The sequence below is a fragment of the Mercenaria mercenaria genome, chromosome 1 (assembly GCF_021730395.1).
Source record: "Mercenaria mercenaria strain notata chromosome 1, MADL_Memer_1, whole genome shotgun sequence".
Taxonomy (NCBI): Eukaryota; Metazoa; Mollusca; class Bivalvia; order Venerida; family Veneridae; genus Mercenaria; species Mercenaria mercenaria.
The window spans coordinates 7,867,903-7,939,991 of NC_069361.1; the positions used below are offsets into that span (position 1 = coordinate 7,867,903).

The following is a 72,089-nucleotide window of genomic DNA, read 5'->3' on the forward strand; positions in this document are numbered from 1 at the left end:
TGAAATTTGTCTCTACTTGAGCTTGAGGAAATAAATTATACAAAATTTATAAAAAAACGGCAAGGTAAAAGTTGTTTAAAAATTGCAACACAGTGCGAAACACAGTCAACTTTAAGGATATACCAAGCAAATGACATTTTTCAAACATTACTATTAGGGGTCCAATACCTTAATGTGCTCTTAAAATCTCAGCGTTTCATCTAGAATTCCTCATTGAACTTTTGATATTTGGTTTTATCTCACCTTGATATAATTTTTATTCATCTCTGCTCTACTCCATTCCTACGGTGGAAGGTATCTTTGCACTTAATACTTTTCACACTGAACCGAAATATTCTCGTAGAAAACAATGTTGTTATGTACATGTGTAATGTATATACGTGACATACAACTAAATAAAAATGCATTTTCAAAATGGTTTGTATGGTAATGTTAACAGTGTGGTCGATATGAGCATAACAATACATTTCGTATACATGCGCGGTATTAACAGGAATATGAAAGTAAATAATTCAAAATTCACACTGACGGCCAAATCATTTCATCTCTTGACATTGTATACGACTGACACATACGATCTCAGCATTTCACATGATGTGTAGATGATTAAAATCTAGACAAAGTGAAATAAATATATACTTTACAACAACGACAAAACAAACATTAGGAAAACATCTGGAGATTATCCGCGGCGAACTAACAATTATTGTTTTCAATCAATTTCTTGTATGTGTGTGTACGTGCGTGCGTCTATGCAAACGTGTGCGGTGTTTTCAATTTAAGTATTTTATGCCATATTTTTGAAAGCATATTCGAAAGTAATAAATGCATGTAGTATAACATTGGCTTAAAGGTAGTAAAAGCACTTCTGTTAGCCAAAATGACACGTGTCTCGTTCATGATGTGTAAGCCTGTGTTTTAGGTGTTGTATATTTTATTTTCACTCATAAATAAACTCAAATTCAAATAGTATTTTTTTATTTTGGTAGGGTTGAGATAAAATAATTGTATAGAGAGAACATGTACTTACTGAGAAACTCTTCGGTAAAAGCAAAAAGTTTTTAAACAACGATTTCAGCCATTTACGAAATTACTATACTTTAAAGTGAATTAAATAAAGCTCAGGTTATGTTCTTCATTTTTAATAGATTTCATTTTAACTTATTCAGATTGAAATGGCTATTTCATCCACTCCTAACTCTTAAATTGAAGATGACATCACAGTATAATGTAGAGAGCTTTACCAGAAATGTGTGCATTATCCTGTGTCCTTGGTTCTCGCAAATGAAATGCTATCTCAGATGCAAGGTATATTCAATCTGAAACCAGAAAAAGGAACCCCTACGCCGTAGCTACCCCTATCTAAAGGACATATAAATTCATAAATCGTTACATGCAACATCAAAATACCATATTTTCGTGTTGTAAAGGAGTGGTTTTAACGGTATATATCTGGATATTATATTTGATATGTTTCGTTTAAAATATTAACACATGTTATTAACACTATATATCTTGAAAAGCTATAGTTAAACAAAAATTGTAAGTAAAGACTTCATTTCTAGAGGCTACGCATTGGGTTTCCTCATCTACGATGTGGGTCTCAAGAAAAAGTTGGATACTTTATCAACATAATAAGGTAATATTATTAGCAGAATACTCAACACTTTACATGGTACCCTATTTATCTTAACGTTTAAAGTAACCATAGCAACAGAAATGTTTGAAATATCTTATATCTTGCTTTTTATCGCAATTTCTTGGAAAAAAGATTAAATAAAATTACATTTCTCTATTAATGTAGCGATTTTTATTTGAAAATGGCAGAATTACCAGCTATATTCCCATCGTCTATTTTCTTACATTCATTATAACATTTCAATACAACTACACAAAAGCCGCAAAATATTGCGAAAGACCCATGCAAATTTTTTTGCAAAAAATGGCTGTTTGAAAATAGTTCAAATAAAAAATGCTCAAAATTACGTACTTTCCAGATAAAAGCTATTAATTTTGCGCGGTTACTGACATGTAGCGTCATGACGTCGATGACACCATTTTAAGGCAGTATTATTTTGTAGCGTTTCTGCGGTAATTATTCATTATTTCCGCATTATCGAACCATTAAGCATCATATCAGACACAGTTTAATGTATTTTTTCAGAAAAATAAATATACAAACACACTTTAAGTTAGTTTGTCGTAACGTTGTCGTAAATCCTCACGGTAGCCTCCGGATGGGCATGCGCACATACAAATACTAAGGTAACCTACCTCCTTAATTGTATCCGTAATGAAAAGGTATCTTAGAAATTTTTGTATCATAAACATACATGTACCTACAAATTTTCCTTATTTAAACATATTTAGGCTTTAAAAGGCAATACAAACGTATTGTTAATTAAGCAAATGGAAGAAACTGACGAATGGACGTGTACAACGATAGCAAGACTTCTGTAAAAGTATAGTATGTGAATTTATATAACCGGATAAGATCACTTGACTGCCAGTGTAACATAAGAAATGTTATAACAGACCAGGGAATCAATCTACGTTGATAAATCAGTTCAAATATGTATAATCTTCCATTAGTCATGATGAAAATCAGAAGCATCAAAACTGACCAAAAGAAAATTAAAAGCTTACTGTTATATTTTGATCTTTTCATATTGTTCGGTACGACATTTCTATTGTGTGATACTATTTACATTTTCAGCTTGCATATTTCGGCTGGTAGCTTGCATTACCACTTCCGTCCACGAACAGGCTTAAAGGTCCAATACTAAGAAAAGTGAACATTTTAATTTCTTTTAAAAAGCACAGAAACTATTTCATTTTATTGGAAAATGAAAGTTGGTATGTAGAAATTCGAAATAAATCGCAGTATATGTACAATTATTTTTCTATGAAGTATGAAGAAGGTTAAAAAGACCTGGGGGGGGGGGGGGGTCATTCTGTCGATTCATTGAAATTTCAACATAATACATATACATTTCTTTGAGTTCCAAAGACCTTCTGTAAATTTTGACCTGCCAATCTTCATTATTTAGTGTCTTGCAGAAGTCTATGCACTGGCTATGAAAAAAATTGCCAACTCACTTTCCCTTAGTAATGGACCTTTAATCAAACAGAGCCTGCATCATTTTCGTGTTATGTCGTGTTAGGCGACCTATGGTTTTCCAACTCTTTCTATTTTATAATTACACCAGCGTTGTTTGTGCCATGTGGCGGCCGTAAAGTCTCTCCGTAACTTCAGTCAGAGCTGTTATATTTCTATCTCTTCAGATCGTTCAGCACGACATTTGTTGTGATGTGTACTATTGAATTTTTCAGCTTGAACATTTCGGCTTAAGTGGTTCCAACACTCCCGCATAGCTTTTGGTATGTTTAATCATCCCTTGGACATGGTGCCTGTTTTTATCTTCTTTTTTTTTGGATGTGTCTTGTGATATGCAAGCTCCATAGCCCCAGATCCCCTATCTTAACTCACCTTTGTTCAGTTCTGCTCATTTTTTTCTCGTTTAGGGCAAACGTATTGTTTTATCTGGGGACCATATGCTGCTTTTTATGGGACTGCACTGTTATCATTGAAGTTTCCATGTGCACTAAATTATATTCTGGTTTTTATAACATGTGTAAATGTTGAGTTCTGCTCAACCCGGGGCTAGAGGGCGTGGACGGTAGCTTGAATTTCCACTACCGTCCTAGAACAGGCACAATCAAACCGACCCTGCAACATTTTCGTTTATGTCGTGTTGAGCGACCTGTGGTTTTTCACTCTTTCTATATGGTTGGTTTCAGTAATCCCGCCTTGATATTTGAGGTAATTTTAAACGCTCTTTGGATATGGTGCCTTCTTTTAATTCTGTATTTTGACATTTTTTGGTGTGAGGTGTACTCCTCAATACGTTGGATCCTCTCTCAAAATTATGTTCTGCCCATTTGTTCTTATTTATAGAATGATTCAATGTACCATACACTCCGCCGTATGAACCTGCGGACTGCCCTAAACTTTCCATTTGGTATTTTGTATTATGTGCAGATGTTTAGCTTTTTAGCCATCTCGAGTCTTGAGGTTATGGACTGAAGCATACATTTCACCTACCATCTATAAACAGGCTCAGTATGATGAGCCTGTGACATTTTCGTTTTATCGTATAGAGCGACATGTGCGTTGCCACTTTTTCTATTTATTTTGTTGTACCATTTTCTTTACTCATTAAGCTGAAAAAAAAGTTTTGTGTTTAGTGTCCTGAGACCATCTCAAAAATGTTTAATATAGGAATGAACATTTCGTACGATGGAGTGATACGTCTTTTGTACCCTTTTATCTCGAGTTCGACAGGCTGATTGTAAGCAAGTATAATGAGTCCATATATTCACACTTATTATTATTATTATTATTATATACCAGATTTATATAGCGCCCTTTTCACGTTCAAAGGCGCTTTACATAGTTCAAATGCAGCCACACAGGGCGCATAATTCATCTACTAGTACAGACACAGAGCGATCTGACCAGAGGGACAGAGTGAGACAAAGCCCCCACGACAGAGAGATCAGAAATCAGATACAGGCAACAACAATTATCTCGTTATCACGATAAAATCTTTAACAAGTCTAACTTAATTAAGTCAGGTCGTATATATGATCACAAAACCTCGTTCGAGACATTCAGATAAATAACAGTAGAGTTACGGTCCTTATATTGACAAAATTCATAATCACAATACAAATGTTACGCGGATAACTGATGTTACGCCGGTACTGCGCAGAAGTACCTTTAGGTCTATCTCTTTCGTAAGAATAATTGAGTTTTATTCCTTATCTGAGTGAATGTCTCCTGCAACATTCTTACAGCATTTAGCATTTGTCTCTTTTTCTGCCATGATATCGAAATCCTTCATAATTTTTAGATAATTAAACGTAAGGAATAAGTCCATTCCTGTAGCCTCAACGCGTACCAATTGAAACTTAATGACAAAGACAAAAATGTCTATAACATTTCTTAAAATTGTAAATCGATGTTTTTGAAGGAGCTATCAATTCAGCTTAATTCCTATTATTTTATAAAACCCCCGAATGAAATTTTACAATATATGTTCCAGATGGATATTCCACAATAGATGTCTGTCGCAATCATTGTTGTTGCTTTATGGTTGGCTGTGTTCGTTGGATGAGGTTTTTCCTGTTGGACTTTTTCCCTTATTTTTTCTGATGAAACAACAAGAACTAGTAGACGTTGTAATGTTCTCAGCATTATGCAATTTTCCATTTACATAAACAAAATGTATTAATTTCCAATACAATGCGTCAGAAACCAGACGATGGTGATAAATTGCGAGCCTTTATATAGCAGACAGAAATTAACAATGTTCAAAACACAATATATTGGTTAAGAGGAACGGAACAGTGCTTTAATATGACATTTATATCGATATTTTGAAATTGCAAAGTCTAGATGGCGCCGTTTTAACAACAGATCTAGAAACAAAGATATATATCAATGCCTACATTTCTATTCTCTTTTAAAAGAAGATATAACAGGAAAATAATAACATTCAATGCAACGCGTTTGTTTAATTTGACCAGAATTTAGGAGCAATGCATTTTAATAACAAAAGAGCTGAATCAAAAATGTTGCTGTTTAACTCAAACTATAGTTATTGCTCTCCACTTTTCGTCGGCTTCCGCGTTTCGATTGGTTAAGGTTGTGTATGTTCGAATTTACTCGCTGTAACGACTACTTCCATACCTCATTCTTGCTTCTCGATAATGCTATGAATCATTTTTTATTCTAAAAGTGTATATAATATGATTTACGAGTTGATATAGGTCAGTTTGCCATGGCGTAATTAAAAAAAATATATGTTTTCGTTTAGAATACGTTCTGGCTAAACAATTTCGATTTCAAAGTTTTAATTTGACGTTTATAAAACATGCACTGTGATTTATTTTGACATGCACGAGTATTTCATGCCCGGTAATAAGCAATAGTTGAACACTTTTGCCAACAGTAATAACACAAGGAACGACCAGAGTGCATGTTGTAAATGCCAAAGTTGTATGGCAGTGCCAAACAAAACACGTTTTGTTCTGGTTCTGTATATATCATAATTCAGTTACCCTACACGCATACGAGGGCCTCGTATGTTGTATACACAGGTCGTTGGTAATAAATATCTGAGAGTATGTATGTACTTCATCCCATACCTATTCGACTCACTCTTACCTTTTGAATAAAGAAGATCAACCCGAATGTGTACCATGTCAAACACCGCTAACTATTAAACACATTTTAATCGACTATGTGGACTTTGCTACACAACGCAGTACATATTATGACGTTCAATCTTTGAGAGAATTATTTGACAACGTTTCAGTTGGAAATATTTTATCGTTTTTAAAACAGATAGGAATATATCAAAAGATCTAACACTTCTTATTTTTATTTACATCTTGCAATATTATTATGTTTGCAGCTGATATTTTAACACACACGTACATACATTTTTACATTACTGTTTTTAGATATGCTTTACATTTTTACATGGATGCTTTTAGATATGTTTTACATTATTCATAGTGTTCTTTACATTTTTACATGGATGTTTTTAGGTATGCTTTACATTTTTACATCAATGTTTAGGCTTTACAGTTGGCGTTTGCAATATGACTTCTTCTCGGCGATATATGACCATTTTGTGTCGATTCGCCGTAAAACCCAACTCACTCACTCATCCCATAGTTCATTCGTTAGAAAAATATTCAGAAAACAAATGATAAATGAACTTATTTTACTTCTAAATAAGGAAATGTTTTGCTTTTGAAAATTGTTTAACATGACGGAGCAAAGATAGTTTGATGCCCGATTACCTGTTTTCGTTGGCATGAAATTATAACAAGGAAAATAATGTATGAATATATGTTAAGCTTTAATAAATCCCAAATTCATTAGGTACAGAACGATAAAGCTTATACGTTCAGCACTGGAACTGGAAAAAATAATTGTAGTTTTTGAGTCGGCTAAAGGCTGAAAGCCTTTTGACGAGTCCTTGCTATCCAACGATTCTCTAAATGGACCAAATAACACAGTAAAGGGATGTAGTTCCATTAGATTTCTCAAACTTCAAACAGTTCACTGCATGAATGAAGTGAAGTTGTGTCAATTCCCTTTGCTATGACCAATATACGATGTAATCTGTCATATTTATGACTTGTAATTGTGCAATACTCGAATGTAACTCATTAAGCATAAATGTGCATTTTAAGAATTTCGCAGGCTTACAAAGCTTGGGTAACATCCAGCGAAAGACAAAAAATAGTTCCACAGGGCTCCAGATAAGATGCGTATTAGCGTAAATTACGTATAGAAATAATGCAAATACGCATGTCTAATAATTTCTAAGCATATAAAAACGTATATAAAATTACAGAAACGCACACAATGCTTTTTTAAAAACAAAATCTGAATCGTCTGGATGCGTTAGGTAACATAGCCGATCAGCCTTAATTCTCCCACATTGAACGTAAACACGCATCGTATGATTTCTATAAACTTTGCGTGGGTTGAATTTTGCAGTCAGTAAACGGATAAATCATCGGAAGAAGAAGCTCTTACTGGTTTGTTTAGTTACTACTGATATTAAAAATGATTTTAATTCTTATTTTTCGAGAAATAAACAAATCGGCGAAACATTAAATTGTATTTTCTTGTAGTTTTTGAAAATCGAAAGTAGATCGTCTATGTTTGGCTGCTTTCACGAAACGAAATAACTTTTTTATGAAAAGATTTAAATAAGAGGTAATTTAACCGTAAATTTCAATGTCAGATACTGCCAATTGCTGCTAAATGTCTTCGTATCATCACAATTTGTATATTGTTCAAACTGGAGAAAAGTGTAATCGTATCCGGATATAATATTTTGGGTAAATATCGAGCTGTGTTATGAAATTTTAAGAAAAAAACTAAAAACAAACTGAAACTGGTAGACTATACTGTCAGTACATCAATCATTAGCCGACTCAGGCCATTCAGGCCTTTGATTATTAAAAGTTCTGTAAATATGACCGGTCTGTCCGATATTTTTCTGAACACCAGACTATGTGCTATGCATTGGTGCGGCACTGATACTAAACAAATGTTAACAGGGTCGGTAATGAAGAATCTGAGTGCCAAATAGACTTGGTGGAGAACCTTTTAAACGTTCCATACAAGGTTTAGATGTACTTCCATTGAGTGGTAATCCTACTGTATAAACATTCTGACTAGGTTGTGTGTACGTGTACATCAGTTAGAACATGAATAATTTAACGTCAATAAGTGAGGCCTGACTTATCCGCTATCCTCGGCCTTTACCGCAGTATTGTAATGAGCTAAAAGTGCAGACAGGCCTCGATGCATAAAGTTGATCTATAGTATATAGAATGTTAAAATTAAAGTTAAGGTATTAGGCCTATAACAGAGTACCTCCTGTTTGAAGAGTATTCAATTCCTACCATAAATCTACTTTGACTGCAATTTTCAGTGGGGGGGAGGGGGCGTAGGTTCAAGCACCACTGGGACCAAATTTTTTTTTCACTTATGTTTCTTTTTTTCTAGTAACTTTTTACTTCTTTCAATACTTGTTATTGACTCATTGTACAAGAGTGGAAAAAGTTCCTTTGGTAAGCGATTACTTGCTATTCAAAGTGAATTTACCTCTGAAACAGAAGGGGTAGAGTTAGACATCTTAAAAAAATATTGAGTTACATGCGGTATAAGTTCTCTATTTTGCCTTCATTCTTTAGACTACATATTGTGGAAAAAATGTAGGTAGGTTTTATTTCAGCCCCAAAGGCATTTTTGAATGAAGTGAGCAAAATTCAAAACAGACCAGCAGGATTCAACCTTAATTTTTCAAAGTTGGAGTTAGAATTCTGTCTCATTAAATCCCTTTACTTGAGGTACCCCAGAAAAAATGATACTGACTTTTAATTTAAGTTTTATAATTGTTTACCAATAGTTTGATGTTTCTTTCATAAAAAATAATGGAATATTGAATTCTCTGCAAACGTTTTGGATAAAGGCTGCCACTGCGAAATTTGTCTCTACTTGAGCTTGGGGAAATCCCATAAATTACACAAAATTTATAAAAAAAACGGCACGGTAAAAGTTTTTAAAAATTTGCAACAAAATGCGAAGCACGGTCAACTGTACGAATATACCAAGCAAGTGCAATTTTTTAAACATCACTGTTAGGGGTCTAATACCTTAAGGGATCATTATAGCTCGTAAGTAAAACTACAAATTTGTCGATCTAAAAAATTAGCCGTTGAAATACACTGAAATTAACCCTATTGTTAAAAATGATTTTTTAAGTATTCCAAGGATTTCAATAGCAAAAGTAAAAACTTGATGTATGTATACATACCTTCCCACTTTTTTATAATAAACGTATTTACATTTAATAATGCATTTTGTTAAAATACACTTGTCTTATTAAATCTTATCATCAAATGGAATATCGCGGACTAATTCAAACCGATGCAGCAGTTACGTTCTGAAATACAAGTACGACGTTGTTATAAGATTATTCTAAAGAATTACATATCCCTTTGGACATTACCAAAGAACCTGCATATATGTAATATATATCCAAAACAATTAGCGTTTAATGCACAGACAGTACTTTTTAAAACGCTTGACATTTGAAGTTACCAGACGGTAATTGGTTGAAATAAATCCCTTGTATAAATATTAATAAAATTAGTAACGCTTACGAATATATATTTCTCTTGTGCCGTATATGAAGATTCGAATGATTTGGCAAGCGTGCGGAACACCTCTGTACAAAAATTATCTCATAACCAGTTCTCAAAACAACAAATAGAATTAATTATCACAATGAATTTTATTAGATCTAAATGCATGACACGATACCAAAGATCAAACTATTTTATATGAATAAGTAATATTCAATCAATTATTACTAACTAATAAATACCATATGAAATTCAATGTAAATCATATGTTAACAATAAACAAGAATAAGCCAAAGAGCTTATACTGAGCAAATCCCGCCAAAACCCGCCAAACCAAAAAAAAGCAAATTAAAGAAATTATAGCAAATGAAATGAAGCAAATAAGACAAAGTAAATAAAACATGGCAATTAAATTGAAGGAAGTCAATGAAGCAAAAATTATTACATAATTATGTAACTTGAACATCACTTACATGACTGCATACTGTTACAACTGCAAAGTAATAAATCATGACAAGATGTTACTAATGACACTATATACACCATGTTTATAAATTACAATATTGAATAAAAAACCATACAAGATATAAGCCCTGGTCGACTGTGAATGTTATGATCTCAACACCAAAGGAGTCCTAGTGAGACATGAGTAACGTGAAAGCTACCATTACCACATGTCTTAAACCTTCAAAGAAGTAAAGGTATCTTCTTCAGAAGGAGAAATTCACTAGAATGACATAAAGGTACTGTCATTACAAGTGTAAAGGTCTAAAGGAATAAAGTACTTCCTTCACAACCCTGTAAGTCCAACAATCAAGTCCCAAATATTTTGAAATCACAACATACACAAACGATCAAAACTTCCAGTACAATCAAATGAGTAATGAAAAACGTATTCTAAGAATCAAATAATATATTGTAACCACATTTAATGTCCTTATCCAATGAACCAAACATTTTATTTGATATTTAATGATAAGGATATATCTGTTTGTGCTATGTGTTGGTAATACTCTTAATATGTTTTAAGGATTACATTGCAAGTTTACCTTTAAGTAAGTGAGATACTGTGTTAATGAAAAACTTGCGTAACTGACGAGTACCTTCCAGGTTAAGATGGAGGCCTTTATCTCTAACAGCAAAAAGAGCACGTACTGGTTTGCCGTATTTGAAAAATGGTCTAAATGAGTGAATAAATTGGCAGTATCTTTCTTTGCACTTAACTTCTAATAACTGATTAACCTGCTTGACCTTATCCTTAGTCTGTTCATAATCACATGGACGTGGTAAAATGGATGAAAAAACAATATGAGTATGTGGGTTAACATTTCTGACCAATGTAATCATATTATTATAAAAACTAATAATATCATCCACAGAATATTCTTCGTTGGGATTTCTAGGGTTTATGTCATTTGTACCCACATGTATAATTGTGAAGGGTTTAGAAACTAAGTAAGGTGAACTTTGAATCCTTACTGATAGACGAGTAATACCAATTCCAGGAAAGGCTATCACTTTAGTATGCCAAATACCACCCACATCCTTGGCAACTGAATCCGAAATAATATGAACCATCACACCTGTAATAACAAAAAGGGACTTGAGACCAACCTTGACTACTTTTCAATATTGAACATTTTAGAGAGAATTGTAACTTTATCAAACCAACTGAGTTCTAAGTATGCTTTATAAGCATCAGATTTCCAACTCTCCCGCTATAAATAGGTTGAATTCGATTTTTTCAAAAGAGATGTTCCTGTTTACAAAATCATATCTTAGATTCGAATGAGGGTATTTTTGTTTGTTCTTCACTGAATCTGATGACTTGGACGTAATGCCAGATTTTGTTTTGTGTTTTTTTATTTTTTTTACATTTTAACACTTGTTCTACCACTGTGTCATCATTTTCGTCCTCTGAGCTATCTGAATCTGAGCTAGAGTCAGTGCTACTGCTAGAAGAGTTTGCAATCTCAAGCCCTAGTTTTTTCAGTTCTTTTCTGACTTGTTCTCTTAGGTTGGGCATCTGCCTCAACGTATCAATATTTAATAAACTCGTACCTGATTGTCCTGATTCTGTTGAGGTAGATGGTGTTTGTCCTTCCTGAAAACTGGCTGCTGATCTTGATTTGTGTTTTTTCGGCTTGTCACCGCCTGATTCCCCTGAAGATGATTCTTTGGATTTACCTTTACGTAACGGTTCGGTGAGGGATTTCTCTAATTCACGCACCGCCTCCTCTCGTTCCTCGACCTGTTTCCGTAACCTTTCTAGTTCTTTCTTCTCTTTGAGCTGTTTCTGTTTCTTATCCAACTCTGCTAACTTGTTTAGAAGCGAACTTTTTTCCATCTGGATTCACCGGAAGTGTGAGTTTTACCGGTGTAGATGTATCTTTCGGCTCAGAAAGTTTATCTGCTATTGAGGCTCCAGCGGGAGCTGTCACTTCAGCGATTTTACTCTTCTCCTTCTCTTTCACTTCAGTAACCGGGCTTAACCCCGACGCCATCTTCTTATAATCTATCTTCTTTCTGGAAGATCTTTCACTTTTCTTCATGAACAAAGTCACTGGATTCGCCGTTTTAAAAAACGTTATACAATGTAATTCCCCACTGGGAAACTCTCACTCAAGAATTTAAAATTTAGTCCATCATCAAGTTATTTCTGTTTTAAATTTTCTAAACTGATCCAAATTTCAATATGGCCACAGTGAAGACCGCCAAATTCAACAAAGATTTTCTAAAACGATGTGTATAGTATCGTGTCAAACAAAAACTGTAAAGTAGTCCCAGCAAAACAGCTGATTTAAACTAACGGCGGATGAATACAAAGTTATTAATGTGTAAATTTTAATATTTATTTGACTTTCATTATAAAGAGTATTAAAGGGGAAGAAATCTTGCTTACCAAATTATTTATCCATTCTGACTATCAGAATAGAATAGAATAGAACCAAATAAAACCATAAATTATATGATCGCTGTTTTATTTGGTAAAAATTAAATGAAACAACCAAATCAGAAAATTTTACTCTGAGATATACATATACTTACATATTGATTTTTTTTCAACGAAACATCTTATGCCTTTAGTTGTATTAGATGATATAATTTTGTTTAGATCATTTCTTTGTTTTCAAGAATTAATATCTCTTATATGATTATCTTCGGTTCTATATTTCTTGTTATATCAGTCAGGACAGTATCTATGTAAATGTCAAATTAAATCGCTTGCTGTCATTTTCCGTAACCCTAGTACCTCGCTTTGAACAAAGGCTTGTAATTTATCACCGTCGTCTGGTATTCTGGCGTATTGTATTGAAAATTAATGCTTATATTTATGTAAATGGACTATAACAAAACAATGGAAGTTTCCTAGTTGCTCTGCTATGTTAGAAAGCCAGTGATTTAACTGCTTTATATTGTGGAATATTTATAAGGCACATACATTCCACAATAATACGTTTGTCTTGGCATTGATGCATTCAATGTCACTTTTAAATTGATCTTTACCAGAACTAAAGACGGTTTTAGAAATAACAGAGTAAATTACAGGCAACATTTGTGGTGATTGCAACGGATGTATAAGGTTCTCCAGATACGCAGGCAGATATTATAACTGCATTTAATAATACATCACGCTATCTGGATGATATTCTTAATATCGATAATCCGTTTTTTGGTCAATTGGTGGGTACTATTTATCCTAGGGAGCTTCAGTTAATTAAAACTAACAATTCGGATACTGATGCTTCATTTTTAGATTTACATCTCTCTATTTATGACAATATTATACATACCAAAATTTATGACAAGAGGGATGATTTTAATTGAAGTATTGTAAATTTTCCCCATTTGGATGGGGATGTACCTCAGGCTACATCTTACGGGATATATATTTCTCAATTAATTCGGTTTGCTAGAGCGTGTAGTCATGGGAAGCATTTCAATGAACGTAATCAATATATTACAAGTAAACTTCTTCAGCAAGGCTACCGTTATTACAAATTGCGTAAATATTTTGCTAAATTTTACTATCGTAATTCTGATTTAGTTTTAATATTCAATAGTAATTTAAAGACACGTCTGCGAGAAGATATTTCTAAACCCGTTTTTATGGGGATGTGGTTTACAAACTTCCTAAGATCTTGGGTCATGGTAATTTTCCAAATGTATTTGGTAAAATTATAAAACGTTTTATTAGAAGAGGTTACGACCCAACTGTTTTGAGACATACCGCATGTTTAGTGTTCAACCCGTTTACAGTTGGACACTACGCTTCCCTCTTTGATTGCGTCTGACGGAAGAGGGGGAGGACTCTATGATAAGCAGTTTTTAAATCCTACCAGGACTGGCCTGTTTTGGCATCCCTTCCCCCTTTACTATTTATTAGTTTTCCCCCCCCCCCCCCCCCCCCCCCACTTGCTGCCGGAATCCAAAGGCGGTACACGACTGTTTTTTTCCTGTTTAAATGTGTGCGTATGATGTGTTTTAAGCGGTGCCCTACAGTGTTATTGTATCTAACTTGCCTGTTTATCTATGTTAGTTAGTTGGGAGTGGTTGTGTGTGTTGATCTTTGGTATATGAATGTTTGAGCTATTGTGGTTTACGTTGTAGTGTAACTGTAATTAAGGAACGTGGCATTCGCTTTGTATAGTTATCCTTGTTCTACTTTTCCTTCGAACTCCTCCCCACCCCTCGTTCTATCCCTTACCCCTTTCCTCCCCCTCTATCTATACTTTGCATAAAAATTAAATGTACTTGTTGGATTTTTGAAGCAACCCGTCTGTAATATTTTTCCGTTACAGCTTCCTTTTGTTGTGGGCCAACTTTGCAAATGCGTCGCTCTGAGACTGTGTTTTTGGTTCTCTGTGCTTCCGAGAAATCTACCCTTACCTATTATATTTTGATAAACTCGGAACAATCCGACGAGTACTTGTACCTTTGCTACATTGTGTAAAAAATATAAGTCATTATAAGGACATTTTTTCTTTTCTAAAACTTGTGTGCTATATGATGTATGTGCAAGAATACCTCGCCAAATTATTTGTTCTATAGGTCTGTTACATTAACTCCATGCAGTAGGCTTTGATGAGAATGAAATATGATCGCATCTAATCAGAAAAAGGATAGAACTGAATTATCCACAGTAATGAGATAGTCCTTAAATGTAATAACGCATTCAGCTTAAATGTATTTAACTAGATCTTAAATGTAATCACATATCAGTACCGTCTGCATAATCAATCTTTTGTTAGACGTTTCTCTTATTGTAAATGTAACACAAAATACTTTATCTGATAGATATTGCTGGAACTTTTTCCAACTAAAGATAATGCAAGATTTGAAGGATTTGAACGAAACGTTTGCTGATACCAATCTAATTCTGTTCGAAAATAAATTCCTTTTAAACAGATGTAAAATCAGTTAGCTTTTATCTTTCAATCATATAATCAAGTTTAGATTTGAAGATTGAATTCTGCTTAAGCCGGTGCTAGGGGGCGTGAGCAGTGTTGCATATTCCATTACTGCTCATCAACAGACTCAATAAAACCGAGTCTGCAATTTTCGCTGCTTGCTTTGTTCTCGGTGCTTTCGAGGGATCTACTTTCCAGATTTTATTGACTTCACAACAGCGGGTGTTAAGTGCTGTGTGGCGGCCGTAAAAAGTCGCCCCGACTTCATGTCAGTGTTGTTATATTTTCTGGTCCTTCGGGATCATTGATTTCAACTCATTTAGATTTGAAGATTGAATACTGCTTAAGCCGGTGCTAGGGGGCGTGAGCAGTGTTGCATATTCCATTACTGCTCATGAACAGACTCAATAAAACCGAGTCTGCAATTTTCGCTGTTTGCTTTGTTCTCGGTGCTTCCGAGGGATCTTCTTTCCAGATTTTATTTACTTCACAACAGCGAGTGTTAAGTGCTGTGTGGCGGCCGTAAAAAGTCGCCCCGACTTCATCTCAATAAAACCGAGTCTGCAATTTTCGCTGTTTGCTTTGTTCTCGGTGCTTCCGAGGGATCTACTTTCCAGATTTTATTAAATTATGATAACCATTGGATGTTATGCACAAGAAGGTGAATAAATGCCGTTACCATCAATTTTATGAAACAATATGTAACTGAATCAGAAAATGTGCTAGTACTTTAATTTAATAATGTTTCCTACATTTTCCCTGACATTTATAATACAATACATTTTCACCCTTTCGAATTTGAAGCATTTTCATGTAATTCTAAAACATCAAATAAACAGTCGTTACGACACGCTGGTACAGCAGTTGTCTTTTTATACAAAACATATACCTTTTTCGATACTGTACATTTTATTATGCCCCCTTCGAAGAAGGAGGGGTATATTGTTTTGCAGATGTCTGTCGGTTGGTGTGTAGACCAGTCGGTTTCCGGATGATAACTCAAGAACGCTTGGGCCTAAGATCATGAAATTTGCTAGGGAGGTTGGCCATGACCAGCAAATGAACCCTATTGATTTGGAGATTAGTATGTCAAAGTTCAAGCTCACAGTGACCCCGGACAGTTAAACGGTTTCCATATTATAACTCAAAATCGCTTTGGCCTAGGATCATGAAAGTTATTAGAGATGTTGATCGTGACCAGCAGATCACCCCTATTGATTTTGAGATCAGCAAGTCAAAGGTCAAGGTCACAGTGACCCGGGACAGTTAAATGGTTTCCGGGTTATAACTCAAGAACGCTTGGGGCTAGGCTCATGAATGTTGATAGGGAGGTCGGTCATTACCAGGAGATGACCCTATTGATTTTGAGGTCAGTAGGTCAAGGTCACAGTGACCCGGAAGTGTTCAACCTTTTCTGGACGATAACTTGAGAGGGCCTAGGATCCCGAAACTTAATAAGAAGTTTGATCATGACCGGCAGATAACCTCACCCCCCTATTGATTTTGAGGTCATTAGGTCAAAGTTCAAGGTCTCATTGACTCAGAACAATAGAACCCGTTCTGCCAAATAACTGTAAAATAATTTTCGTTTATAAAATACATAAGATCCTTTCGAGGCAGACTCGGTTAACTTGAGTGCTATGGTAAATATAACACCCCTCCCGCTCATAAAAACCTATACACAAATAACACATTAAGCATTTTAGGAATTTTTGAAGATCTAAATATCTTGTACATTACTCGATAACATGATATATATATTTGTTTATTGACTTAAAAAAATGTTGGACTTAACTTTGTACATTGTTGGAAAATGCATTTTCCGCAAAATGATTGTATAACGTTATGGCAAATTTGGGAAGTATACCTTCACTGCGTTCGATTTGTCAGCTTGGAACGCGTTCAAGACGTTCTGTCAAAAACAGTGAATAGAATGCACCACTCCCCGACCAAAATGGATGACATTTTAAGCATGTGCTCCAGCAAAGGAACAGGAGTATAAAAGAAAAAACATTTTTTCATATCCTGGTTTGTTCGTATCCTGGCCCTGTTATACTAAAGACATTAAGTGTTTCCAGTAACTTCCTCGCTTCGGATTCAGTATTAGGAGCATAGCACTAGGACTGGTCAGCCCGGTTTCAGTATAATGTGACTGAGCGTGATATCATAACGTTTTTCTTCGGCGTGATATTCAAGCAAGGCTGCACTATAACTTGGGGTATTGCGCTCACTGTTACAAGTAGACACCGTTGTTTGTATGACTGACAAATTATTGAAAAAGACTAAACCGGAATCAATACTCGGAGTACCTTTGTGCTTATGCAAATGCGGATCACGTCACACTCTTTAACCTGAATTTATCGTGGGACACAAGGGATTTGTCTAAACATTGTTTTGAACCGTTCTAGTGCTCTCCCGATGATACCTAAAGTTTAGAACTGTGACTGGAACGTACCCTGAATTATAATGTCGGAGGTGGACATTAGGTTTATAATTTGAATGCAAATAGTCATTTCTAAAGTAAAAAAAATAGTTAAAATTGAAATAGTATTTTCAAACATACTAATCTTGAAAACTTTACGATTAAATCCATAGTCACGGTTTGCATCCAGATACAGGGATGTCAGGACAGCGTGTAAGTATAGGGTATTTCATATATTTCGATTAGTTCATGAAATTATTGATTTATTAAAATTCAAAATGTGGTCAATCTCCAGTTGAAAATATGACATATAGCTGATGCTAACATTAAGATGGCAGAAGAATTTCGAATTTCAAATATTTATTACATAACACTAACTGTTTTTTTTTCTTTGATGTCAAACAAATGCGTACAATAAATAAAGAAGAATGAGATTTCCGAAAACACGGCAAAAGTTCTTTTGACTTCGCAACTTAGATCGATACGAACGCTACTATTGTGTAATTTTTCAATAAAATATATTCTCATTCACACAAACTAATTCCAGCTTAAAAAGTGTCAGTGCCAAATACTTTTTTGAAAACAGTCTTTTCGGACAAATTGAAATATTAACAGTATTTGCATCATCAGAAATGATGAGTTAACATGGATTTGGGATTGTGTAAGGATATATCTTTCGTAAGCCGGAAGCCGTCCAACAAGACTAAGTCCAACACTACTTAGGATGGTTATTACTCAGAAAAGTGTTTACATTTGCAAATCTTTTGTAGTCAGCATATATACAATTTGTTTTAGATTCATATCAAAGAAATGTTAGTAATTCATATTGGTCATATGCAGAATGCTTTCTTACGCAAATGCATAATATCGACCCCAGCAAGAATTAAACTTCTGTCTGCGACAAACTGGTATGCGTGTTCGAATAAAAGATATTCAAATAATTTCGGAGGGTTTCGTCAATATAATTTTCAATTCTCTACATTTCATCAAACACATATGATGCATTTGAAAAACTTAAATATTTTGTTACATTGTTTGATAACAGGAAAGAGAATATTAAAAAAAAAACAATAAATCATGGCAATACATGTTTTACTGCTGGACAGACGGGAATATGTTTGTCCACTGCCACGTATAGCCCGTCTCAGTATTTCAAATTTCCATTTCTTGACCGTTACTGTAAGATCGTTAATTTTGTGTAAGTCCAGAGGAATAGGTTAATTTTTCTTTGTATATATGTCTATGTTCAAAATTTTAAATCATGAATTCATATCACCACGAAATAGTCGTCTTTAATGAAATCATGAAACTTAATGCCCATGTAATTAAATGATTTTACAGTACCTTGTTTAAATCATCACATAGCTTGTTAGTAAGATGGTTACCTGTTATCAAGAACAAAAGAAACATTAACACTACATTCACATGAACTTTCAAATATTTCAGAAGCCTAACATATTTCGCTTCCACATTTAGTGAACAACAGCCCATTAATGGAAAACATAGAAATACTTTGACTGTCGCTAACATTTCCGTTTCTGTCATTTTTAACAGGTCAACTACAGTTCTATGAAGCCTGTGCGTGACTGATATGAGAGGTGGCACTCGCGCCTGTGAACAAAATCATATCAATAAAATCTGTTAAAAAATCCTTTGGAAGTATAGAATGCAACCAAGATTAATAATAGCAGACACGGTTTGATTGAGTCTGTTCATGAGAGGTAATGAAAAGTGCAACACCTCACGCGGCACTCTAGCACCGGCTTAAGCGGAACTCTTACACATATGTTGAATGGACTCCATGATCCCAAAGGACCAGGAATTATAACAACACTGATTCAAAGTACGGGGAGACTTTTTACAGCCGCCACACGGCACTTAAAGATTGCTGTTGTGACAGTTAATAAAATCTGCAAAAAGATCCTTTGGAAGCATAAATGCAACCAAGAATAATAATAGCAGACTCGGTTTGACAGAATATATTCATGAGAGGTAATGAAATGTGCAACACCTCTCACGTCCCAAACACCGGCATGATAAAGTAGGAAATATGGTTTCGAGAGTGCGCGTTAACAGTTCTTTTGTAAGATTTGACATATTGACCTATTATTTGATCCCAGTTTCAACCTTATCCAAGAGTATATTAAGAGAGACGTTTTAAACCAAATATGGACGATGGCATACAGACCACAGACGGTGGATCGTCCACCTATATTTATAGCTCACAATGAACCTTTTGTTTAGGTGAGTTAAAAGGTAAGGGTTGTAGTATGGCTTCAGTATTGTTATATTTTCTGGTCCTTTGGGATCATGGAGTCCATCATATGTGTAATAGAGTTCCGCTTAAGCCGGTGCTAGGGGGCGTGAGAGGTGTTGCACATTTCATTACCTCTCATGAACAGACTCAATCAAACCGAGTCTGCTATTATTCTTCTTGGTTGTATTCTTTGCTTCCAAGGGATCTTTTTACAGATTTTATTAACTATCACAACAGCAATCTTTAAGTGCCGTGTGGCGGCTGTAAAAAGTCTCCCCGTACTTGGATTCAGTGTTGTTATATTTTCTGGTCCTTTGGTATCATGGAGTCCATTCATCATGTGTGTAATAGAGTTCCGCTTAAGCCGGTGCTAGGGGGCGTGTGAGGTGTTGCACATTTCATTACCTCTCATGAACAGACTCAATCAAACCGAGTCTGCTATTATTTTTCTTTGTTGCATTCTTTGCTTCCAAGGGATCTTTTTACAGATTTTATTCTGTTTACCTCTATCGCCCTATCCATGATGGTACATTTAAAATGTAAATTTGATGAGATATTTACATATACTTTTCAATTAAAAGGAAAAAGAAACACAATGGGATTGCTTTTGACAAAGATTATTTTCTTTAATTATATATTATTAAACAAAAGTTTACTCTATTCATACAAACCAGTTTTCTAGTTTCATTTAGTTTCGACTGCCATGTTTTCAAATAAATGCATGCACATAAATATGTAGCAGCTTACTGTTTAGTTACATTCCTCTACAAATTCATACTTAACTTTCATGTTTTCAGCCTACTATTCTATCAATACTCTGACAGCTATATGAAAGATAAAATAGGGCGGGATCTTTTATCCAACTAAGAGACGATCTTCTTAGATGTCACATAAGTTATCTAATGTTGCTTTCCACACTTTCAAATTCCATACGATGCGATAGTTTGAGATTCAGGTATTGAACAAAAGTAAATGTAATACTTACACAGACTTGATTGCATTCACTAGCATCAGATATCATTCCTTAACAGCTAAATTAGTTTTTCTTGACCTAAAGTAATTCATAATACAAACATGAAAACAAACAGCAGAAAGATATTTAATTACGAATTGAAAATTATATAACTTTTTTCACTTTTAAAAGTGAGGAGACTGATGTGTTCTTGAATTTATGTCAAAACGATGACACCCACACTCCTTTTATACGCAATATTGACATATTAAAAAGGATTGTGTTAATATCCCTAGGAGAATATTTACAACAAATGCGGGCTACGTGCTCATAACTATTCCCATCACGCGGTGTTTGTTCTGACATGTTGTCACAACTATTTAAATGTTTGTGCAAATATCCAGAGCTATGCCCTTAAATTAGACAGTTCTGCTATATTTCACATTTCATGAGCAGTCTTCGTGAAACACAGTCATGACCCGGAATATATCGGGGAGATCAGTAAAGGGTGATATTGCCGATTTGTTCTAATTGCATGTTTTCACCTTAAAACTTACTAGACTTGGTTATTAGATGTATGACTTTATGCAGGATAAAGATAAACCTTTACTGCAGATTTTATAGTCTTTCATTATTTGTTGCAGTCGACAGCTTTTTGCTGCATTTATCATTTGATTTAGAATCTTGTTTGTCGCGTTTCCTAAAGACTGTGTTTATAAAACACGTTGGAAATGAGTGTTTTTGCCATTCATGTGTAAAACATGTCCGTTTGTATAATACCTTTCTTGTTATTGCCTTAACGAGCATAGAAATCGTGAAAACAGACACCAACATCATGTAATTATTTCCATCGAAGAAATCCCACGCCGACATAATTAGGATATCGGATATCAAACTGGCAATTACTCTGTTATATTAGACAATATCAGTACTAACATGTTCGCTATATTGGTGGCATGCAAATTTCGTCTTTCGATTATCTAGTATTGGTCAGCTGACGAGTTGCATTTGGATAAAACGAAACGACACGCAAGGAAGCGAAGTGAAAATAAGTAGAGTGATGGGGGGGGGGGGGGGGGATTTTCCCGTACGTACAAATGCATGTATCTTATGTACTGACAAATAATTGTGCAGTAATGTAAAACAAAGTATGTGCGATGAAACCATATTGATTTATGCTCAAGTATAATCAACTACAAGGAACATGACGTAATTAATTAGTAGTAAATTGCTTCGGTTGGAATTTTAATCAATACTCAAGAATAATCTTACTAGTTTCAGTTCAGTTTATTGTTCACTCTTCACAAAATACATGTGATTAGATGTACATATAATAATCAAGTATGTATAATACACATACAAAAATGTTAACCAGGCTGTAAGGTCAATATCTACATGTTTTATAAGAACAAAGATAAACTATATTGCAGTATAAGGGAACATTTGTGATACAAAAATCTTTAGTAGTGGTACTAAACAACTACAGTTTTATCAGTAAACTACAGCTGGCATTTATTTTCAATATGAATATACATATGTATCTTTAAGATTTTAAGGGTTATAAGTTGCCAGGTGGGTTTTTAACGGTTTTCAAAACAGCTGATATGAATCGACTCATATTGGTCAGTTTTTTAACATCATTCTCAGTCATGATATTCTTTAATGAGATAACATTAACAGGTACTCTTCTTATAAAAGGTAAAAAACGTGTTCTATCATCACGAAAATAGGTACATTTAAATATGTAGTGGAATTCGTCTCCAATATCGTTCATGTTACATAGGTTACATTTCCTGTTTTGTCTTACTTTGTCGTATGTTATTTTAACGGTAGAAAACATTTCTGCTAGTTTTGACAAGAACTTAAATGATAATCAAATAAATATTGACGCTTTTGTTAAAAAGCCATCATTTGCGAATTCAGTTATTTGTGAAATGTTTGACATAATTAGTAAAACGTATTTGCTCTGATTGTATTTACATACAGCTGAGTTCAATAAAAAAAAGCCAAAGACAAATATCAAACAGGGAATGCCACGCACCAAAAACGCAGCCTCCCCAAAACGAAACCTACAGCACGCAGACGTGCACACCACCCGCACACACACACACACACGCGCGCACACACACAAAGCCAATACACCACAAACACACACACACACATACACGCGCACACACAAAGCCAACACATTAGGACAAAACGAACAAACAAAGGAACACAGTGGGGCACCGCCTTGGAACGGTCAGTGGCAAAAACACCACTGGGGAGCTTAAACCGGTTTATGGTGCGCACCCAACCTCACAATATAATGCAATATAGAATATCAAACAATCAACTGCTGTAATCTGTTAATTTGATTGATTTAAAAAAAATCCCCATTGTTTTACTTTCATAGATTCTAAATATTTTTCAAAGTTACCTTCCGTTCAAACGGAAACGTAAATTTCAAAATAGGTTTGTGTAATTTGACTAATTATGGTTGTACAGCGGACTTTGATATGTGCTTATCGTATATGAGAAGACGACACCATCAAAGCAATTTTGAAATATCGATATAAATGTCAAGTTAGGCACTTTTCGTTCTAGTTGCCTTAGACAAAATATTGTACTGGCTGTTTCTGTCTGTTATATCGTCCTGTGTTTGCGTGCGCACTACATGAATGCAAGTTTTCTGATGAAAAAGTAATATTGCAAAAAAATGTGAAAAAAATCGACTTTCAAAGCCAGTGAGGTTTACGAACGTAATACTATTGTTATAAAATGTTGAATATTTGCCTTGGATATATACAAGAGTCTTAAAAGTATACATAATTTAGAAATTATTTGTACAAACGGACATATCTCGATAAATATCTATTCAAGATTACGGCAAACACATAACGTAAATTAATACAAGAAATGAATACAGTTTCCAGTCTAGGGGAACCTGTCAGTATGACTTATATATCTTGTTATTATTCGTAACCAAACCATTTCAAGTAAACTCATAAAAAACATAAATAAATATAAAAAAAAGTTCTGCATTTAAGAGACATGCATGGATTTGACGCTATTACTTGAGCTTTTTCCAAATCATGAACACTGTATCAAAAGGTTTGATAGGATTTAGAAAATGATCGAAAAAATGGATAGGTGTTATAAGAAAAATATTCAATCACAAATGGGATAAAACTCAATTACCTGCAGCAACGAGTCTGGCCTTCAATGTAGCCGTATATGAGTGGCAAATGCAATGTACCTGATGTTTAAAGTGTTTCCCTGTAAAAATAATGCGAAACAACTTCCCTTTGATACCGTACCCCATATAGCGTTTGAAATATAATCGGTATTTTATTTTGAAATAGTCGCAGAACGTTATATTAAAACCGATATTTATTTTATTGAAAAGAACACCTGTGTCTTTTTTATTTACATTTTCACTATCGTTTCAGCTTTGGAGGACACTGTACTGTAAAACTAGTTTTTTTATTCTTTGTCTTGCTTAATTGTAGGCCCGAGTTACAGACAAAGAAACCATATTTAAAAGAGAAAAACAGTTTAAATGCTGCCAGTCCAAACGCAAGTATCATTCAACCTACAATATTGACGTCAATTGCTAATCATGAAAGCAAACGATCATATTATTATAAGGAATACTTTTACGACTGTCTGAAGTCTCAAAGGAATTTGAAATTTCCTAGTTCGATATCTCTGGGCAAAAAGATACAATATGGTATATGTGTAGTTTGTATCATCATTGAAGTCAACAAAAATAATAATAATAACGTGTGAGGAACAACGTATACCTTTTGTGTATTTAAAGTTTTCACAACGTAAAATGCATTGCATTTAAATAGCTCAACGTTTTCCCTAAAGCAAATGTATCATGTCGATTTCTTAAATGACGTTTTAGACTTCGTACACAAGACAAAATATCAAAAGTATGTTTAATTTTTTGTTGGTGACTGGGTTTAAAAATGGGAAAATAAGCCAGAATTAATGTTTCATTGTTAAGAAATGTCATTCAGAATTCAAACTTTGTCTGAAAAATCATTGCAAATTAATACCAATAAATTCTAAAATAGATTTAATATGGAAATATTGACAATGTTACCGATACCAGTAAATAAATTTTATATATTTTCCGCTTATACATAACCAAAGTTTTAAGCTAATTTTACAGTTTGCGGAAAATTTATATATGAATGTTCTTATATATTACTGACACAAGAAAAAGACTGAAACGACGCATTTCAGATATCAGTTAATTAAGCAGACATCTAAACTTAGAACATAGAAATCTATATATTTCCATCACTAGTGTTTACATTTTACAGTTTGGTTCTGAATAATGTTTGAGTGATATCTCAGTTAGTGTCCGTGCCGATACACATTGATCTAAATGAAATGTGAAAAACTTCTTACAGGTTACTGAAACTGTAACATTAGATCCGCTGAAGATTTCGCTACTTCTTTATTCAAAGCCATGCAATAGGAGATGCTGTTATTGCAGATCTAGCGGAATCTTTTGAGACAACAATATCCGAATGAATGCAATTACGTTCATGGGCTTTGATTTAATTTCATTTTCCGTATTCTAGAACAGGAAGTACTTTGATACAAATGCCTCTATCGCCATTTTGTACAGATCGTACTAAAAAGGAGAAACTACATTTCTTTCAAATAGTACAATCGCTAAGATATCGTTCTTACCCTGATTGTTTTATTGTGGTAGGTAGTTTGTTACGGACGGGGCGTCTATGGTAATCCATAAGAGATGCTGTTAAAATTTACGCTTGGAGTGAACTTTCATCAGGTATTATCAAGCGGTTCCGCATTTTGAATTTCCGAAACATGTTTAATATTTAAAGGCAAACTATGTATTTACTGAGCATAAAATAATATAGTTTATAAACTGACTGATGAATTTTAATAACTGATGAAAATTGAGGAGTAAGGTTACCACAGTCTTCCTCCATCCCAAAAATAAATGACACTCACATCTACACTTTTTGGACTTCGACGTATCTTTCGGGAAAAAAAAGCTATTTTAAGTTTTATCAATTCCATTGAGTGATGGAGGGAAAGTGCATGAGAACATTAACCGAAAATTCTAATCTAGTTATACACGGTGCATAATTCATAAAAATTGGTACCCTCCGAAGATTGTTTCAGACATACTAGTGGGCACATGGGAAGAACCGCCGGCCTTCCAAAAGGCAGCTGGATGGCTTCTACACATGAAGAGCTCTACATCCCAGAGAGGTGCTGAACCTATATTAGCGGGTGAAGGGCAAGTGCATCGAAGCCAGCAACGTTAACCAATCGGTCACGGGGACCACACGAAGAATAAATGGAGCATAATCAGTGGTATATTTCTCTCTTGAGTTATGGCACTTGTGTCATGATCTGGCCGTTGAAGTGATGCGACTATTTCAAGTTTAAATCAAATCAGTTTTGTAATAATAACAGAGTTGAATTGCATCAAAACTTTGAAAAAAAACAAACATTTTATAAGATTGGATTTTACGTCACTATTGCACATGTATTCAAGGAGCGGGAATCCCCAAGATGTCTTTCCAAGCATCATTTCTGGCACGGAAGGGCAGATGGGTAGAACCACTGACCTTCTGCAGGCCAGTTTGAATAATTCTACACCCTGAGCGAGCTTTTGAACCAGCACAACGGTGAGGGGCAAGTCATTCGACGTATGCGACCATAATTAGCTGGCCATGGAGTACACCAAACTTCAGCCTGAAATTCTAAGTATTAAGGGTCATAATTCATGAACTATTGTTGCAAAAGTATAGCTCTTATTATATGTCATATGATGTGGATGATGATGAGGCATAACAGCATATTCATCAAGAAATAACAAGGACAAAGAGAAAGTGCTTCAGAACTTTAACCAACCTGCGGACACTGAAGAAGGTGTGGTTAGCTCTGCCTATATCGTAAAGAATGCTTTTCAATATCTTGACAAAATAATTTGCTGGGAATTTTCAATTTCCTGCGAAATTTCTCACAAAATTAAGACGGTAATTTAGCTGTTGACGTGACATTATTTGTTAAATCTCTTTAGAGACCACTAAAACAATAAGTGATATTTCATAAAAATAGTGAAGAAATACCAAAGATTATTTTGAAAGTTTAGTTTTAATATTTCGCAGGAAATGTTTTGGATTTAATATGAAATATATGTTTTAACTACTAACATTTTTTTGTCTCTGACCCTTCAAGTAAACTTTTATCCGGGATGAAATGCATAATTCATACGACATATACAATTGCAATGATAAACAAGGCCGGTGCTATTCCATGAAAAGCGGCGTATTGTCCCTACTAAGTTAACATAATGAGCTTGCCAAAACAACAATACAATGAAAACTCTAAACAATTAAAACTTTAGAGGGGGGTCTGAGGTTATGGAGCCTGCAAATCACAGAAACAAACGCAGCACAAAATTTAAAAAAAAAATATTACAGCGGGAGTACCGAAACCATCCAGGTTTAAAACTAAAATGTACCACTAACATAGCTAAACAATAATATAACAGTTATTATAGCTGATTTAAACTGATGAAAGTTACTGTTTTATGCGTAACACCGTTGGCCCACACAAATCTCAATCTACCACAATGTACTAAATTTATTGATTGGTGAATAATAAATTAATTATCATTTCATTACGTTCTTTTAAACTATTTTTGTACTCAACGGAAAGAAAATGGCTATCGTTATTATCACACTATCATGTGATTAAAACACAACATACATATCGTGCTGAATGGTCTGAAAAGAGCGAAATACAACAGCTCTGATTGAAACTGACCAAAGTTACTATTTTATGAAACGCGATTCCCCGGCTAGGACAGTCTACTAGATCTACTTTTAAGTTTACCTAATTACCTATGAAACAAACATTGATATTCACATCTTTTCTTAAACACAATTTGGAACAAAATAGTTGTCGATTAATAACATTATTTACATCGATTTTTCTACAAAACACAATGAAAATGGCGCAATCATGTGAATAAAATTAAGAGAAAGCGTATCTGGGACTTTCTGGCATTCATTTTGTTCAACTGGCATTTAACATTGGAACATATTCCAATATTTGGATTGAATTCAATGTTTCTTATGTCACTACATTTACCATTTGTATTGAATAGTGCAAAACGAGATTATATACATACTAAGCTTTATCAACAAAACAATTTTCATTCGAATATTTTCCTTTGAATTTTCATATTTCATGTTACTCCTAACATGCAATATTCAGTTTCCTTTAAGAAAGGAGCTACATCAATTTGTTGCACATGTGCAAGTATAAAGTTAGCCAGCTCAATGATCGCTTAATTGTAATATGTTCATACTCTACAGACAAGTGTCCTTACAACTCTTTATGATCGTCATGTTTCTGTGGGAATTTTTCCAATACTTTTCTTAGCCACTTTTCCTGTTCCTATTTAACAGGAACAGTATTCATTAAAAGCACCGCATTGGGACATTACGCTGAGCTAGACTACAGGAATCGCTTGGAAATTATTCATGAATTCTATTTACTGGCATGTTTGGATACAAATTGCAACAACTGGTGGATTATGCGCGCGTGGATGTAAGCTTCTCTGTTTCAGATTTGTTTGAATAATTATATCTAAATGTTATTATATCAGTTATATTAATGCGATAATTTATAGTTTACATCAGTAGCTCATATTTTACAGATTGTTTGTTTTGTATATACAGCGCATGTATTAAACTTTCGATTGGGCAACTGCACAGTATCTTTAACACATATGTAGGATGTTCAAAAAGTAATGAATTGGGTCTGTATTTTGCAGACTGCTCATTCAGATAAAAGTACACTGGACCTAAATTTCATATTTGAAAACAAGAACAAGGATATTGCAACTATTCAGTACATCAGCTTAAATACATTTTGTCCCATATTTTGTCAGTAGATGTTCAGAACAGGACATAAATGTATTAAAAAAAACCCCTAAGGTGTTGTTTAATTTTATTATTTGTTCCTGATAATTAAGACGCCTTTCTTCCTTGAAAATGTTGATTAGTTTGGTTGCATTGATTGATTTAAGTTTTGATTTAACCAGAGTTCTCACTACTAACAAACTTCAGTTTTAACGGAATTTCTACAAAGCGAAATAAATCCGCAGTTTTCTAGTTACAACTGTTTTTATCTTTATATGAAAACTGTTGTCTGGGGTTTCATATCTTTGTATATTACGACTTCGACAGATCTACTTTCACAATCATATCATCTTTGAATGGACTACATTTACAAAACAATATGTATTGCATAATTCTACTTTGACTACATTGTAATATCCATCGTAGTTAATTGCTAGTGGAAATGACTGTACCCTAATCAAACGTTTTTACTATTTGATTATGTTTAGATTTGTACTTAAATAATAAAAGGAATGCGAACGTATGTTTTTCGAAATTCCCTCGTACATATTTAACTTTCCCTTTCTAATGTAATTGTGAAACTCTATCGCCACTTAAGTACAGTAGAAACTCCGAAAACCGGACCTGTCCGGACCAAGTCTTTACAACATAGACACAAAATATTACATTTCTCTCTATTTATTTTGTTGACAAATCGTAATTCTAAAACCTTAGATAATAAAATGTGAAATGACTTTGTATGAACAGTAAAACGAAAAGCGCCATGCTTACAGTAATTCATTTCAGTGATAGCGCGCCACTTTTCGAAGGTACTCGTTTGAAGAAAAGATGTATAATGTAAATATAAAAGATGAAGTTTTTTTTCGTATTTGCTTTGCTAATGAAAGGAAACTTGATTATGAATTACTTACGTAATGCATGTATTTTCTGATCATTTTTTTTTCGTTCATTTCACATTGACACTTTCAATTCTGAACTGCACTAATATAATTCTGCTTTACCTGTGACATTTAATGAAAAACGGTACGGTAAAGGTAGCTATCAAATAAACAATAAATTCTGTTCTACATTTTAGTTTTCGTAATCTGCGAGTAAAATAACGAAAACTGTTATCAACATTCGTATTTTGAATTTAAACTAGTTGTGTTTTGCTCCCGTCAGTTGAGTATCTCTCTTTGCACTTTCTTTTGTGTGATAAGAAATCCAAATATGTTACTTTGGCTACATATAAACACGTTTTCGCCAGTACTAATTCACTTTTATAAATAAAGGAAACGTGCAGAATTGAGTAATGACGTTATGAAAACCATGTATGTCTCATCATCATGGAATCAAAAGGGAACTATAAAAACGGTTTAAAACAAGAAGCAAAGAACATGGTAAAAATCGTTTAGATATTACATAAATACCCACTTATTCTTTTTCACGTGGGCTGGTTGTTTAAATGTTCCGAAAAAATGTTGCGAAATATTCCATTAAAACGTTAACAAAAAATCTTGCAGGCTTTTAAGTGTTCTGATGAACTTAATGCTTGGTATTCTTTCACCCACTAAGGAAAAAGACGGGATTTCCCATTCCTACATCGATTAAAGAAAAACGTTTTTGGACCGCTAGTTTGAGAAGGGATTTTCATCATTCTTGAATTGCAGGCCGGAAATACTCGTATAAATCCTGTAATATCTTCTCTATTTTCACGCATGAATAGTTTGAAAGTTTATGTTCATTTTGTTGACAACTTTTCCTTCTTATTTTACAAGAACTTTTGAATGAACGTCAAAAGAGTTGCGTTTCTAAAACTATTTCAGTGATCAGAATATTAACTTTACGTAAAAGGGAATTTTGTTTCGATTATGACTTATCCACACTATTGATTTTAAACTTTTGTTAAAGCAAACTTGTTTTGAATTATGATTATTATGTATCGGGAAAATGCGGATCGATCCCTCTTGTGTATGCATTTACTCTGTTGGTGTGTATTGTAACAATTCATACGTTACTAGAAATGCCAGAAACAAACTGTTAAATAATAACAAAATGTGTTCAAAGGCATTAAATTTTACAAAATGCAACATTTAAATTGAATACATAAATATCAAAGAACCCAAACATTAAACAAAATATTCACCGATTCTGATTTACAGCTTAAATTAAGATATTAAGCTATTTTTCAATGTTGGAGTTAGAATTCTGTCTCATTAAATCCGTTTGCTTGAGACATCCTAGACAAAATGATACTGACAGTTTTTTTTTTTGTGTTTTATTATTGTTTACCAATAGTTTGGTGCTTCTTGTATTAAAATTTAATGGAATAATGAATTCTCTGCAAACGTTTTGGACAGTGGCCATCACTTTGCAATTTGTCTCTACTTGAGTTTGAGGAAATACCATAAATTGTACAAAAATTTATAAAAAAAAAAAACGGCACGGTAAAAGTTGTTTAAAATTTGCAACACAATGCAATACACAGCCAAACTTAAAGAATATACCTAGCAAATACCATTTTTAAATATTACTATTAGGGGTCCAATATGTTAATACTTAATACTAAGAACACGAATAAAGTAGTTTCCACAATATATTGAAAAAATGTAATCCTCAATTAAATCTGAAATTGTGGTTATACGTCATTTCACCCTTTAATATAAACTTTATCAAAAATTTATTTTTTATTTGATCCTAAAATAACTGTACATGAAATAAGCAGAAACATAATGCTTCTAAGTACTTAAACGATCGTAAACATATTTATGTTTTGAATATCTATGTAACAAAGAGAAATTTCTCAATTGTTCTTTATATTTCAAGGACAAAAGATAAGTATAATTTCCCGGAAGCACCGAACGCCCCAAATACAGCCATAAAGCCATGCATCACAAAGTAGGCCCGTAACAAAAAGAAACAGTAACGGAAAAAATATTGTAGACGGGTTCAACAAGTACATTTTAATTGTATGTACACTACAAAAAGGGCAAGGGGTACACAAAAGGGTGGGGTGTTGGGGGTAAGAGTAAAAGGCAAGGATGAATATTCAACAAAGAAAGGCACGTTCAAGGCAAACATAGATGAGGAAGCCATATCTATTAAATAGGCAATAACGTTCTACATCCTTACATAAAGGCATGGAAATGTTCAAGGAACGCATACATTAACTGTACACATTTACATATACTCTCTTTTCAATGTAAATTGCTTTATGGTCGGCTACGTTCTTTGAATGCGGTTGTCCTGATAGACCTTCTTTTTATTATTGTCTTGCTACGGTAAGCTGAGAGGTAGATTTCGTTTAGTATATGCGGGAACAATTTTTGCAACATTGGTTTTCAATGGTCTACACATGTCACGTGGCGTCAGTTCGCTATGTATTTGAATAAAACCTATGCATTGTTACAGTCTTGGTTTCTTTTAAAATACAGTATTTCAATGTTAACAGGATCCTTGTGTTTTCAATTATGCTGCTAACCAGGTGTTGATGTAAAGAATAAATTCATATGAGAGAACCAACATAGTGCGTTTGCGACCAGCATGGATCCAGACCAGCCTGGTCAGGATCCAAGCTGTTCGCTTACAGTTTCTCTAATCTCAATAGGCTTTGAAAGCGAACAACATGGATTCTGACCAGACTGGTCGCACTATGTTGGTTTTCTCATGACGCGGCTCAATTATTAAATTTTCACAGGGCCAACTCGTTTCACTCAAACTGGAATATGCCGGTCACATGAGCGGCAAGAAAAGATTTTAGTGGCAGGGGCCAGTTACGCATTTGGCCCGGGTACGTTTTTTTAAATAAAATAGATAGATGTACTTTAAAGGCATTTATCTTCAACTGGTTATTTATGATGTTTATAGAACTAAGGATTCCTGCGTACGAGTAATTATTGTGTAAAATAAATATGTGCTTGAATCGATTTTCCTAGCTCCGTGTAGACGGCCGGGTCTGAAATCTTACCTAAGGTAACGGAAGTCAGACGAAATGGAAACGGTCATCCATCCATCCAGATTCAGCTCAAATTTGCGGAAAAAGTAAACAGTTATGAGACACTTTTCTTCCCACCATTAGTTTTGTCTGGTCACATGCTGTGAAAATATACATATGTTTTAGTCAATAATTTGCAGATAATACGGTACAGGTCGCGCAAGGTGTGCATTTTGGGCCATTTTTTGCCTTGGAATTTAGTGTCCTGAAACCGAAGTGTTACTCGTTTTTATCATAGAAACAACAGAATCGACAGGCTGAAAATGTCACATAATAAAGTGCTAAGTATATGCAATACATCCGCTTAACACTTCCCTGGAATTTCTCAAAAATGTATTTTTATGATTTTATTTTCGCACTGGTATCCGCAGATTTGTGGAATTTTCAAATCTACTGTCCCTTGTCCCCATTTATTGTAAATTTACAATGCAATGGAATGTTTTGAACATGGTTCATTTTGCACATGTATGATGTTGCAAAATTTACACATGTAGAATTTTTTTTAAAAAAATCAGAAATCAACCTTATGATTTGATAGATGAAACTGAACAAGAAGATGTTAATTCGCATGAAACCTGATCTTCATGCGAACATGATCTTTCAGAACATAAAATGCATCTTAATCCCATGTGGAAAATGGTCTTCGTTTATGGTTTTACAAATTTGAGAAGATATTCAAATTATATGAAGATCCAATACTCTCTAAGGAAATAAATATTTCTTCAACGTCTGTTTTTCCCTGTTTTATATTCAAAAGAGTATCATTAATGTAAAGTATGGAACCCATAAATCCAGCTGAGCGATAGTCATGCTTTTTATGGAAATAACATCTTTTTGCGAATGCACACAAACTTGATAGTCCAGGAATAGTATATTGTCTAGTTTGTATATTTCTTCTTGTGAAGCAATGCATAATGTTGTTCATTTAATACCAAAGAAAATGGCGTAAAGTATTTGACCATTTATATTCTTCCCTGCTGTATATCTGATAACTGTCTTTCAGTAACATGGACAAATGATGTAATTTCAAATTTCAGAATTTCTGCGTAATATGTTTGATTATAGTTAATATATAATTTTTGCGGCATAGACACATGCTTGTACAGTAATTTGTATTACTGTACAACAATCATTCTTGAAATAGTGTGCATAAAAACACCGATCACACGAGGTTTCAAGGGGTTAAGCAGACAGCCCGAGTAACCCAGGAATGTGCACAAATATAAGAAATACAAGGAAGAGGCTTAGAGTCACATGAATTGCTCAAGTGAGTATTGATGCTCGAGTGTTTGATGATATCCTTTCCGCACCTGTAACGTAATAAAACGTATTAGCGTCTGATGGCCCTTTCGCGCTTCCGTAGAATCAACGTTCAGTTTGAAATTATTTCTGAAATGCCTAGGTCTGCAGCTCTCAAATACGGAAATATCTTACATCTGAGGCATGTACTGACACTTTCAGGCAACATCAAAAAGGACCTTTTGAACGATTTTAAGTTTCAAAAATCTCCATATACCCTTGCTGCGTTACGGACCCCGGTGGGGTTTGTGTTTATTCCGAGTTCAAATACTTTTTCGTAGATGCAAAGCTGACATGTCGTGCTAAAACTCAGGTATTTTCAAAAGGTTAGAAAGTGCTGAATATTGACTCCCCATTAGCTGAAAAAAGTCCAGGCGTATACATTTAGACGTGACCCCTGACTATCGACCAATGTAAATGCGTCTTTCGTTTTCAAGTTTAGCCCGTCTACTTTCATTTTCTTTACTCCGGAAGTAGCTGAAGGTCGAATGACGTCATTTCTTTTGTTGTCAAACACATGCCTATGCCTGGCGAGATTGCATGAAAATGTGCCTGGTGTCCTAATGATATATCAAGTGGTGCCGCGCTTATTGATTATACAATGAAAGTAAAGGTGTATGATAACTTTGATGAATTTTCCTCATTTTTATTGGCCGGGTTTTAGAAGAAAAATCCGGCTTGTAGATTAGGTCTGTCCGGGCGGATGGATGTGCGAATGGACGGATGGATGGAATTATGAGTCTCATGTTATCCTTTTTGTTCATTCAGTACCTGGACAAGAATTTCACCAAGAACATTGAAACTTCACGGGTATGTTGATCTTGATGTGTACATGACCCAAATTGATTTTAAGGTCACTGGGTCAAATGTCAAGATCACAATGACCTGAACATTCGAAAATGATTTTGGCATGATATCTAGACAAGTATTTCACCTAGGATCTTGAAACTTCATACGTATGTTGGTCTTGATGTATACATGAATCCTATTGATTTCAGAGTCACTTGATTAAAGGCCAAGGTCACAGAAACCTGAACATGTTAACCTTTTTGTTCACTCAGTATCTGGACAAATATTTCACGTAGGACCTTGAAACTTCATGTGTATATTGGTCTTGATGTGTATATAACTCATAATGATTTTGAGGTCACTGAATCAAAGGTTAAGGTCACAGGGACCGGAACATTGAAAATGGTTTCCCCTCAATATCTGGATCTTGAAACTTATGTTGGCCTTGATGTGTACATGACCTCACTTGATTTCAGGGTCACTGAGTCAAAGGTCAAGGTCTCAGGGACCTGAACATGTTAACCTTTTTTGTTCACTCAATATCTGAACAAGTAATTCACCTAGGACCTTGGAACTTCATAGGTGTGTTGGTCTTGATGTGTACATGACCCCAATAGATTTCAGGTCACTGGTTTAAAGGTCAAGGTCACAGGGGCCTCAACATTGAAAATGGTTTCTACTCAATATCTGGACAAGTATTTCACTTAGAACCTTGAAACTTCATATACCTGTTGGTTTTAATGTGCACATGAACCCTATAGATTTTGGAGTCACTGGGTCAAAGGTCAAGGACACAGGGACCTGAGCATTGAAAATGGTTTCCGCACAAAATCTGGACAAGTATTTCACCTAGGACCTTGAACTTCATACGTGTATTGGTCTTGATGTTTACATGTTCCCTATATATTTTAAAGTCAGTGGGTTAAAGGTCAAAGTCACAGAGATCTGAACATTGAAAATGGTTTCCGCTCTATTTCATCTAGGACCTTGAAACTTCATAGATATGTTGGTCTTGATGTGTACATGACCCCATAGATTTCAGAGTCACTGGTTTAAAGGTCAAGGTCACAGGGGCCTCAACATTGAAAATGGTTTCTACTCAATATCTGGACAATTATTTCACTTAGGACCTTGAAACTTCATAGGTGTGTTGACCTTAACGTGTATGTGACCCGTATAGATTTTGGGGTCACTGGGTCAAAGGTCAAGGTCACAGAGACTGGAACATTGAAAACGGTTTCCGCTCAATATCTGGACAAGTATTTCACCTAGGACCTTGAACTTCATACGTGTATTGGTCTTGATGTTTACATGTTCCCTATATATTTTAAAGTCAGTGGGTTAAAGGTCAAGGTCACAGGGACCTGAAAATTTAAAATTGGGCCCGCTAAATATCTGGACAAGTATTTCATCTAGGACCTTGAAACTTCATAGGTATGTTGGTCTTAATATGTACCTGACCCCATTGATTTCAGGGTCAAAGGTCAAGGTCACAAGGATATAAACATTGAAAATGTTTGTGTTTTTTTTTGTACTAATGGAAAGTTGATAGTAAAACATGTGTGAGATTAGCAAATTTTGTCATATTGTTTGTTTCATTGAAAATATCTTGCATCCCATATTTTCAGTTATCGAGTTTTTTGGGGTTTTTTTAAAGTAACTATGAAATTTTACGCCATTGCTTTAATAATAATTTAGATTTTGCATATTACATGTTTTGTACACGTCACAATAACTACCTCAAATATTTCATCTTTACCACGAAAAGATAAGCTTATCTAAAGTATGAGAAAAGCTACCATACACAGGCTATTAAATTAGTTTGACGAGCGCGATTCACATTTGTTAAACATTTGGAAAATTAACCATAAATGAGGTACATCGAAAATAAAATCAAAAGTAATATTTCAGATCTTAAAATTTTACAGAATCTATCAGAAAATGCTATACTATTATATCATGTTCATGTTTACATGGCAAAAACGCGTTGAGTTGAGTGAAGATACTCTAACTTTTAACTGATTTATCGAATTCATGACTTTCAGACCTTCTATTCTATAAAAACATGTAAGGCCATTTTTCCAACTTTACAAAAGCCAAGCTAAAAGTAATGAAAATCGCGTGAAGAAACTCGTGTTATACATGGATTTGAAAACTATCGTACCGTTGCGGAGATACGTTAATATAAAAATGGTCCGACAGTCCTTAAAGACAGCGCTCGTCCTGACAGGCCCAAAACACCGGAGAACATTGCTATTGTAAGACGTATGATTGATGTAGACGCAAGGTATGTAAGACGTATGATTGATGTAGACGCAAGGCATACGGTGCCTGAGATAACGTCTTTTCTTGGCGTGACAACCGGGAGATCGCATTAGGTTCTCACCGAGCACTTGGGTTTAAGAAAAGGTTTGTGCCCGATCGGTGCCTCAGAGCAAAATGCCAATAGGATTTAATAAGTGAAATAAACGCCGAAAATTTAGACGATCGCCCAGTGTCACAGCTCCTAACTGGAACACCTTGGTATATTTTTATGAGCCACAGCGTAGCGTTAGAAGACAGTGGCAAAGGTGACTGTAGACCAGTAACTGCAAAAAGAACTAAATGTGTCAAAAAGCTTTTGTAGTCCATCTTCTTTAATTCAATGGGTATTGTTGTACAAATTCCTACATCATCGGGAAAGTCAGTCACTGGAAAGTTTTATAAAGACAAAGTACTGAAGCTGTTAAATGAAAATACAAAAAGAATGTGTCCAAGGACTTGTCTTCGTGGTCTCCAGATAATCCTTGTCAACGCTGCGGCTCACAGAAGTGTCATCGTTTAAAAGTTTCTGATAGATGAAATATGGTACATATAAATCACACTATACTTATTCACTAGATCTAAGTCCTTCCGACTTTTTCCTCTTTCAAAGCCTGAAAAAGATGCTGGCTTGGCGCAAATATTTATCGAATGAAGAACTTATGAGTGGTACCATACTGAGAGAAGATACTCGTTCACCTCTTGGATTTCCCTGCCGCGGAAATTGGGGAAGTCAAGGGAAAATACTTCGAAGAGATAAACTTAATATGAAGTCTGTACACACACTGTGTACCATATTTTAGCACAATTGTCATTACTTTTATGATAGTCCTCATGATTAAGAAAGATCTAATAGAATCTAATCATTCGTTTCAGACTTTGAAAATTGATTAAGTATTTTAACCCATGTTTAAGATTTTACATGACTGCCTTCTTTCAGACTGTATTACACACAGATTGGATCTTTGTTTAGAAGGTTATTTTTGTTTCTAATACTCATAATAGCTCATATTGCAGAAAGCAACCGTTAAACTACATCAGTTCAGACATATAAGATGTTTACTATAAATGATAAATTGCAGAAAGCGAGATGGTATTTGGCTGTTTAAAAATATATATTTCCTCTTTCTCAAAACCCCAAAAAAGACAATCTTAATAATGTATGGATGATGATCATTAGTGTATTGAGCTAACCAGTACCATATCACTGAAAGTTTGTTTATCAACTACAAAACTAACACGGATCTCCGATTAACACTTCCGTTTAGCTGGACATCACTGCAACATGTATATTCAAAATAATGAAATATTGAGAATATACTGTCAAGTTTATATACTAAATAGTGATTCGTTAACATTGACAAAATTGTGTTTCTAGCAAAACTCTAAATTCATTCCAAGACCCTGTGATTATATTACGTCTTTAATCAGCATTTATCACTGGACTGCTTTGACTAAATTACGAATTTATTTCCTGAATGTTAGATTCTATAAAAATTTATTATTCGTATTCAGTTTGGTTAAGGCAGTTGTGCCATTTGCCAATTAAAAACAACAAGATGTTATCTAACGAAACAGTCACGGTAATTTATCAACACATTTTTTGTTCGTATATTTTGCTTAACGTTCTTATGTTTCCTGAAATTTCTAACATGCTGTATCCAGTTTCCTTTAATACCGGCCATTTTTCCATTTGATGCGCACGCAAATCCAAAGTTAACAGGCTTAATGGTCGCGTTAATATCATCCTTGCATGCTATTCCAGCATTGTCGTAACAACACTTTATCGTCGTCATGTTTCTAGCAGATTTTTTTCCAATACTTTTCTTGTTCACTTTTCCACTTCCTATTTAACAGGAATCGTATTCATTGAAAGTATCGCGTCGGGATATTACGCAGAGCCAGACTACAGAAATTGCTGGGAAATTATTCATGAATTCTGTTCAGTGGCATGTTTAGATACAAATTGCTACAACGGGTTGCATTATACGCACTTGCGTGTATGCTGCTCTTTTTCAGATTTGTTGGAATTATTTTGCACAAAAACACTCTTTGTTAATTCGACAGCTGATTTATAAACAGATAACAGTTATTTCTGTTTATAAATTTTGGATATGAACATTTCGGTAAGGTAAATATGAAATATCTTTTGTTCAGATTTATTTCAGTACTTAGTATACTGTCACATATTCAAATTTACTTTTCCTTTCAAATATTTGGCTTCTTTAGCTTGTAATAGTATATAATTACATAGATTAGTAAATCTTTGATAATTAATATCTCAAGATATTAAACATTTTATCTATTCTATTTAATATAATATCCCAGAAAATTAAGAACTAAATAGAAATTATAATGTATACAAAACCAGCTTGAAAACCTTCACTGTATTATATTTTGTTGACGAAAAGTTTCTTCGATTGCGCTAAAATGAGTTCTTTTTCACATAATAAAACCTGTAAAAGACTTGTAATGTTTTGCTATGATATACAATGCTCTTAGCAAATGATTTATTCTTTTAATTAAACTATAGAACAACAGAATATCTGGTAAAATGTAAATCAGCTATGACAATAATATCGTTTTTATCAGCGAAAGAAATAAATCAACAGGATTAGGTCCGATTGGTAGTTAATAATTTCTTGAAAATATGTGAGATTCAAAGATAAAAGTACTTTATCTTGCACTTCTTGCTTCCATCCAAGTACACACGTTTCCATTCTGTGAAAATTAAAGAGAAAACAAGATAATTTCACATTAGTCACTTACTGATTTGTAAGCTTTATGAGAACAAGGACAAATACAAAACAATTGTATATTTGGTAAAGTTAGATACTCTAAATATAATTATCCATATTGTGTAATATAAAATTAGACCTTTGTTTAACTTAAACGTTGTTTATCAATTAGAAAGTCCGGATAACTGCTCTTTTACTATTGATAGGATCTTCCTGAAACTGCATACAACTGGGTCGTACATTTTCAGTTAAGTGGCTTCCATGCTTTTGAAATATCTTTTAGTAAACGTCCCTGAATTTTCACTTTATTCTACTGATAACATATCAAACTAAGTACGTTATACACAGAGGAACAATATTCTAGTAATAAACAAATAATCAATGTTAATGGTTTCTTAATCAATACAGTTCCAAGAGTGATCGTCGGTTAGTGAAATAATCATAAATAATACTCGAAATGAAATACGGACCTTTTAATGTTCATGCATACATTTTTCGGCGAACGCCGTCTAAATTCGTTTTCGTTTCCTATGCCACGTGACTTCAGTTTGCAAATCAAACTACTTGATAACGCATTATAGATAATTTATCAAAATGGAAGATTTATGTAACACTCTTCCTGATTGGACAAGAGTGTCAATTTCTTTCACTCTGTTGATTGTGCTACGCTGAGTGAAATGTAGACAAAGCGTTTATCCTAAACGACGCTGTTCACAGTTTTAAAGCTAACTTTGGCTCAGTATATTTAGCAAGAATTCTGATATATCTCAAAATGATAAGTAAGTTTAATAAATATGATAAAAACCTGTTCAAATACCAACATATATCAAATTAAAGAAAGAGCTGAATACGGTCTGCGTATCACATGAATAAGGGTGTGATAAGAGTCTTTTATGTAGAGAAGTGCTTTTTAAAAGATTTTCCTTGTTACAATTGTCGTCTGTATATGAAAAGGTTTCTTGCTTTTGTGACTTATTCAGATTGCATATTAAAATGAGTACTTGTTTGCTTTGATATATTTGTTATAAATTATTTAACTGATTTATCATATATGAATATTTTTCTTTAGTATGGTATGCAAATATTGAACTCAGTTGAAATCTGTTTTATTATATATATGCTATACAATGACTGAATCTCATTACAGTGAAATGAAGGTACGCTGCATACAGTTTATCTATGTGATATGACTATAGTCAAACTTTCCTTATGAAACAAAAATATTGAAATAATTACAATTGTATGTTTTGCTTGACCTTCACTTTTTTATATGTGTGACGTCATTGTCCAAAAATTCGTGAATAGCGAATATGCTTTTGTTAAAGCGGGATCAGTTGGCCTATTTTAGAAATAAATAAAAATAATAAATAAAAAAATCCTTTAATTGATTTTTTTCTCATGTATTCTAATCAAACTTGATTTGTAGCCAACTTTGTTCAGCTGGGACATTTGACCCCGTTTAGGGGCTGCTAGAGCTAAAACTAGAAATGTCTTTATACAGCGTCTCATGAACAGCTTGGTGGATCTTTGTCATACTTGGTCTGGAGCATCATTATAAGGTCCTCTTCCAAATTTATTTATATAGGAACTTGGGCCCTATTAGGGACCACTATAGCTAAAAGTAGATATGCCTTTCTTCGCATTAACCACTAAAATGTAATGGATTTTTATCAAACTCGATGTGTAACAATATCGTAAGGTCTCCTGCTATTTTGTTACAAATGGGGATAGGGACCAATTTAGCTAAAAATATAAACACGTTTAATGACCTCGCTTCATGAATCTTCATTAAAATACTGCTGTAATTATTCGCCTAAGGATAAACGAAACAAAATTGCAACCCTACGAAACCTTTGCGAAAAATTAAAATAGAACCATTTAAATTGTTAAAGTGCGGTGTTTAGTTTTGCAATTTGAAAAATGTTAGATGAAAGATGAATGTTAGATAAAAAATTCATAAACTTCTATCCTTATTACAATACGCCGACCATCATTTTTAAAGATATTTCTTGTTAATATTAGGTGTGAAAAGAAATTTGCATCAATGAGGTTTTCCTATGGCTTTGGTGTTCATAGGCTTTGGTGTTCCGAACACAACGGTCAATATGCAGAACGGATATATGTAACCAAAATTTCTTTCGACACGTTCTGTTGAGATTGTTTCAGTACGACAATCTAAAAGAAAATACATTTCATATCGCTGTACTTGAACTCATACATTTTCAGTTGGTTATTATTGGAACACGAATCATGTAACTGTTTCTTGAAAATGATATTGTTTATGATCATGACAGAACTGTAAATAAGCAACAACGATGAATACAAATTTCCTGTTAGAATCGATTTGTTTTAAAATTACAGATGATGTTTCATGATAGCCCATACAACTTGAAATTTACTATACACTCGGAAAACCTCTGGATCTTTTATGATAATTTTCCATACTTAGTCGAGGTAACTAAATAGTCCTTATCCTAGAAAGAGAAGATGTCTTTCAACATTCAAATGAAATATACAAGTTGTTATTGTCTTTTCTTTTCGGGGGATGGGGGAGTGGGTGGGGTTGTGTGTGTGTTTTGGGTATGACGCCGTTTTTCGACAGTACGGCGGGCATTTAACCTATCCAGTGTTCGTGGATTCTGTACCAGTACAAACCTGTTCTACGCAAGTAACTGCCAACTTTTCCACATGAATAAGAGGTTGGAATATGCAACTTGATTTATTATAAAATGCTAGTAAGCAGCCGAAAGCAATATCAGCTGCAGTTTGGATTTTTAAGTACCGTTGTGGTGCACTGTACAACGATGGGCTTTTATTTGTATTTTAAAGTCAGCCGTGTTGCTTCTTCATGCAATACCAAGATAAGCGTTATTGTAAATCTTCGTACGTATGATTTATTACTTACTTTCGTTATATACCTACTAATTTTCTGTCTCAGAAATAGCATGGTTTTACTAATAAATATAAAACCCTGTATTCAGACCCAAACAGATACTGAAAAATATTCAATCGGAAGAGAAATGGTCGTGTCTGGACGTTCAATACATCAAAAAGTGCACAATTTCAAACGAATTTTCAATCAGACTTATATAAATTATTGTCATATATTTCCGGCTGATATAACACTAGAAATATATATATTAAACTAGTATGATAAATGGGTCGTTTTTACGGTACCTGAGCAGCAATGAATATGGTAGATTTGTCAGGCCAGATAACGCATGCGACTCGTATGATTCAGACCTGGCAAAATTCACTCGAAGCCAAATACAATGTTGCAGGTCAAAACAGGGTTAAAATATCAATTTTTTACTTGTTCTGTTCTTGTAAATTATTACCAATTTCTAAAAAGGCATGATATTTGTTTCGAGGCATATTGTCGAAACGGCGTCATCGAATCTAGGCAAAACTGCAAGGCTGAAGTAAATGTCAGTTGTAAGAGCTTTTAGGGTTTCCTTATACAAAATATTCGATGTGAAAATTGATGATTTCTACTTGTGAAAGACCGTCTTGTTTATGTTCACCTGAGCAATGTTCATGGTGTGCTATTGTGATCACGCTGTGTCCCTCGTCCGTGCTTGCGTCCGTCCGTTCGTCGTCAACAGTTGTGTTCAAAAGACATCTCCTTAAAAACCACAGAATGGATTGTGATAAAAATTGACCTGTATATTTCTTGGATGATCCACTACCGAAGTTAATCAAACAATTCTGCTTGGTTGAACACAGGGGTCGCCAGAGCTAAAAATAGAAAAATCTTCAAACGACATCTCCTAAACCGATTGTACGATTTTACAAATGATCCTTATGTCAGCTTATTCAAATTATACCGATTCGTCAATAAACGTGGCAGCCAGGGGCGTGGTCACTTTTCCCTATATGTATATAGTGGAAATAGAAAAAAAACATCATCTTGTGTGAATCTGCTAGCCCGATTTTATTATAATTTTACACAAATGGTCCTTGTTTGACCCTCTACCAATGTTGTCAAATTATTTTGATTCGACAAAAACATGGCCGCCAGAGGGCGTGGTAACTTTTCCACATATGTTATATAGTGGAAATTTTAAATATCTTCTTGTTTGAAACTGCTAGCCCAATTTAAGATAATTTTACACAAATGGTTCTTGTTTGACCTTCTACAAATTTTGTTCAAATTTTTCTGATTCGTCAAAAAAACACGACCGAAAGAGAGCTTGGTCACTTTTCATCAACAATTTCCTTAAACTACATCTTCTCCAAAACCACTGAATGGATTTTGGTGAAACTTTACACAACTGGTCTCTTGGAAGCCCACTTTCAAAGTTGTTCAAATGGTTCCGGTTCATTGAACATTCATGTCGTTTTGGTTAAAACTAGGTTTTCAGCTATCAGACTTAAAAAATCCTTTTCTCTAACGCTTTGGTATTTGTCATGTGGTATAAGGATTTGACTCCCTACCATACGTGTTCAAATTATTGCCCTAAGTTAAAAAAAAATGACCACGCCCCTTTGTCTGACATGTACTTACTGTAGGCTTTTATATTATTATTATTATTATTATTATACCAGATTTATATAGCACCCTTTTCATGTTGAACACTTTCAAAGGCGCTTTACATATAGCAAACGCAGCCACACAGGGCAGACACAGACACAGACACAGAGCGATCTGACCAGAGGGACAGAGTGAGATAAAGCCCTCAGAACAAACAGAGAGAACAGAGAGAGATAAGACCTGTCCGGCCTACTTAGCCTAGCTCTTTGCGAATAGACAGTCTGGTTCTTTAACGTGCCCGGTGTATAGCATCGACACACACGAAGCCGTCTTTCCTAGGAAGAACCAGTGCAGCCTCTTAGTCAGGTGGGAGACACTCAAGAGCATCTCAGAAATTTACAGTTCCTGGACCGGGATTCGAACCCCGGACCTCTGGATCGGCAGTCAAGCGTGTTACCACTAGACCATCGGCCCATCCATTATATATGAAACTTCAAAAATCTTCTCTGAATCAATAATAGCTAGAGCCGTGATATTTGGCGTGTGATATCAGATTTGTAATGTCTACCGTAACAGTTCAATTATTGCCTTAGGTTCAAAAATGTGTGTGACATGTATATCAGTAAATCTTCACTAGACAATGTAATACGTAATTGTATGTATAGTGATTTAGTATCATACAACCTTCTCCGTTTAAATGTTTTGTATATCAATGTATTATTTGTCTCGCCATTATATTGATTGTAATCCTCATGGGCCTTTTGGCCTAATGGAATATTTGAAATAAACTTATCAAACTTATCAAACTTATATACTAAAGACTAACATACAGGAAACCTATACTTATACAAACACGCTTGAAGCCTTGTACATAGGCGAGCGCTTTAGGGTCAATGACCCTCTTGGTTTTTTTTATTATAGCGCATTTTATTACAATTTAATACTTGATTATTAATGTAAACGGAATAGCACAATATGCTCAAATCAATATAACGTCTGTTATTTTACATAGATAGATTAGAAAGTCAATGAGCTTGAGAAACTTCTTACGATTACCGTCTGTTGTTTTACATCTAATATAGAGTGAATAAATTCCTAGCTCTACATTTATTTCAAGACAAGACGGAACATATGTGATCTGTAATCTCAGTATTGTTAGCTTTGATAATTTGAAAAACAAATGTCTGACAGATCCCTTTAGCAAAACACTAAATTCATCCTAGGCTTTCTGATTATCTGTCGTCTTAAATCCTCATTACTTATTGGAATATTTGGACCGATTCCAATGTTGTTTTGCCTTATATCAAACCTCTGTATTTGTCATCTGTATTTAATTAATACACTTGAGTCATTTTCCATCTTCCATCTAACACACCAACATTCAATAATGGTAATTCGTTTACAATTGTCATTTGTATATTTTCCTTAACGTGTTCGTGCTTCTTGCGATTACTAACATATCCAGTTTCATTTAATACCGGAGGATCTTCCATTCAACGCGCACGCAAGTCCGATGTTAACTAGCTTAAATTCCATCTTTTCATGCTATATTCCAGTATTGTCCTGACAACTCATAAACGTCGTCATGTTTCTGGGAGAATTTTTCCAATAATTTTCCAGTTCATGTTTAGTTCCTATTTAGATGAAAAGTGTTCATTGAAAGTATCACATCGGGATATATCGCTGACTTGTTGTGAAATTATTCATAACTTTTATTCAGTGACATGTTTGGATAAAAATCGCTGCAACAAGTTGATATGTAAGCTGCTTCTTTTCAGATTAGCTGCAATATCTGGAATTATTTTTTTTATTGAAAAGCAGTCTTTTATTGTTAATCCTCTACTGGTTGAAAACCAGTTTCGGGGACTATAGAATAGCGTTTTTCCGTCCGTCAGTCCGTCAAGGGATTTTTACTGACAACTTTACCTGCGGAACTGCCTGATCCCTTACTCCTTACTCAGAGATCAAGTTCACAAATAGAGGTCAAAGTGCAGTTGCTTGCTATTGCCTGTGTGTTGTATATTTAAGTTTTTTTCCTAGCTTAGAAAACACAGTACACGTATAAGGTAAATGCTTTAGGTAATGCTACTGCAAACTGCGGGACCGCTTGTGAAATAACTCATTTTACAATGAAAGTAATTTTCATATATCATGTGTATGTAAAATATTGATGTTAAGCAGATAGTTGGTTGTAACGAAGTTTAAAAAATATCATAAATTTTACCGTAAGTTTATTTACTCAGGGACAGTGTCTGTGTTGTAAACGTATATAAGTATATAATATTCCGAAATAGTAGGATACACATTTATATTATATATTGAATTACATATACGGTCTAAGTGTTCAATGAACAAACATTTTCAGTTGATTAATATAGCACTATTACATACAATAACTCTTTCTTTTTTGTAAAAAAATGCTATAGGACAACTATATAGAACCTGGCGTATTCCATGAATTAAACACTGACGCAGCATTAATACACGTGTAAGTAAAGATAAAGAAATATGTTACATCGTACTGATATCAATCATTCCTGATGAATTATTCTAGGTGAATTATATAACATAAATTTTGTGTATATTAGGTTTTGTTGTGGGCCTGCTGTGTAAATGCGTGGCTCTGGGGCTGTGCTTTTGGTGCTCTGTGCTTCCGAGAAATCTACCCTTACCTATTATCTTTTTAGTATTCTTAAATCAAATATCTCTCTTTGCATATACTGTTTGCAAATGTCTTTGCCGTTCTGAATTTCAGGGATAAAATGAAACAATTCCACATATGTAAAGTACTTAATTGTGAACATATGAAAGAATGAGTTGTGAATTGTCTGAAATATAATGAGCTTGGTGGTGATGTTTTTTGAAACATTATAATCTAACTCGTTCTTATATAAAAAAGGGTACGCATTTTCAGCTCGACTATTCAAAGAATAGGTAGAGCTATTGGACTTACCCATGCTTACCACTATCGGCGTCAGCGTCCCGATTTGGTTAAGTTTTTGTATGTAAGCTGGTATCTCAGTAACCACTTGAGGGAATTAATTGAAACTTAATACACTTATTTACTGTGATAAACTGACTTACATTGCACAGTTTTCATAACTCTACTTTGCTTTTTTTTTATAAAATAATGCCACTTTTTGGACTTAGAACTGTGATGATTTGACATGCAGTGCACAGGGTCCATGACTCTACTTTGCATGTTTATAAAAGTATGCCCCTTTCTCGACTTAGCAGTTTTTGGTTAAGTTTTTGTATGTAACCTGGTTTCTCAGACCTACTAATGGAAAAAATTTGAAATTTCACACAGTTGTCCATTGTCATGAGCTTTGACTTCGACGATGTACTTTCCAACGCCTCTGTGGATATTGACTGATATGCATTGTACAGGTTCGATAACCCTGTTTTGTAATTTTACAAAATTATGCTCCTTTTTTTCGACTTTTATATTAATTCAATTGACAAGGCTGTTGAATAGTCGAGCGTTGCTGTCCTCCAACAGCTCTTGTTTCTACAACATGTCAATATTTCCCTACAAGTTTGACAATCTAATATGAAAATATGATATAAAAATAGGTAGCAGAAAATTAATGAAGTTGTCGCTTTTGATTATTTTATATTTTTTTACAGTGACGGAAATGACCCAAATAAGACGATGATGAAGAAAATACTTGACATTTGAACTCGGTCAGTATTTGAAAACCTGGGGAACGATATACATAAATATTTCGTTCAATAAATCCGAGAATCGTAAATACACAAGTTTACCCCCATTACCTACCAATTAGGTTTGACAAATACATATGTGGATGTAAAGTTATTTTACTTAGTAACGCATTAATGACAAAACATTTAAGAGTGATGTTGTAAATATTCCATCAACTGTCATCTCAGTATAAATTGTTAATATCACTAATGTTTTCCAATACTGGACAGCTCTTATTTTAAACATAATCAATGCACACCCAATGACCAAATGACCAGTTTTAACGTTTTAAAAGAGCGAAGACCTCTAACAAATATACTGATCGACATACTATTTGAAGACATTTTGCTGTTTTTTTAACTTATTACAAATCCAGCATGTGTTTGATTAAAAAAAGTTTTCTAAAGCTAGGTTTTGATTACAGAGAATGAAATTTAAAATAATATCAAGATGATTTAAAACAAAGTCATTTACAGGTTTTAAGTCAGTTGTATGTATTTTCGTTATTACGCAGCAAAAATATATTTTTCCAAACCGTAACAACAGATTTTATATTCGTTTAATTTGTAGTGTTCCTTTGATTCTCTCTTTTATTTTTATGTTTGCTGCCGGAGGAAAAACAGTTAAACTGATAGTTGTTCTTTGATTTTACAATTTCATAAAAAAATAAGCTTCAGTCATTTTCATGCGAAAAGTTAGTTAGCTATTGTCTGTTATATTCGTACTTTTTGTTTTCCGAGATATATTTGACAACCATCTAAGTAGCGAATATGCATATGCAAAACGAATTTAGTAACTGTATCACAGATATATATATAAGTTTACTAAAATTCACAGATAACTACATTTGTGAAAAATTTGTTCGGAACTAATATGGCTGTCTTTCTGTTACACTGCATTTGAACAAGTCAGATTTAGTCTGTTATGTAGCTTTTGCATTACAGTGTACATGTTTCAAAGTAAATGAGCCGTGCCATGGGAAAACCAACATAGTGGGTGTGCGACCAGCATGGATCCAGACCAGCCTGCGCATCCGCGCAGTCTGGTCAGGCTCCATGCTGTTCGCTTTTAAAGCCTATTGGAATTGGAGAAACTGTTAGCGAACAGCATGGATCCTGACCAGACTGCGCGGATGCGCAGGCTAGTCTGGATCCATGCTGGTCGCACACCCACTATGTTGGTTTTCCCATGGCACGGCTCAAATATGCTTGCGTTCGTTGGAGTGACTTTTTCATAGTTGAATTTGCCGATATGAATATTTGCTCACATTCTGCTATCGTATTTTTAAGGATACGGTTACTAATGATTGGGTGACTATATCGATTGGAATTTGTCGTGTTTGCTTTGGAAATAATGTTCGAAGGTCTAACAGTAAGAATGATTATTGAAACACCATTCTTTTATAACAACCTTATTTACATTTGTATAGTATGACATTCAAAAAATATCACAATCTTTAATAAAAAAAGATTGGGCTTTCTAATATACTCTAACCAATAACGTTTAGGCAACATGATTAAGAAGTGGTATGCTTAACATCTATAAAGAAAGTTAAGACTCAAAGATATTAATAAAATTTTAACATATTTCATTTAAATCAAATATTGCTGAAGTGACCTGTACCACGAACTACTTACATAATCTTGAAACAATCTACACGCAGCAAAAAGGAACGTTTCGACGTAGAGACAACTTAAGTCACATTATGTATATGTACGTTGATATAAAACAATTATCTTTCGATATTTCCGTATTCAAGATAGATATACGAGGGTATTACACTTCATATGCGGATAAGCAGTTACTCAAAGTTAAAATACAGTACTGCGCAATTATACATGTATGGTCTAAACTTGATGAAATAGGAAAACATAGACATATTTTCGGATTTCTTATGATTCTGGAGAACGTTGTTTTATAAACGAAAATTACAAACAAAAAATCAGTTAATTATAATGTCTGTTAAGTTTAAACACATAATCGATGATAAGAAGAGCAGATACAAATTGTATTACTTTATACCTGAATAAATATCTGAATATATTATAATGTTTTAAGCAGTATACATTAAAAGGCATTTTCGGTATTTTTTCTATTTTATTAAATATCAAAATTCCAGATCAGAATTTCTTGCCTACCTAGCGGAGAAAGTATACATTTATCCGAGCACGCGCCGGGGATAGATATTCCTGTCTTTCCCTAGGGAAAACCTTGTCTAAAATAGCGTGCACTAAGGTGACGTCACATAGTACTGGTACTATTGTGACGTCATAAACTTTATAAATAATGTCGGGAAATACCCAAATCTATTTGTCTCCACGATCTATTTTGAACATGATAGGCAAGACAAATGATCTAACATGTCTGCCTGTGTAAGACGGGGTTTTCCCTACCCTCGGGACAGCATGGATAAAAAACCTCGCTAACGCTCGGTTTTCCATTCCACACTGTCCCTCGGGTAGGGAAAACCCCGTCTTACACAGGCAGGCATGTAAGATCCTTATAGACATAATTTGATTTTAAACCAGAACGATATAAAGTACAGCCTTTTTCTATTGCATATTTGTACTGCAAGACCGGCCGCAGGAAAACAAAAAATAGTCATTGTCTTTAAAAAAATTATAGATTTTGTATGTTTGCAGACAAAAAGATGATTTCATGAAAATGACAATAAATGATGCGACGATATGAACAGAACGGGTCGTCAAGACATGACCTCAGAGTCAGATACAGAGACAAAAGTAAGTACATTGTTTATTTCCGGTTTAAAGCCGTTTTTCAACAGTATTTCAGTCAGTTGACTTAATAAGTGTTCCTAGATTCTATACCAATGCAAACCTGTTCTCCGCAAGTAACTGCCAACTTCCCCTCATGAATCAGAGATGGAATGATTTCAGACACAACATAGCCCCGCCCGGGGATTGAATTCATGACCCCGTGATCCGTAGATCTGCGCTCTCCCTATTGAGCTAAGCGGGCGGGCTAGAAAAAAGTACAGCTTTTCAATTAATGCAACTCGCAACAAATATAAAGAATGAAATACAATTTTGTTTAAAACAGTGTCATTTCGTACTAATGATAGAAACTTGAAACGCAGTATGAAAAATTGAAATATGTCTTAATTCTTACTGAATACTACTGTTATAAAAAGTGTTCTGATAAGCACTCTGCTTTCAAACAGTATTGAGCTGTGTATCTGAATGTCGTATAAAGATACGATGGAGGAATTGTATTGAACTTGGTTATCTGTAGATGCTTAGATTGAATGTGTTTTTACTTCAATTATATTTATCTTTTTTTTGCAGCAACGCCCTATCAAGCACTCATGTTGTGTTTCGCTACGCCGAGATGTTCACTGGAAAAGCCTTATTTTAACATTGCTCATTCTTGGTTGCCTAGGAGCTATAGCTTGGTGTCGACTGGCGATAATTACTACTGTTGTTATGTTCTATGAAAGACATTCTGCACACAAAGGTGTCAGTAAAAGTAGCCCGTGTGCGGATGGATACATCTACATTCCAGTAGCTTTTGTGATACTTTTGTATTTAGTTTATTTAGTGGAGTGTTGGCATTGTCACACACGAATTGAGCTCAAACATAAGGTGGATGTACAAACGGTGTATCATAAAATGCGGCAAATGCGGGAAGCTTTGCCTATCATATGGTGGAAAGCTCTTTGTTTTCACTATGTTAGACGGACACGACAAGTTACCAGATATCGTAATGGAGACGCCTTTACTTCAACTCAGGTATATTATGAACGAGTAAATTCACATACTGCGGGATGCGCATTTAACTTCACAAATTGTGGTTTTAAGGATGACACAAAATTTGTGACAGGTTTAGAAGACTATCCAGCAACTAAAATTAGATTCTCGAAGAGTTATTCTTTCATTCATAAGGATGCAAAATATGAATTCGATGAGCAGAGAAACCAGTTTTTCACGGAAAATGAACGCCGTGATGATTATATGGAAACTCGCGAAGGAATGGATCTGCTTAATGTTAATTTTAAAGAACATATGATGGCATTTAAAGACCCAGACAATTTACCTTGGTATGTTTCCAACTGTATTTTCTGGATTGCATCTTTTCTCATGTTATCCTGGCCACTTCGTGTAATTATTGAATACAAGACGGCGTATATTCATTATCACGTCCATAAAGTATTTGGAACCAATTATCTAAATACTGAACAGTCAGCTGGCGCCAATATTGCGCGAACAAATACGATAGGAAGTGCCGAACTAGAATTGATTGTTCGTAATAATTTTACCATAGTGCCAAGTTATTCAGAAGCGCTCTTAATGAACGTTGATGCAACAAGTACACGTCAAGTTCACGACGCCAACGCTAATGTCACATCTCCTATCCTTGGGCCAACGCGGAGTATTACTTGGAATAATATTGCTAATAGGGGTACCAGTAGTGGAAATATAACTGGATTCATTTCAAGTGCAACAATTCCTAATATTATACATTCCTCATCTTTTCATGATACAGAAAATGTGGACATACTCTCACCTGTTTCTGGGGAACGGACATTTAGGTCTTCTTTAAGAAATATGTTACGATCGCCGTGGACAAGAAGACGGAAGCAAAGCTTTCAGTCCTGCAGTAGACGCAGTAATACTATGTTTATGCTTTCTAGTCCAGAATCTCTCGACGGTTATTCACTAGAAGTGGATCAACGTCTCCAGTCCGTTCACCTGACACGAGATTTTTCTTCTTGCAATGATGTGAATGTCAACACGTTGACAAGCACTGTTCGAAATTGTGATAATATACATAATGCAGATGAACATGACTCGAATTCGATTAGTCAAGTAAGTCATCCCATGGATATTACCAATACATCATTCCAAAATAGAATAAATACTGGTAATATATCTAATCAAGGTACAGGAAACGAGTTACGTCCAAAACCACCGAGACCGTGCTCCTTTATTACTCATGGGGACGGCACTTATACAGATGAAAATGTGAAAACAGAAAGTAGAAAACAAGCATTTATACAAAGTAACTTACCAAAAGTTCCCATAAACAATATCTTAACTGAAAGTTGTTCAACAATGAATATGACAACTCCAACGCCTTCGTCGCCCCCTTCTTACGAGCAAGCCTTAAGTATGCATAGACCTATTCCAGAAGATAATGTAAGAAATCAGTCAGGGGCTCAAACTTTGCCACAAGGGACTTCCCATACACTATACAGTGCCATAATGGAAACGTCGCTGTGATTTATGAAAAAAAAACGCTTCAATCGTTTTCTTATATATATTTAATGAATATATTACTGTCCATCAAAATATATCTCCGAAGTTCGGTTCAACTGATAATAGTAAGTAATTAAACCGTTACGAAAACGATTTTCAATTTATCTTTCTACGTAAACAGGATGTATTTCATGCAAGCTATGGCTAAAATGACGGGGACAGACGGTCTTACTAGACAAAATGCACTTTTGAGAAATGGCAGCATCGTCTGTCCTAAAACATATACACTGACGCAAGCAATCTACACCGTGACATAATTCAGAACACATTTCAAAACGTTGTAGAATAAATAAATGATACATTTTCGCAAAAAAATGACTGCAGTCTCTTGAAATGCAAAATCATTATCAGACTAATTTAGACCAGTGGGCCATTATTTGTAATAATTTCCTGCTGGAACATACTGAATCGGTGCGCGCGTGTGTGTATGTGACAAAACATAACACAATCGGGTATACACGTATACATCACAATTTGCGTAACTGAAAGGATCACAAAATTATCGGCTTTTCAGTACTGCTTTTAGATGCATTGTATTCTTGATACTTTTGTTATCTTGTGTATATTAAACTTTAATATATATTAATCTTTGTTTGGATTTCCAAATACTGTTTTTATAGATGAAAGTCAATATAATGCAACAATAATTTTGATAAAAGTACTGTCTGATTTGTTTTAACGTTTGCATCGATTGCATTTTGATTAATTTCTTCATTTTGACTGAATTCATTTTTTTATTTATAAAAATGATTTTTTTTTTGTTTTTATACCCATTCACTTCAACGAAATAAATCAAACGAAGGATCAGTGGTTAACATTTACATCAAGTATTAAGAATATGTACTACGCTACTGGGAAAAAATTGTTTATCATTTTAAATTTAATACGTTTACTGTAGCGTAATGTGATTTAGCGCGCAAATACAATGTTGCCCTTTGTTGTCAACCCTGGTATTTTCTGACTAAAATAATACCACTTTCAATATTGGCGTACAAACCTCTCTTATTAGAAATTCCATGTAATTCTGCATCATCATCCTTCTTAAATACTACTGAAAACGACTGTAATTAAGTGCGTCGTTATTAGTGAATTAAACCCAGACAATATGAAGTCTATTCAATTTTACTATAATAGAATTCCGCTAAAGCCGGGGCTCGCGGGTATAAGAGATGTTGCAAATTTCATTACCTCTCATGAGAAGATTCTGTCCATTGTGCTTTTGTTCTGCTAAGTTGCGTTCTTTGATTCGAAGAGATCTTTTTACATACTTTATCATCCAAATCAATAAAAAAGAACATTTGTTTCATGGCCAAAGCAATTAAAGCTAAACAACATTCACAGAACAACCTTTACTTATCACATTAATTGATAGTATTTGCGTAGAATTCCGTTTTAGAGATTTAACATTGAAAGGTTACATTTTGATTTTTGGACGTCTGCCAACGAGTTCTCCTTACTGCCTATCAGTTACTATTTTCTTCAAATGTTTGTTTTAATGTGGACACACATACTTCACAAGTTTTCTAAGCCCAAATTTGTAACTACTTTGTTTCTATGCATAGTAAATGTTGATTATGATTTGTATTTGATATCTTTTCCCTGTATACAAGAATTTACTTTGCATTTCATTTTTGCTGATATTAAAAAGCCATTATTGTCGGTAGTGTGTGTGTTCGGGTTTAACGTCTTTTTCAACAATTTTTCGCCACCCCGAGATGTTCACTCGTGATCGAACCCACATCCTCCCGATCTCGAAGCGGACGCTCTACTACTAGGATACCGAGGCGGTTTGTCGGTAGTAAATAAGGTTACAACGTGTTTGTGAACATTATAATAATGCTAATCGGGGATGTATTATACAAATGGAACCAATCCTCTTTTTAAGTTGATGTTTATTTCCTTATTTTAACTTTCGATAGATATCATTATGTTTGCATTTTGACATTTACGGGCCTAAGCAAGATAGTCAATCTTAAGTGATACGTTATACGCGTATATGAAACATCATTTCACATATTTGTATACGCGTTATTGTTTCAAAAACAACGCCTACTACTTCCATGTAAATGCACAGCTCAGAGCTCAGATGAGTAGAATTAAAATATCCGAGCATCTATACGATGAACTGTGTTAAATCAGGTAATATACTCATTAAAATAAAATTATTTAAATTACACTGAACTTACTCAACTGAGCAGATATAAACTGAAAGGTACGTATGCGGCATTTTGACGCCAGTATTGTTCTCTCACCGGTCCGCGCGTAAACTGTAGTTAACTGAAGACTATTCAAGACTTCCTTCTTAATTTAATTACGAAACAAATCGAACCATGTTAGAACTGGTATTAACAAAATCAATACGCCTGTGAAAATAGAATGGAATAGGATAATAAAAATAGTTGAAATACATGTAAATCTATTTGTCACCTGTTTCCAACGCCAACGATGATCAATCTCGATTACAGATAGCCTGTTCGAGAAATGTTTGCAAACATTGTCGAAGCAATAAAATCTGGAACAAACAGAGATAATGAGTTCTAACTGGTCTTTACACATAAATAACACATTATGCAGATAACATCGGTTAATAAGTGATTTATGTAGTATTTCCTAAAGCTTTTAATTGATCGTCTTTTTACTTGAGACAGCATTTACAGAAAGTCAGAAGAAGGTTAAACGTTCATTAACTTGCATGATTATCAGAAATTATTCTATTGTTTTCAGACACTTGCTTAGGACGGATTTATACTTAGAAACTGAATGTAAATGATATAAATACACAAGGCTATGAGCCATTCGTTTGAAACTTAATTGCAAACAATTGGGGTCATTTAAATTTTAACCTGTCGAAATGAAATTCACGGTCATAACAAAGAGACTGACAATTCCTAAAATCGACACAATGAGATATCACTCCTTGCTCGAAACAGCCGCGTTGGGTGGAACGTTTTTCAATGCGGAAACCATCCAACAGACCGTAGTTTACAGCTTGACTTTAAATGTGCTTCTAGCGTAATTCTATATTTGATTTTCTAGATCAAATCCATCCAATAATGAAAATGAATTAATAATTTACAAGTCCATCAGTTATAATGTTATCATTTCCTACACTTTCATATTTCATTAAACTATATAATCAAAGGACAGTTTCAAATGAACGAATTAATCAACAATCAATCAACTTGGACTAGTTTACTTTTATCACGATATATCATAACTAATTCGCAAGAATGCATTCCATTACTGGCATTATTTCTGTCAGCTCATCATACAGTGTCCTATTGTTATAGCCAACCAGAGTACAATTGACAACGATATACAATAACGGTTTTCTAATAAATTTATTGATTGACAATCACTGATTAAGTGGCGATAGCCGAAATTTGTTGATGAGTTTTTTTCTCGGCAACTGTATGTGCTTGATTACTTAGAGGTCAGACTATCAGCTTAATACGAAACCAAACAAGCATGACTACAGAAGTATATTAACTCCACAAACAGATTTTAACGAAAATGTCTCCGAGTGATTTATATATTTGATTTATTGATTTATATTCGATATATTTTAATATTAGTCAAGAAGTTCCTTCCATAATTCCGTAATGATATTCCGCGGGCAATCATACCTATTTCATTTTTGCTAGACCTTAGAAAGGTTTTATGAAAATAATACCAGTAACTGATGACATCGAGTTAAAAACAATTAACAGTTTTCAACTTTTGGGACCACATTTCTGGGGAAGCTGACGACAATGAGTGCTGAAAACTTTAAAAATCGCCTTTAGCTTTTTTTCTAGTCTTGTATTGAAATGTATTCTCCGTACGGTTCATGACTTATTGAGCAGAGGAATCATGAAAACACCTTCGTCATGTAATTATTTCCCTCGAAGTAATTTCACGTCAACTCAATTAGGCTATCGGACGTCAAACTGGCAATTCCGCTGTCATATTAGACAATTATCAATACTAAATGTTTGCTTTACTGGTGGTACACATAGTTCATTTATCGAAGATCAGGTTTTGATCAATCATCTTCCAGCTTAGGAACCAGGAAATCTTATTGTTGGCATTTTAAAACAAATATTGTTACAATAAAGTACAGAAGAAACCATAAAAACTCAAGAGTTAATTCGACTTGTATCAAATGCAGATATTTAATTTACTGACAATATTTGTATAGAAAGATAAAGAAAGAAAGAAGACATGACGAAATAGTATTGTTTAATGGCAAATAATTAATTAATTACAATACACTAAGAAGATCAGCATTATTTAACAAATGTTAAGGAATAGTATACTTTGTTGTAGCATAAACAGCTGATACATATCTATATGGACTACACTCAAGAGGTAAATAAAGTTAGTCAGTGAATCAATAATGACGCTTTTGTTTTTGAGACAACATAAAGAGTGATCTTTGGTTTGTTACATGCATTCATCATTTTATCAGCACATTAACTTTTGATCATGCTTATACATTTTAATTCTATTTGCTTCGATGATATAATCATACAAAACGTACTATAATAACAGTTCTTAAAAACTGAAAACAAACTTTGTGATGGATAATTGTGTTATCAAAACCAAATTCATTATTTTTGATATTCTGAAAACTTGTTTAATGTAGTATTGAGCAAGTAGCCATTGTTACTCTGAACGTTACACTTTCGGATATTCAAAGTACTCATTTTCAGGTTATTTTCATATAAGAGTCTTTTGGTAATCTCCAAACAAGAAAACATATTATTATGATAGGTTGTTAACTTTGATTTGTGTTTTCCATATCTGACGTTAGATGATTTCTTTTTCTAGATTTGTTGTCAAACCAAGCCATCAGAAATGTTTTATTTGCAATATCGACATTAATGTCAGATTTAGACGTATTTTATGCTTTCTTAGAAAAAAATATTGTACTATAAATATTACACATTTCTTCTTGGGAAGATCTTCTTGTGGATTTCTGGTATATTTACAGAAAATTAATAACCGTGTGCTCATGTAAATAGAATATTGATAAATACTGAGAAAACAGCAACTACTATTTTTGTCTGTAAACAAGAAATGCGCGCAAGTCAATGTGTTTAATGATTTATTCTGATTAATAGATGGTCGAAAGGCATATGAAGTCTTTCGTATACACTGCTGATTTATATTTTTAGTTATCCTGCATAATATTTCAATATAAATTGGACAGCATTGTCATTTCAGACGAGTAATTACTTCAAAATGAGAAAGTAAATGGTACATCATTATCCTTTCTTATCATCATCATCATCATTCTTATCAGCATTTATTATCTTAAGACGTCATAATCATACATCAACTTCGTTCATCATTTTCATTCCTCAGTATTCATAATCATCATCATCTCTTTTCATTATTATCATCATTTGTCATCATTTATTTGTGGGATTCATCATCATGACCGTTTTTCATCTTCATTCATCATCGGTCACCATAATCAATCGTCTTTGAAAATATTTTCACTGCCATGATTGATTGAAGAAGAGCTAGTCAGAACATCAGAACAGCATTGCATTTTCTTTTAACAGTTTAAATATCATAGAGTGACAGCAACTGCAGCCATGGCCAGCCTAGAGAGGATATGGAAGAGCAAGATCAGCTTCTAGACCATGTACAAGCTCTACAAATCACTCGTCTTGTCCACCCTCTTATATGGATGTGAGACTTGGACGCTAATGGCAGAGACAGAAAGAAACATCTAGGCATTCGAGACATGTGAAAGCTGCTGCGCATCTCTTACTCGGAACGGAAATAAACGAGTTCGTAAAAGATCAAGTCAAGAAAGTTATTGGTCCCCAAGAACCCCTACTCAGCACCGTTAAGAGGAGGAAGCTCCAGTGGTTTGGCCACATCACAAGACACGACGGCCTCAGTAAACAATCCTCCAAGGAACGGTGGAGGGAATGCGCAGACGTGGAAGGCAACGGAAAAGCTGATCAGACAAAATCAAGGAGTGGACGTCACTGAAGATACCTCCTTACACATGCAGCAGACAGACCAGACTGGAAAAGAATGTCAGCTTCTTCGGCGACAGATCCCCCCAGCCCCCTACGTCAAGGGACAAGTAAGAGTAAGTAAGACTTTTTTCTAAAGAAAAAGAAGTCCAGCACTGTGAGGGATATAGAGAAATATCTCACTGATAATTTTCAGTATTTCACCAGTAAGCATAAGAAAAATCAAAATCAAACCTTTATATCAATTACCTCGAAATAATACATATTATTCAATCAATAGAAAATGTCAAAAGTGTGTTTAACTGCACACAATTTAGGATATTTGAAAACTCGAAAACTTTATTTGTGAAACAACTTTTATTGCTGATACTTCAATAAAGTGTGCGTTTTTTGTTGTTTTAAAGTAAGCTTTTTTAAAAGCATGTGTAACATTGGGAGAATATTAGCTTTGGTGATTGAGGTTTTCAGACATTCTGGTTCCATTTCAAATTATTCCACTCATTGTTTGCACTCTTGAGTATTAAATTTTATAATTTCTTTGCATTATCAAACTAATCATTTTATTTTGATTACAAACGTGTTCGATGTTATGTCAATACTTCTGTAGGGTTTAACGTCACATCAACACAATTAAAGGTCATTTTAATGACATTTCCCGTTTTGCTGGTTGAGGAAGACCACAGATGCCTTTAGGCCGAATGACTTTTCGTGAGCCAGCAGGATGGCTTTTCGGCTTCAAGGACATATTGAACAAAACAAATATCTACTATCTGTGTATTAAAAGGGTAGTTTTTAACTTATATATATGAAAACAATCTTTATCCTTATATTAAATGAGAACAATATACATGGCTTACTCTGAATACCGTCAAATATATGTCTGCAGAAAACAAGATGAGAAACACCATCTCAGATATAGAATGAAATATGTAAGAATATTCTTGGAAGCATACAACGAAAGCAAACAAATTAATAGCAGTTTCGTTTCCCGAGAGTTTATAAAATGTGCAACAGTCATGAAGCCCCTAACATTGGCTCCAGCTAAATTCTATTAAATTGTGATGAAATTAAACAGCTTCCATGATCCCAATGGAATATAATCTATAACAACACTGAGCCAAAGTAAATATTCCTATTAAATAATTCTGCATGAATTACTGAAAACACGATATAGTATTTCACTTTTCTTACTTCACTTCCATCAAGTGAATTTAGCAGTCTCACGTCCACTCTTCACTTTCATGTAATTATGCCTCTCCCTCCTCCACCTCTTCGAAGAAGGAGGGGTATATTGTTTTTGTAGATGTTGGTCGGTCGGTATGTAGACCAATATGATCGTGAAAGGTGATAGGGAGGTTGGTCATACCCAGCATATGAACCATATTGATTTTGAGACTCAAGAACCTTTAGATCTAGGATCATGAAAATTGATAGGGAGGTTGGTCATAACCTACAACTGATCCCTATTGATTTTGAGATCAGTACGTCAAAGGTCAAGGTTTCGGTGACCCCGAAACTATTAAACGGTTTCCAGACGATAACAACTGTTTATTTTGAGATCAGTAGGCCAAAGGTCAAGGTCACATTGATCCGGAATAGTTAAATCATTTCCGGATGATAACTTAAGAACGTTAAGGCCTAGAATCACGAAACTTGATAGGGCTGTTGATCATGACCAGCAAATGACCCTATTAGTTTTGAGATCAGTAGGTCAAAGGTCAAGGTCACATTGACCAAGAAGAGTTCCACAGTTTTCAGGATATAACTAAAGAATGCTTAGGCTCATGAAAGTTGATACGGAGGTTGAATATGATCAGCAGATGACCCCTGAATATTTTGAGATCAGTAGGTGAAAGGTCAAGGTCACAGTGACCAGGAAATGACCCGGAACAGTTTAACCGTTTCCGGGCGATTACTTGAGAACGGATGGAATAATGATCACGAAACTTGATAGGTAGGTAGTTGATTCCTATTGATTTTGGGATCAGTAGGTCAAATGTCAAGGTCACAGTGATCCGGAACAGTTAAACACTTTCCGGACGATAACTTGAGAACGCTTGGGTCTAGGGTCACGAATCTTGATAGAAAGGTTGATCGTGACTAACAGATGACCCTCTTGATTTTGAGGTAAGTAGGTCAAAGGTCAAGGTCACAAATAACTAGAGAATGCTTTGGTCTTACATCACATTTGATATTGAGGTTATAATTATTGATATGAGGTAAGTATGCCAGTGCACAATGACCAAATAATTTCTGTTCTTTGTGCAGTTACTGAATGCATCAAGGCGGGGGCGGGGGTTAACTTCGTGTCTATAATGAAGTTTTGGTCGGTTCCGGTCCATTTTAAGGGTACTGTCTCAGCTAAAGATGGAGATGATGTGGTGGCCAAATTTAACGACATGACAATTTTGAATAATTTCATCAGGCAGATACAATTTTCTGTTTTGACATTCCGGCTTGGATCATCCTAACTGTTTGGAGTGTGCTGACTTAGAATTCTACAGGTTATTAGATAAAGATAGTCTAATAGAAAAATGACTTAATTGCAAGTTAAATTTCTTACAAAAAACAAAACAAACAAAAACACAAACGGTCGACTTTAACAAAAGTTAGCGTACTGTTTTGAATTTAGGTATAATGGAAGTTCAAGTTGTGCCGTGGTAGTTAAGTGTGTGTACTGTTTGAATAATAAAGATACGAAATCACAGATAAATGATAAATGAATGAGAAGGATTTTAATTTGTGCGAAATCCGATCTTCGATACAGGGAATGTGTGCAAGCCATGATCATACGAGATATAAAAATATAGCAGAATCTCTTAAGCGATATTTCCTGATTTCCTTTTATTAAATTTGTGAAGATATTCAAGTTACACACAGATAACTGACGGCATCTGGCGCTCTCTGGGGAAAAAGTCTATTTGCCTGTTTTATATTCAGAAGAGTATTCTTAACAATGTAAGACCATTGTCATGGTATATCACACCAACAAGGTAAAACAACAAAATATTTTTCAAAACTGTTGCCACCGTTTTGCTTCGAATAGTTAGTTTGACAGTTGGTTTGTACACGAACGCAAGAAAATAGTTAAGTAGTTTATATGTCGATCGATTAGACGGGAAGACAAACGAAAGTCGGCCAAACAGTAATCAGTTCCTCTATGATGGCACTTACATTATCTCGGTGAATAGGTGTGACATTTACGACACGTAATGAACATTTCACGCCACAGGTGCCTAATATGAAGGTAACAGATAGCTGTTCGTAATCAGACAGCTGTCCGTAAGTTTCAGACAAATGTGAATGTTACTGACAACTGATCAAAACCTTCGCTTACATAGAGAAAATTGTGAACCACTATCAAATTTGAGCAAATTGGGGACAGAGTTGTTTTGTTGAATAGGAATACGTATAAATTCAGCAGTGATATCTCCAATACAGTAAACGCCTTCATGTACTCACATTCATATCTGTTAAAATAACTTATCTATCATCTGATTCAGAGCAATTGCATCGTCGTATATAAGTATTGGCATTCCATCCTTCATTAACATTTTGGATATAATATATTATTCAAACTTTGAAACGCATTAAGCTGTTAAATCAATGATAAAAATTTAAAAACTTGAAATGAAATTCATGAAAGTCATTAAACTCCAGACATACTGTTCTTATTCTATACATTATCATTACTTGTCGTTTTGATCGCGTGGATTATAGAAAGGATCATGTACGTCTGTTTTGTTCTTCATTTTATTTCACATTTTCCTGTACAATAAAGGATATACTAGTATTCGGATTTATATCTGAAAACGAGCATTATGTCTTTAAACGGGTATTGGGTTAAATATTTCCTTTTAGTATAAAACATACAATTATACCATTACTGCAAATAATAACGTATATATGTTTATCAAATTTATATAATATATATTAGCTAATTAACTCCATCTTGGTTCGGATATCAGGATAGGAAATTCAAAATCTGAAAGTCCCAATAGTAAAATTATAACATATATTAAGCACTCAAAACAAAAATAAGTATAAATGATCACTTGTTAAACTTTCGAACAAAATCTGATAAACCACCTTTAAATTACAAAAGAAAATCTTAATGGTACTGGCGAATATCTGTGCAGTTATACACCAAAACCGGAACAATGAATACATGTAGATGCGTATACGTTTAATCTAAAAGTAAATCAACTTGACGAAGCTACTGAAAATAAATTTCTTTGGTCAAAGCAGTAAACAATATTAAAGAATGTTCTTTAACTGGTAACATATGATAAACAAATACTAAAATGATTTACATTCCAGTGATATATCAAGTTGAGTCATGGCTCTCATTCTAAAACCAGAGGTCAAACAGTAAGACACATTTCATGAAAATAATTTTGAAATTCATCGCAATTTGCATTGATGAAATTTCTAAAGCGGAGTTTTAATTCATTGAACAAACCACAGAAAATACTGTTATAAACTTTTTTTTCTTAACTTGTATATAAGCGTAATAACACGGCGTTCTAATTATGATTGCAATGTTAACTTCTTTATACAGTTTATTTCAAACATAAAAACAATCCTTGCATTAAACTTTTTCTGACAGTTACACTTATATCAGCACTCATGTAAATCTCTCCAAACAAGAACACAAAAGGCAAGATTTCCGACTTGTTTTGATGTGTGTTTCGATTTCTAGTAATTGTATAGATTTGTTTCTAGATGCACTGTCAAAACGGCGCCTCCAAGACTGAGTAATTCTAAGTTCCCTAGACAAAATATTGCTATATGAAAATTGGCAATGACTGCTTGTTAAAGACAGTCCTGTTGTTTTCTTCCGGCTCATGTTGTTGAAATTTAACGATTGTGTTCTGATGTAAATGGAATTTATTCCGGCCCGTCGGGACGTTGTCACGATAAGATATTTGTTTAAAAACAACGAAAAAGACCGACGCCATAGATTTCCTTTAAGGGGTTTTAACAATACTACCTGATGGGAACAGTTGCAATTGCATTGACAAGCTGAGAATCAGTGTCGTTTTGAGCTGCCGAAAGGAATTGCACCTTTACGACTTTCGAATCCTTCGTCGTTGACTTGTTTATAATTATGTTTTACAGTCTGTAGACTTGATGATTTGTACACGTTTTTGACAATAAAAAGAAATTTTGAAGTAACTTAAAACGTTTTATATGTTTCCTAAAATCCTATCCGATTTCTACATTGTTTCAGTAAACTATAAAAACAGAATGTAATTTGAACGCAAAATTTCTGAAATGAGAAGACATATTTTTTTGACGTGATCTAACCAAAGAGAAACTACAGACTTGATTGAAACTGGAATTACAGAAATAAATCAAATCTGATACATTAAGAGCAGTAAATTTAAACTAAATATAACCAGAGGCGAAACAAATTGAGACCTACTTGATTTAAAAGGGAGAAAATGTTTAGTTCTTAATAAATAACCGAATTTAATGAAACAATAAAATTGCCTGAATTACAAATTGCATTGGCAAGCTTAGTCTGGTTCCCGGCTTGTACTTATATGTAGCCTGGTTTCAAGCGTGTACTAATAGTATTGTGTAGCAGTCAAGAGGCAGGTAATTCAGGCTATAGCATGCTGAGAACCAGCTATTGCAATATATAAACCCAAAGAGACTTCCTAAATGAAAATTGTTTCCATTTTGTGTAACTGCTCTTTGGTAGAACATAGCTATATTGAGCATAACAAACGGGCCACTCAATAGCTTGTACAAAAAAACAAACCTTGTGAAATACTTAGAGCAACATTGTGGCACCTATTTTCTGTACATAAATTCTAACGGGAATCGTCTTGAGGAACTATTTGCGATTAATTTGTATTGTTGGATATTAGACTCATAATGAAAGACTAGAATAAATATATATTTTTTTATTTTATTTGATGCATCACCAGAAGCAAAACACAAACGTAAAGTCAGTACCTATCAGAAAACAAGAGGGCCATGATGGCCCTATATCGCTCACCTGAGTAGAGTTGTTTGTTTGAACAAATTTCTTAGCTAAAGCTTTAAAAACAAGAAAATTAGGAGAGTGGGTCAAGGTAAAAATTATGCAAGATTACTTTTGAAATCTGTAAAAAAATATTACAGGTGGTCCAAATCCTTTAGCTGTAGCTTAGAAAACAAGAAAGTAGGTCAGTAGGTCACATTGATGGTCGCTGAAAGTCTGTTTAAAGTTCGGCATGCAAAACTATACATGTCATCCAAATTTCAAAGCTGTATCTTAAAAACAAGAAAGTAGGTCAGTAGGTCACATTCAAGGTCACTGAAAACAGTTTTAAGATCGGTGTGAAAAACTCTACATGTCGTCCAAATTTCAAGGCTGTATCTTAAAAAACAAGAAAGTATGTCAGTAGGTCACATTCAAGGTCACTGAAAATCAGTTTTAAGATCGGTGTGCAAAACTGTACATGTCGTCCAAATTTCAAGGCTGTATCTTAAAAAAACAAGAAAGTTTGTCAGAAGGTCACATTCAAGGTCACTGAAAATCAGTTCTAAGATCGGTGTGCAAAACTGTACATGTCATCCAGATTTTAAAGCTGTATCTTAAAAAACAAGAAAGTAGGTCAGTAGGTCACATTCATGGTCACTGAAAGTCAGTTTTAAGATCGGTGTGCAAAACTGTACATGTCTTCCAAATTTCAAGGCAGTATCTTAAAAAAAACAAGAAAGTAGGTCTGTAGGTCAAGGTTACAGTCAAGTGACCCCTAATTACTTGGGGTCACAAGGTAATTATAATTAAACAGTCTAGGAGATATGATCAGATAATTTTTGAAGTATTCTTTACTAAATATATCATATAAAAACTATGTGACCCTCGGGGCGGGGCCACTTTTCACCCATAATTTGAACAATCTTTTTAGAGAGCTACTAGGCAATACAACATACTGAATATCAAAAGTCTAGACCTTGAACTTTCAGTCAAGAAGATTTTAAAAAGTTTTTTCCTATGTAAGTCTATGTAAAACCTTGGGACCCCCAGGGCAGTGCCTCTTTTTACCCCAGAGGCATTATTTGAACAATCTTGGTAAAGGACCACTAGGCAATGCTACATACCAAACATCAAAGGCGTAGGTTTCAGACAAGAAGATTTTTATTGTTTTTCCTATATATATGTCTATGTAAAATTTGGGACCCCCGGGGCGGGGCCTCTTTTCATCCAAGGGGCATAATTTGAACAATCTTGGTAGAGAACTACAAGGCAATGCTACATACCAAATGTCAAAGGCCTAGGTCTTTTGGTTTCAGACAAAAATATTTTTCAAGTTTTTCCATATGTCTGTGTAAAACTTGGGACCCCCGGGACGGGGCCTCTTTTCACGCCAGGGGCATAATTTGAAAAATCTTTATAGAAGACCATTAGGTGAAGTCACATGCCAAATAGTGAGGCTCTATGTCTTGTGGTTTTGGAAAAGAAGATTTTCAAAGTTTTCCCTAAATAAGTCTATGTAAACCATGTGACCCCCAGGGCGGGGCCATATTTGACCTTGAACAACCTTGGTAGAGGACCACTAGATAGTGCTACATACCAAATATAAAAGCTCTATGACTTGTGTTTTTGGACAAGAAGATTTTTAAAGTTCTTCCTTTCGGTTGCCATGGTAACTAGAGTTCTATATGGAATTCAATTCTTTGAAAATGTTTTAAAGAAGACCATCCAAGGAACATCCCTGTGAAGTTTCATCAAAATTGACCTGATGGTTTAGGAGAAGATGTTGTTTAAAGGAAAGAGTTGTTTAAGGGAAAGGACGACGGACGGACGACGGACGCCGGACGGTGAGCGATCACAATAGCTCACCCTGAGGCTTTGGCTCAGGTGAGCTAAAAATGGCTGGCAGTTTTTAATCAAGTCAAACTCATATTTTAATGTTACGCATCAATCTTGTCCACAAAATCAAAATGTCTCATTACAAGTGCGACACGAATGGATTTATGTTATAATTATAAATATTTACAAACCAAGAACACAATACACAAGGGATTGAAAGGATTACGAAGTGCTAGCTGTAAAAAAAGGTTAGGTGCTATAAGGAGACATTCAATCAGAAATAAGAGACATTCAATCAGAATAGGGATAAAACTCAATTATCCACAGGAATATGTAGGAGCTTCAATGTAACCCTATCCTCCTCTAACGTGTGCTTCAAGTTTTATGACATTGACAGACAAACATTGTATTTTTTGTTTTGGAAATATATCCGTTCATTTATGAAGTAGTAATTATTTTAATCGATCATCAGTTTAATCATTTTTGCAGATATGTAGTAAACTTATATCGAACATTTATCTCTTTTTATAAAGACTAGCAGATTCAGCCTTCTATCATGATGTGATATATAAGATTGTATTCCATTTTTTATTGTCAGTATGTGTAAAATGAAATTAAACGATCAATGTTACGCACTATTCAGAAAGATAAGCTGTTCAAATGTTTTAGAAACTGCATGTTCCAAATGGCAAAACTCATTTAACCAGAAAAATCCCGCATGGATGTCCAATGCTAATCGTTAACCCAGATGATAATTTTTGTTGATAAATAATACCTTTCTCTGACTAATCAAAGGACTGAGCAATTTCCGACTTTTTACACGTGTTATCTATATTGTTAAATTACCTGTCACAGAAATTCATTCTAAAAACAAAAACATTCTATACCATGAGAAAATATATAAGCATGTAAAATACCTAAATATTTTATTTTTGAAGATGTATTTCTTCCGGTCACCAACTTTCATCGAATAGTACATTTGGTTGATTTCTAAAATGAGAAGAATACGCAAGAAAAACTCTTACACGTCCATACTTCCACTTTTATACCTTGTCATAATTGTTAAGTATTGTAATACAGCATGCTCGACATATATTTCTGAAACAAAATAAAAAAAAAAATAAAAAAAAAAAAAACGATTCTGTTGCATTTTGCAGAAAAAGCAAATTCACTTAATAACGCCTGAAAAGCTCGCATCGGTATCAGTTATTTTAAATAAGAACATCCATATCGATTCCAAGATAAATAGTGTTTACATTATCTTAACAGTCTGAATTTAAATGAAGTAATAGCAAATGTCAGCTGTTGGGCGAGATATCACAGAGATGAGGCGTTGCTACAAGATTTGAAATAAATTTATCAAGTATTTTCTGATATAAATCTGTGTCTATTCAATAGTGAAATGTGAGAAATTTCATATCTGTTATTAAGTTAAATTTCATCTTCCGAAGAATTTCTTTCTATGTCACACAATCGCGTGACTAGCTTATTTTATTTATACGACTATATTCCACTGAATCCGAGCAGTTAAAAGGGTTATAAGGTTATCTAATTTTTAACATTTTCCAGAACAGGTATTAATGCAATAATATTCTCCTGATGTATTTTATACAGATTTTGCTGGTTGGATTGCGTTTCTGTATTTTATCTAACTTAAAATCTCAATATATATCAATACATATCACGTTTAAAAGAAAGCCAGTGTTGTTATAATGTTAATTATGCAAGTTAGATATTATGAGGTATTTTTTATACATTTTTTCGAATTACTTTGTATATTTAAGCAGTATTTCCTTAATTCTTTAAAGCAATTTCTACATAATTTTCCAACTAGAACGGAAGAAGTAATCTTGCTTTACATTTTAAACTCAAGAAAATAATCTATCTAAATGTAAATAATTCAGCAGTGTGTAAATGACGCCATGAACACTCTAAAGTTTCAAACTGTCATACTTATTCCATACTGGTACGACTTTAAAAATCCTTCGCCTGTTGTGAGTTGTTGTTCGATAGCAATTCTTACCCTTTAATCAATAACAGTATAATGCATTGCTTGATTGCCCTTCTGCACATTAAGTCAGTGTTAGGTACATATTGCATATTTCGTTTTGTCTCATGAACAAACGAGATTACTTTTTGCGTTTACAAGGATTTTGTTATAGATTCACAACAGTCTTTAAGTAGTAAAATGTCACCTGTATTTGAACTACTTTGGGATCATAGGGTGTTATTCGATGTTGCTCTGAAATAATTAACACGTAAGCAGAAGCTGCGGGCATGGGGGATGTTGCACATTTCTTCCCTTTCTTGACAAGACTCAGAGTCACAGAGCTATGCATTTTGCTTGGTTATTCCAAAGAAGTTTCCTATAAATGTGGGAGAATTTAATATATGATTTCAACTGAATTATCAAGATACTGCATACAATTTCAAAATCAAATACACTGTAATTATTGAAGCATACTGGGAATGCTTGTGTTGCTGTAGTAACTGTTCCGATTAGGACGTATATAATTGGTTCTACGATTTTTGATTAGAGCACTAATAGTAATGTTTAAAAAATGGCCTTTGCTTGGTATATTCTAAGAGGTAACCGTGTTTTGCACTATTTTGCAATTTTTAAACAACTTTTACCGTGCCGTTTTTTTATAAATTTTGTATAACTTATGGTATCTCCTCAAGCTCAAGTAGAGACAAGTTTCAAAGTGATAGCCACTATCCAAAACGTTTGCAGAGAATTCATTTTACCATTAATTTTAATAAAAGAAACATCACACTATTGGTAAACAATTATAAAACACAAAATAAAAATGTACATTTCATTTTTTCTATGATGCCTCAAGTAAGCGGATTTAATGAGACAGAATTCATACTCTAACATTGAAAAAATAAGGTCGAATGCTGTGTTTCTGTTTTGAATTTTGCTTACTCCGTTTAAAAATAACCTTACGGCAGACGTAAAACCTATCTAAATTTCTTCCACAATATATAATCTAAGAGTGAAAGCAAAATAGAGAACTTTCACCGCGTGTAACTCAATATTTTTAAAGATGTGCAACTCTACCCCTCCTGTTTAAGTAGTAAATTCACTTTGAACACCAAGAAATCGATTATAAGATTCATCTTTTTCCATTTTTGTACAAGAAATCAATAATAAGTCTTGAAAGAAATAAAAACTTACTAGAAAAAAAGGGAAATAAGGAAAAAAAAATTTGGTCCCAGTAGGGCTTGAACCTACGCACCCCTAAGAATTGCAGTAAAAGTAGGTTTATAGTAGGAATTGAATACTCTTCAGAAAGGAGGTCCTCTATTAGTGATCTAATACCTTAAGCTTTGCTACGGTGGCCAATGTTCTGCGAGACTGTAGACAAACACACTTTAAAGTAATGTAAGCTTACGGCAGGGGTCTGCGGCCGAGTGGTAAAGGTCCCGGATGTTGAATCACTTACTCGTTGTGCAAGAACAATAGTTCTATACCCAAATACTTGAAACCTTGACCGCAGTTGGAGTGTTTTTCCACCATCCAAAGCTTGGAAAGTGACCATATGACGTATGAGTGTTGGTGTGGCTCACAAAAGATGTAAGCTTACGTTTCTCCCACGGACAGGAAAGAAAGTACTTACATAAACTTGACTAGCTGCGCTAACCGAGTAGTGCTCAAGTTGAGTTCGTTACATGGTTACATGCCTATATAATGAAACATGAGCAACCGGTTCCGACGACTTGCATATGTTCACATTGAAAGTTTCTATAATGCAGCTTCTGAAAAAAAGCAACTTTTCGCAAGGTCTTATACCAAACTTAATATATATGTAAGAATTTCTGTAAACACATAGATTCATTATTACATCATAATAAATTCACATAAGTCTTTCAGATTTATGTAAATGAATAAATGCGATAATGTATGAAGAAAGGTAAGAATACTGATAATTTTTCCAAGTACAAAGTATATACATGTATTTCAATCATCTTTTTCAACACTTAGAGGACTTTATACAGAATATGAACCTAGTCTGCAATGGAAAATTGATTTATCAACCATGACTTACAGCTGGAGAACAATTTGAGAAATACGAAGGTACATGTACATTTCTCTTTGCAACGTTAAAAGATATACAAAAGAAATGAAAAGTATGCAGCCTATTTTAATAGTTTTTGATACAGCTTAAATTGCAGGTGCTATCGCAAAAAGATGTATTCTAGCAGTGGATTTTGCCAGATGTTGTGTGCTATAAGTAAATGCAGATCTTTTCTTTTACAAAATGTCGATATTCTAGGAAATGTGCCGTATTTTATTGACTACTAATTGCGTATTGTACTATTTTTGTGTATTATCAAACAAAACATAAGTTTACCTTTTAGTATCAATATAATTATATTCATAGTATGTATAATATACATAATTTCAATAAACCAACTTATGAAAACAAATTTTGTTTTCAATTCTTAGAGATAAGCTCAGTTGCCTGATCGTAAAAGTGGCAGAGTTTTTACGAATAGATTATTTATGATAGTGATATGTGTTTGATGGCAATGTTCAACTTCTTTGGAAAATCTGTATGAGGATCTAGATCTCTGCAAGTACTGCCGCCTCTCACATTCTGTTGTTTTTGTGTCTCTTTAGGGAAAACTAATACAGGGTAAGAAGCGTCGTCGATTTCTTTATTTGTTACAGTGTTAAGTAGATCACGGAAAGGTTATGTTCGAGTGTGTAAAACGCGATTTGACTTACAAAATATTTTCAAAATTTAAACACTAGTGATTATACGATTTTAAAGTAAAATTAGAAATGACCTACTTGATACATGAGCTTCATTTCGTTATATACTAATTGATATTTCTAGCGCTCCTCCGATATTTCGCGATATATTTAATAATTACAATAGTACGTTTAGGATGTTTCTTTCATGTTTTAACAGTAAATTACTTTTGAAAAGAACGAATGCCATGATGTGTAGATAATAGCTCTTCTTAGATATATGGTCAAATGTAAAAATAAGGACAAAATTCCAACTCAAAGAACGCGGACGCCCATACAGC

The 72,089-nt window shown here is 34.2% G+C and overlaps 1 protein-coding gene across 3 annotated transcripts; it reads left to right on the forward strand.

The window, feature by feature from the left end:
• Positions 1 to 28,258: 28,258 nt before the first annotated feature.
• On the forward strand, positions 28,259 to 53,837 carry LOC123545795 (transmembrane protein 151B-like). Of its 3 annotated transcripts, none has more exons than XM_045332103.2 (3): positions 28,259 to 28,385; positions 50,622 to 50,720; positions 51,285 to 53,837. In XM_045332103.2, exons 2-3 carry the CDS (start codon positions 50,667 to 50,669, stop codon positions 53,217 to 53,219), a joined length of 1,989 nt encoding a protein of 662 aa, XP_045188038.2. In that variant the 5' UTR covers positions 28,259 to 28,385; positions 50,622 to 50,666; the 3' UTR covers positions 53,220 to 53,837. The 3 variants fall into 3 exon arrangements, with proteins under 3 accessions (XP_045188038.2, XP_045188037.2, XP_045188035.2); XM_045332102.2 differs by lacking the exon at positions 28,259 to 28,385 and adding an exon at positions 38,762 to 39,192; XM_045332100.2 differs by lacking the exon at positions 28,259 to 28,385 and adding an exon at positions 38,763 to 39,187.
• The last annotated feature ends 18,252 nt before the right edge of the window (positions 53,838 to 72,089 follow it).

Bases quoted from the DNA above. Each gene is read 5' to 3' on its own strand.
- LOC123545795 (XM_045332103.2), top strand. From the start codon at position 50,667: ATGAACAGAACGGGTCGTCAAGACATGACCTCAGAGTCAGATACAGAG. The intron at 50,721-51,284 runs GTAAGTACATTG...TTTTTTTTGCAG, and splicing joins AGTCAGATACAGAGACAAAA to CAACGCCCTATCAAGCACTC.